General features: G+C 38.4%; 1 protein-coding gene across 1 annotated transcript; it reads right to left on the bottom strand.

Moving 5' to 3' along the window:
- Positions 1-54,851: 54,851 nt before the first annotated feature.
- On the bottom strand, positions 54,852-66,412 carry LOC104249825 (uncharacterized). Its single transcript, XM_009806326.2, has 15 exons — positions 66,268-66,412; positions 65,244-65,674; positions 61,782-61,859; positions 61,478-61,533; positions 60,321-60,440; positions 58,802-58,872; positions 58,506-58,599; positions 58,179-58,385; positions 57,038-57,289; positions 56,685-56,793; positions 56,483-56,550; positions 55,840-55,909; positions 55,664-55,738; positions 55,460-55,551; positions 54,852-55,257 (listed from the first exon to the last, which is right to left on the bottom strand). Exons 2-15 carry the CDS (start codon positions 65,544-65,546, stop codon positions 55,182-55,184), a joined length of 1,671 nt encoding a protein of 556 aa, XP_009804628.1. The 5' UTR covers positions 65,547-65,674; positions 66,268-66,412; the 3' UTR covers positions 54,852-55,181.
- Positions 66,413-72,089: the final 5,677 nt, after the last annotated feature.

Raw genomic sequence — 72,089 nt, 5'->3', positions numbered from 1 at the left:
TGTCAGTAGGTAAAGTACGAGTATTAGAAACCTGGTGGTTTATTCCAGAAGATCGAGATTCCTGAGTGGAAGTAGGAGCGTATCACTATGGACTTCTTTGTTGGACTCCCACGGACTCAGATGAAGTTCGATGCAATGTGGTTTATTGTTTATAGGCTGACCAAGTCAGCACATTTCATTCCTGTGGCAGTCTCCTATTTTTCCAAGAGGTTAGCTGAGATCTATACCCGGGAGATTGTTCGTCTTCATGGTGTGCTCGTGTCTAACATTTCAGACCGAGGTACACAGTTTACCTCACATTTTTGGAGAGCAGTTCAGCTTTAGTTAGGCACACGGGTTGAGTTGAGCACAGCATTTTATCCTCAGACGGACGGGCAGTCCGAGCGTACTATTTAGATTTTTGGAGGATATGCTTTGAGCTTGTGTCATTGACTTTGGAGGCTCGTGGGATCAGTTCTTGCCTTTAGTGGAGTTTGCCTACAACAACAGCTACCAGTCGAGTATCTAGATGGTTCCTTATCAGGCTTTATATGGTAGGCGGTGTCGGTCGTCGGTTGGATGGTTTGAGCCGGGAGAGGCTCGATTGTTGGGTACGGATCTAGTTAAGGATTCCTTGGACAAGGTCATGATCATGCAGTATAGGCTTCGCACAGCTCAGTCCAGGCAAAAGAGTTATGTCGACTGTAAGGTTCATGATGTGGCATTCATGGTCGGCGAGTGGGTGTTGCTTCGGGTGTCGCCGATGAAGAGCCTGATGAGATTTGGGAAGAGGGGTAAGCTTAGCCCTAGGTTCATTGGCCCATTTGAGATTCTTGATCGAGTGGGAGAGGTGGTTTACAGACTTGCGTTGCCACCGAGTTTATCAGTCGTGCATCCAGTGTTTCATTTGTCCATGCTTCAGAAGTATCACGGCAATCCATCCCACGTGTTAGACTTCAACATTGTCTAGTTGAACAAGAACTTATCCTATGAGGATGAGCTGGTACCTATTCTAGACTGCCAGGTTCATCAGTTGAGATCAAAGAGTTTCCCTTCTGTTCGTGTTCAATGGAGAGGTTAGCCTGTTGAAGCATCGACCTGGGAGTCCGAGTCTGATATGCGGAGCCGTTATCCCCATCTTTTCTCCCACCCAGGTACTTCCTTCTTATGTCCGTTCGAGGGCGAATGGTTATTTTAGAGGTAGAGAATGTGATGACCCAAAAGGTCATCACTTGTTTAACAAGTCGATTATGTGATCCGAGGCCTTAAAACCCTCTTTTTGTCTTACCTCAATTTGCGTGCACAGTCTAGGTGTGTATCCGGAAAGCCATTACGTGAAAATCTATGAAAATGATATATTTTGCTTTTAAAACAAATTTAAGTTGACTTCGGTCAATATTTTGGGTAAACAGACCCGGACCCGTGATTCGACGGTCCCGAAGGGTCTGTAGGAAAATATGGGACTTGGGCGCCCGGAATTGAATTCCGAGGTCCCAAGCCCGAGAAATAATTTTTTGAAGAAAATTGTTTAACTGAAATTATAAGAGTTTTTAGAAATTGGAATGTGTTTGAATTTGATAGTATCGGGCCCGCCTTTTGGTTCCGGAGCCCGGTATAGGTCTTATATGGCATTTAAGTTGAGCCTGTAAAATTTTGTAAGAAACAAACTTAAAATGACGTGAATCGGACCATCGGTTGTTAAAAATGGAAATTAAGAGTTCATGAGATTTTTTATTATTTTGATGTTAAATCCATAGTTATTGATGTTATTTTGATGATTTGATCGCACGAGCAAGTCCGTATGATATTTTTGGACTTGGGTGCATGTTTGGTTTGGAGCCCCGAGGGCTCAGGTGAGTTTTGGATAGGCCACGGAGTAAAATTTGACTTAGGAAATTGCTGGTGTGTTGCAGGCCTGCAGGCTTCGCAGTTGCGAAGCTTTATCGCAAATGCGAGGATGGCCTGGGCAGGCCTTGGTCGCAAATGCGACCAATTCATCGCAAATGCGAAAAATGCCAAAGTCGCAAATGCGAAGATAGAAGTTCCTGAAGGGGTTCACAATTGCAAACCCTGGTCGCAATTGCGACATCAGAGACCAGTTAATTGGGACTTAGACGCATTTTTCTGCATTTTTCAAATCTTTTCAAAACCTAAACACCTTTGGGCGATTTTTCAAAGGCATCTACTATATCAAATCTATTGTAAGTTATTTCTAACTCGTTTTCATTAATCTTTAACATCTTTTCACATGATTTCAACTCAAAATCAAGGGTTTTCATGGGGGAAATTGGGTGTTTTGGGTAGAACATAGGTTTTTCCAATTTTTGGGATTTGGACCTCGATTTGAGGTCCGATTTCAAAACAAATTATATATTTGGGTTCGTGGGTGAATGGGTAATCAGATTTTGGTTGAACCTCGGGTTTTGACCATGTGGGTCTGGGTCGATTTTTGACTTTCAGGGGAAAACTTTGTAAAACATATTTTCATGCATTAAAATTGATTCATTTAGCATTTATTGATACCGTTAAGTAAATTGTGGCTAGATACAAGTGAATTGGTGGTGGAAACAAGAGGTAAAGCTGTAGTTGAGGCTTGAATTGTATTTGTGGCATCAAGGTAAGTGTTTGGTCTAACCTTAGCTTGAGGGATTAGTAGTTGTGTCTTATCTGTTATGTGTTAATTGTTGAGTACGACGTATAGGCATGGTGACGAGTATCTATACGTTAGTGTCAAGCATGCCCGTGAGTCTTATACTATGACTAATGTGACTCTGTTTCTTACTGTTCATGCTATATATGATGATTTCTATTGTTGAACAAGGCTTGTGGAAGTATTATTGGTAATTGATCATTGTAGAGCGTTGGCTCAAGTTGAGAAATGAGTTGTGGATAAATTATGGTAAAGAGAAAAGGTTTATATTATTGTCTCCCTTGTCGGGATATTGTTGTTATGCTAATGTTCCCTTGCCGGGATTTTTATTGAAATATTATTGATTTCCCTTGTCCAGATTGCTTTGTGATTGTTGCTTGAGTGAGGAAGAGTGTAAAACACAAAGAGTGATGTCGTGTATGTTTTCTTTGAGAGTGTTAATGCACGAAGGGTGATGCCATGCCAATATTGTAAGGTAAAAGCACGAAGGGTGATGTCGTGCCCCGCGATGTACCATTCTGTGCCATGATATGAGTGATAATGCACGAAGGATCATTTCGTGCCATGATTATGTGAGGTAAAAGCACGACGGGTGATGTCGTGCGATTTTATTGATTTTATGGTGAGGACGAGAGTAAAAGCACAAAGGGTGATGTCGTGCACTTGTCTTTTATTTCTGATTCTTGTTGATAATTGAACTTTGGTATTCCTTATATTTATCTGTTGTTCTTCTATTATTACTTGATGTTCCCCACAGCATGTTTCCCCCTCCTATCCTTTACTGTGCATTTCTGCCTTTATTTTCCGCTGTATATGATTTAACTGCACAGGTTTATTTGGTAGTCTGGTCCTAGCCTCGTCACTACTTTGCCGAGGTTAGGCTAGGCACTTACCAGCACAAGGGGTCGGTTGTGCTGATACTAAACTATGCATTGTGTGCAGATCCCGGTGCTGCAGCTTTTGGACTACAGTGAGGGTGCCGTATTTAGTCCATTCAGGCGACCCGAGGTAGTCCTGCAGGCGTCCGCAAGCCTTGGCGTCTCCTCCTATCATTTCCCTTCTGTTTTTTCTTATTCAGAGATAGATTCGTATATTTCTATTCAGAATTTATTTGTAGTATTCATAGATGGTCCGTGACATTGTGACACCAAAAATTCAGGGTAGAGTTGTACTTAGACTTCCGCAGTTTGTATTAATTTAAATTTCACATTTCGACTTCCGCACTGTTTTGTTATCATTATTTCCGCTGTTTTGGTTATGTTGTTTGGAATTGCTAAGGGATTAAAAATGAAAATCGTTAAAAATTGGAACAATTGGCTTGCCTAGCTTTTACTAGTAGGCGTCATCACGACTTCCGAGGGTGGGAAATTCGGATCGTGACAAGCTCGATCTAGCTCATCATGGAGGTCGATGGAGTATTGACCTCCATCTTCGACAGTATAATCCATCTATTTTATTTTATGTAACACAATTGCTATTTGGAGTGTCCAAGAAAAATTTTAATTATATTTTTGTAAATACATTTTATAGATTTCAAATTGTTAACTGTTGTATCTTCTAGTACATTTTACGTAATTTTTAATACGTAATCTTTTAAAAATAAATAAAAAACTAATATTTAAATTCACACAAAAAAATAATCAATTTCACTATTGTACATCGAACTGTGTTACATCAAATAGAACGAAGCGAGCATAAACTTTTGGCCCCAAATTATTAATTTTGGTCATATATTCGTCAAATGGCGTTGGCTATATTGGTGAAGAAAGCAAAATCGTAGTGGAATTCTGATTCAAATGGTATAAGTTGAAGATTGGATATTGGCCAACGTGAATAGACAGGTATACAAATAGAGAAAGCATCAGTGCATGTTCGCGCGACACAGGAACTTATGTACACTAAGCAATGAACAAAATTATTATATGATCAAACATGAAATGAACAATAGTGATTTATATTTTAGTCATAGACATTAGAGTCCCCACATAGAGCAAAGACGAAATATTCCAGCATACAATAATAGTTGACATGTGATTTTATATTATTGTGTTTGATTAAATACAATGAAAATCTTTTGTTATATATCGAAATTATATTTTGTAATTTTAAATATGCTATATTGTTGTTGTGGTTAAAAAAGTATGTCAATAAAAAAAATTAAAACTAAAAGGCACATAAATGTACTATTCTTTTTTAAACAAATTAATATATATGCAATATTTAAAAATATAATATCGATAAATTTTATTTTGTACCATAACATAGATATTTATTTTGCAAAGTGAATAAAATATGATTTTATTATAAAACAGGGGAACTACAGTACCAAATTAATATCATGTACATTAATATGTCCAATTTGATACAAATGCAGAACAAAATTTATTGTTCAAGACTAATGGCAAAAGAAATCGAGAATGCCTTATTAAGACATGTGTCACGATCCAAAACTCTCACATTAGGTTGTGATGGTGCCTAGCCGTACTTGTTTAGCAAGCTAAATTACAATCAACGTAATATAGTCTAGATTTTTTTAGTTAATAGAGTCATATTATAAATAAAGACAGGACTAATCTAAAATAGTATAATATCAAATACAAACATAATATGGCCCGAACACGACCAAAAAACGGTACAACCCCCAAGAACTAAGAGATACAAATAACTAGAGATAAGTACAAGTCTGAATACATAATCGAAACTGTCTGAGAGAAAGAAAATAGACTCAAAATAAATAAGGGCAGAGACCGAGTTGCGAAGCAAATCTATGACGTGCAACTTGCCCTAAGTCTCTGAGCAATCATCAAGGCTCAACAAGAGACTCTGCTACTACCAACTCCGGATCTGTACAAAAAGATGTGCAGAGGTATTGTATGAGTACACCATATACGGTACCCAGTAAGTATCAAGTCTAAATTCGAATAAGTAGTGGCGAGGTCATATGCATCAAGATACTTACAACACAAATATAAATAATAGAGCTTGGGAGTGAAACAGTAAATATGTAACGATCCGATTGGTCGTTTTGAGCCTTAAGGTTCAGTTCAGTGGTTCGAGGTCTTCACTAGCTTCATATTGTGTATTATGAGTTGTATGCATGGCCGGGATTTTCGGATGTCTGAGGATAAATTTGGATGACTGATTCTTACTTTAGAAGCTTAAGTTGAAAATATTGACCGAAGTTTGACTTTTGTGAAAACGACTCTGGAACGGTATTTTAATGGCTCCGATAAGTTCGTATCATGATTTAGGAATTGCGCGTATGCTCGGAATATAATTCGGAGGTCCGTAGGTTGACTTATGTTGTTTTGCCAAAAGTGGGAAATTCAAAGGCTTAGAAGTTTGATAAGTCTGATCTTAAGTTAACTTCATAGTTATCATAATTGAATTTCTGTTTCGGGACTTGGAATAGGTCTTCTTTGTCATTTGAAACTTTTTCACAAAGTTTGGCATCATTTCGAGTTGACTTGATAGGAATCGGACGCGCGATTGTATTTTTAGAAATTCTTGAGTTTCATATGAATTTCATGTGTTTTGGAGGTCCGATTCATTGTTTTGAGCGTTATTTTGATAACTTGATCGCGTGAGTGAGTCCTTGTTTTATTTTTAAACTTGTGTTGATGTTTGGTATGGAGCCCCGATGGCGCGGGTGAGTTTCAGAAGCATTTCAGAAAGTTCATAGAAGATTGAGATTTTGCTGGTGTTCTGATCTAGCATTTGCGAGAAATATGTCGCATTTGGGACTATTGCATTTGCAAGTTGTTCTTCACTTTTGCAAAGTGCACTGTGGCCTGAAGAGGTCGCATTTGTTAACTCCCTATCGCATTGGCGATTCTGGCCTGGGCTGGGGAGGGCTCGCTTTTGCGACTAAGAGGTCGCTTTTACGACTAAGAGGTCGCTTTTGCGATATGTCCATAGTTTGCAATTGCGAACAAATCGATGAATTTGCGACTGTAGCAGGGGTGTGATTACAGTCACATTTGCGTTCTATCTTCGCATTTGCGAGACTCGCATTGACGAACCCCAAGCCGAATTTGCGACATCGGCACCTGGAAATAAGAGCTCAGGGACGGGCTTTTAGTCTCATTTTTATATCTTTAAACCCTAGACTCAGTAGGGGGCAATTTTGAAGAGGGGTTTTCATCTGCAATCATTGGGTATATGATTTTGATCGATTTCAAACTATTTTACGTTATTATATATCATATTTAACATCAAAATTATGAGAATTAAAGTGAAATTTCTAGAATTTTTGTCTATGTTTCAAAAATGAGAATTTGAGTTTTGAGAGTAGATTTGGACTCGGATTTCTAAACAAAATACATATATGGACTCGATGGATAGTTGAAATCTACCGTTGGACCCGCAAGTTGATTGGGGGGCCTGAGGTTAACTTTTGTTGACTTTTTGAGGATTTGTGCAAACATCAAAGCTTTATCTGTTGGAATTGATTTCTCTTGCATTATTTCATACTATTAAGTCGATTTCACAATACCATTCTATGGTCATTTTCATAAAAGTCAACCATTGGTCAATATAAACAATTTAGGCTTCTAAGCCAAGAATCAAAGGGTCCAAATTAATATGAAATCTTTTTAGGACGAAACTAATCAACCCCGTAAGTCATAAAACCATAATCACACATGTGTGAATCATCAAAAGGGGAAATGGGATGCAATTACACAAAGTGATCGACCGTGTCGTCAGACAAACCCTCCGGGATGTGTGGCGCACAAAGTTTGAGTAGATGTGTCAGGGCACTATGACAGTGTCAGAGACGCCATCAGATTAAGTGAGTTGTCCCGTCATGAACTTGCTTTGGTTTTTATAGTTAGAGAGCGAGTTTACAGGTTCATTGAGGGGCTCAGTTATGGTATCTTATTCAACATGGCTTGGGAGTTGGAGGTGGATGTTCTATTTCAGCAGGTGGTAGAGATCACTCGCAAACTAGCGGGTATGTGGGGCCAGGAGAAAGAGAGAGTACATGGAGGCTATGAGGCCTCATGGACCGGAAGGATCTACCGATCCCTATGTTGGAGGCAGGGTGCGTCATGTTAGAGGTTTTATGGGTCAGCCTAGTTTAGTTTTCACTTCATTCAGATATCCATAAGTCCTTGAGTACCCATACTGGAAAGCTTCCACAACCACGTTAGTGGAGTGGTTGTTTTTACTATGGGGATACTAGCCACATGGTGAGAGATTGTCCAAGACTCTGGATAGATATGTCACAGCAGGGTATTCAGGATATGAGTTTTGCTCCATCTGCTGCTACACTTGCACCGCCAGCTAGGGGTGGAAGTCAGGCGGGTAGAGGTCGTCCAAGAGGGGGAGGTCTTGCCCATTATTATTCTTTTCCATGTTTGGCGGAGGCTGATGCACCAAATGATGTCATTACAGGTATGGTTTCGGTTGATTATATACATGAATTTGTGATATTCTGATACGGTCCCATTGATTGGTAAGATTCATCCTACCTTGCTTTAGATATGGTTGTGTTTTGTGATTCTTGCACTATGTTCATGTGTTCACGCCAGTTGGGGAATTCTATTATGATAGCCCGTGTCTATCATTCTGGTTTAGTTGCTATTGAGGGTCATGAGGCTTGGGTGGACTTTCTGTTAGCTAAATACCGTAGATTTTTATGCGATTTCTGGATGGTTTAGCCACGAGCTATGATTTGGTGTTCTACAGGTATGAGAGTCTATTACGTGTTGTGGTTTTTTTTCTACGGGAATGAGTTAGTAGAGTGGCTTAGTTGCTGAGATGTTTATTTTACTCGTGATTTCGAGTGGAAGATGAGGACCTGGTATTATTTGTGGATAGGTGTGTTTATACCGGGCTATACGCCGTGGTGGGGTTATGTTAGGGTAAGATTCATTGTGGTTGTTACGTCGATCTTGTTCCTTCCTTGTGGATTGAATCTATAGTAGGGTATCAGTGGAGAGTTGTGCCTGTTGGACTTGTTTGATAGTTCTCTCATGAGTTCCTCTTTTCATATTCAGTTGTATTCGGGTTGTGCCTGTTGGGGATTGGATTGTGATGTATGTACCTAGGTTTCATTTATGTGGCTTGTTGCTCGGTGAGTAGTCATGATTTCCACATGTTTCTTGCATCATCGACAGTGTTGTGAAGGTGTGGAATAAAGTTCTAGTCGATATGAGGCTATTTCCCGATATGAGGCTTGGTAATAGGTAGTTATTATGGTTAGAGTTGGTGCTATGGGCATATGGATGATGTGTTATGTTGTGTGGTTGTATATTGTAGATGTATGCATCAGCTGTTGCAGCTAGTTGAGTATTTTACAGAGTGGTTGCGCAGATAAATAGGGCGCTTAGTGGATGTGGAAATTTGATTTTAAGGCTTATCGGCATGAGTATAAGGAATAATCTTTGGTTGAGATGACGTTGTCTGGACCATATGGATTGGGGCGACGTAGAATCACCTCTGGTTACGTAGATGGAAAGTCTATACCATGATTTGATGGTTCAGAAAAGACTCTTGGGAAGTTCGAGGACGAACATTTGTTTAAGAGGGAGTGAATGTAAAGACCCCGACCAGTCGTTTTGAGCCTTAAGGTTTTGTTCAGTGGTTCGAGGTCATTAGTAGCTTCATATTGTGTATATAACTTATGTTCTTGGTCGGATTTGATTTTTGGATGTCTCGGGATGAATTTGGATGAGTGATTCTCATTTTTGAAGCTTAAGTTGAAAATGCTGATCGAGGTTTGACTTTTCTGAAAACGACCCTATAACGGTGTTTTGATGGCTCCGATAGGTTCGTATCATGATTTTGGACTTGGGGATATGCCCGGAATTGAATTTGGAGGTTCGTAGGTTGATTTGTGTTGTTTTGCCGAAAGTTGGCAATTTAAAGTCTTAGAATTTTGATAAGTCTGACCGTAGGTTAGCTTCATAGCTATCGTATTTGAATTTCTATTTTGGGACTTGGAATAGGTCCGCTTTGTTATTTGGAACTTTTTCACAAAGTTTGGCATCAATCCGAGTTGACTTGATAGGAATCGGATGTGCGGTTGTATTTTTAGACATTCTTGAGTTTCATATGAATTTCATGTGTTTTGGAGGTCCGGTTCATGTTTTCGGATATTATTTTGATGATTTGATCGCGAGAGCGAATCCGTGTTATGTTTTCAGACTAGTGTTGATGTTTGGTGTGGTGCCCCAAGGGCTTAGGTAAGTTTCAGACACATTTCAGAGAGTTCATAGAAGGTTAAGATTTTGCTGGTGTTCTGATTTCGCATTTGTGAGAAATATGTCACATTTGCGACTATCTCATTTACGGGATCTTCTTTACTTTTGTGAAGTGCACTCTAGCCTAAAGATTTCGTATTTGCAAACTCACTATTGCATTTGCGATACTAGCCTAGGCTGGGAAGGGATCGCTTTTGCGACCAAGAGGTCGCTTTTGCGATATGTACATAGTGTACAATCATGAACAAATCATCGCATTTGTGACTGTAGCAGGGGTGTGATTACTGTCACATTTGTGTTCTATCTTCGCATTTGTAGGACTCACATTTGCGAACTCCAGGTCGCATTTGCGACACCTGCACCTGGACATAAGAGCCGAGGGACATGATTTTAGTCTCAGTTTTATATCTTTGAACCCTAGACTCAGTTGGAGGAGATTTGGAAGAGGGTTTTCAATCAGCAATCATTGGGTATATGATTTTGATTGATTTCCTACTATTTTACGCGATTATATATCAGATTTAACATCAAAATTACGAGAATCAAAGTGAAATTTTGAGAAACTTTGTTTATGTTTTGAAAAATGAGAATTTGAGTTTTGAGAGTCGATTTGGACTCAGATTTTGAAACAAAAAAACACATATATGGACTCGTGGGGTTGAAATCTACCCGAAAAATACATTTATGGGTAGTTGAAATCTACCCTTGGACCCGGGTTTAGACTGGGCGGGCCTGAGCTTAACTTTTGCCGACTTTTGAGGAATTGTGCAAACATCAAAGCTTTATTTATTGGAATTGATTTCTCTTGCATTATTTGATGCTATTAAGTCGATTTTGTTTAGATTTGAGCCGAGCTGAGGTAAATTGTAAAGGAAAAGCTATTTTAGAGTACTGATTGAGGGCATTAGAGTTAAGTATCTTGCCTAACTTTGTATGGGCTGATGAGTATGTACACGGTTATATCTGGAAATTTGACCAGTTTATATTCTTAGGTTCTTACGTACATTAAAATGAATGTGTCTTATCACGTTATATCCTCAATTTCTAAATTTACTCTTACATGTCTTATTTGAAGTTGATTGTTTCATGTTCTATCCTTTATTGCCAAATATACTCTTATATGCTTTAATTGAAGTGGTTGCCACTTTTATTGACATGTTATCCCTTGCATAGTTGAGCTATCCTGATTTGAAGTCACTGTTATATGGTATCTCTGTCATTGTTGAGTTATTCTTATTCGAAGTCGTTATTACTTGTTATGTCTTTCATTGTGAGCTTGTTCTTCCATTTCATTATATTGTTGTAATTCTTGTGTTGATTTACTTGTCGTACTCCTGTGTTATTGTTGTTGTTGTTGTTGTACTCACTGTTGCTGAGACGAGGGCTATGTGTGGTTGTGGTATTGGAATTGTTTTAAAGGAAATGATGTGGCATATGTGCATATGTGGTGCGAGTTGTTACATTGTGTTGCTATCTTCTTGGCACACGTGGTATTATTTAGAGGATTGTCGGGGTGTTAGCACGTGAGTTATCCGTGCTTTTGTTATTATTGATATTTGCACATGTTGCATGGCAAGGCAGGCTATATATGTTAAGTTTGCGCATGTGGCGAGACAAGGTGAGATGATTATTATGCGCGTGTGGCGAGGCAAGGCAAGGCGGGAGTTTACTTTATTGTTGCGCATGCGGCGAGACAAGACGTGGGCTATGTCGGGGATCCTTTGTGATGGCCTGGCGGCATTGTCATTGATAATATTTGTGTGGTGGTGTGCCTATCTTGTGTGAGTCATGCATATTACGGGTTTTGTTGTATTTTTTCCAATGTGCCATTTGTTGTCTCTTATCTTACTTGACTCGATCTGTGATAGTACACTTGCACAAGCATGCACCGTAATCTGTCACTCATATTAGTCCCAGGAATATGAACCTTGATGTTTGTTGATCATTTACATATATTCTTGTATACCCGCCTTTTGTGCGTGAGTTGTATTATTGGCACGATAGTTGTCCGTGCAGATATGAGATATTGCTATTATGGGCACGTGAGTTATCCATGCAGATATGAGATATTGTTACTGTTAGCACATGAGTTGTCGGTTCAAATATGAGGTATTAATGTTATTGGAACATGACTCGTCGGTGCAACACGTGAGTTGTTCATGCGGTTGTGATTGGTAATGTGGGCACAAGATGTCAAGTGATTAGGGTACGTGACTTGGTGCCTGTGGTTTTTGAGTATGAGGTGTGGTTCCTTACCTAGTTTCACTGGACATAAATTGTATTCTTCTCACTTTACGACATTATTACCTGTTTGCTCCTTGTTGCTAATTATTGTTCTAGTTTTCAGTTACAAGTATTGTATTGTTATTCTTACCATGTTTAGCTTTATATTGATATTATTTCCTGTTAGTTTTGTGTTCATACTTGTATATGTTATTATATATGGTAGGTTTCTTGACTGTTCCTCATCACTACTCCACCGAGGTTAGTCTTGATACTTACTGGGTACCACTGTGGTGCACTCATGCTATGCTTACCGCACATTTTTCTGCAGCCAAGTACTTCTGAGCACGCTGGTCATTAGTTAGCTGATTGCGATTTGCTGCAGAGACTTCAAGCTATACCTTCCATTGCTTTCGCAGACCTCATAGTCACCTTCCGGAGTTCTATATATTTAATGTTTACTTTCATTCCAGACACTGATGTATTTGATTTTCTTAGTTATTCTTAGAAAGGCTTATGACTTGTACTACAGATTTTGGGATGTTGTATATCTATTTGGGATTGTTGTCTTTATATAGAAATCTCTAGTTCATATTTAATAGTTGATTGGTTAAAATTTGTTATTAATTTAGTGAGTGTTAGGCTTACCTAGTCTTAGAGACTAGGTGCCATCACGACTCCTAAGGAGGGATTTTGGATCTTGACAAAATATCCTCAAGAACAACATGTATCAAAGACAAAATACAGCTGAATGATATAAAGTATGATGTTCCAATTCAAAAGATAATCATAGCCCTGCTCAGATATACTATGTTGTTCCAATTCAAAAGATGCCATGCTTCAATCAATGGAGTCGAGGCTCCCAACTAGCATATATAGGTGACATGCAGCAGTTAGCATTTAAATAAATGCTTCTAAATGAGTCAAAGATATATATGCATGATCAAGATTCTACCTCTTACCGTAATATGTACAATATCCATGTACCTTGATACGAAATCTATGTCGCTGAAACCTGATACAAAATTCATGTATCACTGACATCTGATACAAATCCATATATGGACCCGATAAACAATCCATGTATCGACCATGCTCACAGGACCCAAAGTAACATGGGTAATCACCTGACTCTGGAGGGACGATACCAAATCCAAGCGAAAAAAGAGCTTAATAGCTCACTTATAATCAAGTATCCGCTCATCCTGTCTTATGCCATAATTGTATTTCAATCGCATGACCTTGTATTGCGTGCCACTATCTAAGTTCGAATCAAGTGTCTAATTATAATATGTATGCATATTCCCAAGAATGAATAGATAAAATATGCACAAGGACTTAATAAGAATTATGCGGATATGTGCTTATGAAATCTTTATATGGCTACGGATTATTCAAGCAATTCAACATATCAAGAACAAGATCCTATGGCTTCACAAATAATCATAAACCTAGTCATGATACATAACATGAATAAGAGAGTGAACTTAGTCATACAATCCAAACAAATCATGAATTAAGATGAGCACATAATAGAAACAAGTCATAAAGTATTTCAATTCTACCTAGGACATGATATAAATACAATGACTCGGCCGATCATTTTATGCATTTGAGCCCCGTTCACCTATTTGATGCTTCTAGTATGCTTCTTTGTTGTTTCAAGACTTGCGAGGATAGTTGGTTGGGTTTCGGAGAGGTTTTGGAGTGAATTGGAATACCTAGTTCCAAGTCTAGAAGCTTAAGTTATAAGAGTTGATCGAGGTTTGACTTTTGTGTAAACAATCTTGGAATGGTATTTTGATGGTTCTAATAGGTTCATATAATGATTTTTGACATAGAAAGATCTATGGATTTAGATTTGGAAGTTCCTAGGTTAATTTGGCTCGATTTGGTAAAAGTTGAATGTTGGAAGGTTTGGAAGGTACACAGGTTTGATCGGGAGTTAGCTTTGGTGTTATCAAGTTCAGATCGCGATTTCGGGACTCAGAGTATGTTCGTTATGTTATTTAGGACTTGTTTACAAAATTTGACGTCATTCCGACTTTGGTTAGACGTGGTTCAACACGAGTTTTGGAAGTTGGAAGGTTCATTAGTTCATTAGGCTTGAATTGAGTGTGACGACCCGACCGGTCATTTTGACCTTTAGCGTTCCGTTCAGTGGTCGAGGTCTTAAGTGCTTCATATTGTGTATTTGTCTTGCGTGTATGGTCGGATTCGATTTTCGAATGTTTGAGGATCTATTTTGATGAGTGATTATCATTTTAGAAGCTTAAGTTGGAAATATTTACCGAGGTTTGACTTTTTGCAAAAATAACCCTGGAACGGTGTTTTGATGACTCCGGTAGGTTCGTATCGTGTTGGACTTTGTTGCTTTTTACGAAATGTCAAGAGTTCGCATTTGCGACGATAGCAGGGGTGTGCTGGTCTTCGCTTTGTGATCATTTCCTCGCATTTGCGAACCACAGGTCGCATTTGCAACACCTGCTACTGGACATATAAGCCAAGGGATAGGACTTTAATCTCAGTTTTATATCTTTGAACCCTAGGCTCGGTAGGAGGAGATTTTGAAGAGGATTCTCATGTACAATCATTGGGTAGGTGATTTTGATCAATTTCTATTTATTTTACATGATTATATATGAGATTTAACATCAAATTTGTGAGAATCAAACTGAAATTTTGAGAAAGTTTACCTAAGTTTTGATAAGTAAAAATTTGAGTTTTGAGAGTCGATTTGGACTCGGATTTTGAAACAAAATAGATATATAGACTCATGGGGTTATGGGTAGTCGGAATCTACCCTCGGATCCGGGCTTTGACCAAGTGGGCCTGGGGTTGACTTTTGGAGAATTTTGCAAAGATCATAGCTTTATTTATTGAAATTATTTTCTCTTGCATTATTTGATATTATTGTTAACGGTCAATTTTGACCCTCCTTTTTAAAATTAATTTATTTATACTTAAATATTTACAATGAATATTTTGATAGAATTTTCTATCAATTGTACCTATTTTACAAATTAACTGAGTATTATTTTCAAAATTAATAATTTTTGTGTTGGTATTATGTAATTACAAATATATTTATTATTTCAAGATAATTAGAATAATTTTATATACGCATAACATAGGCTTTATAGTTAATTCAATGAATTATTCTTTAATTCCTAATTAATTAAATTACTATATTAATAATTCACAATTAGTGTTGTAATTTAGAAAAAACAAAATATTTTATAAATAATTAATTACAATAATTAGTAGTATATTAGATAATTATAATTTTTACAATATTTACTGACAATAATTAAGTTTATTTAAATTAATTTTGAAAGGTCTTCTTCTTCTTCTTGTCCTTCCTGAGTTGAGGGTCTATTGGATCATACTGGGTTTGTTGTTGTTGTTGTAAATTATTTTCGAAAGGGTTAAAAGACTAAAAGGCTATAATTACAATTCTTTGATTAAACACAAATTGGCTACCATCTAAATTGATTTTGGCCTAAACCACCTGGACCAATGCGAAAATGACCCAGGTCCAACTCCTTCACTCTCCACTTTGGAAAGCCTCACTCCCATTGAACAAATCCACTCCTACCACGTCACCCGTCTCCCACCCTCGCAAAACAAACACAACAAATCTAGATCGTCCATTTCTTAAATCAATGACCCACGATTTTTAACCCTAGCTATTTCCTCTTTAATTTGTAGCGCCCAAAGATTTAATCTCAACCGTTGGATCACATAAATCCAGCGGCCATCAAAATTGCCCATAAAAAGTTTTAACATCAAAATATCGGGACCGTTGATCACAAAGATTAACGGCCCAGATCAACTCCCTCATTCTTAATTCAGAGATGGCCAATCCCTTTCTCTCTAACCCTAAATCATTTCCACCCTTACTCAACCGCCTCTCCTTTCCCTTTCCTCTCTACTCTCTCAACTCCCATCACCTAATCAATCAAGAAAATCTTGCACAAATTTATGTAAGGTCTCAAATCGCTCAGTGATTCATCCGTACTGTCTCCTGCATCTGTGATTCCCGCTGAACCCTTTCCTCTTTCATCGATCAAATTTGAAATCCTCAAATCCGAACCCTAACCCTAAAGATGAAAATTTGAATCGCCTGTGATGTTTCAAATCCATGGCATGCATGGTTATCCATTTTGCTCATGTACTTCAAATCTTGTTGTTCTTTCTGTTTTCACCGTTTGATTTCAAAATCCCTAATAAAGGAGTCACATACCAAAACGTGAAACTTGAGAATTCATCTTATTTTCTCTCATCACCTTTCTAATCAAAACAACCATGAGGACTTTAGTTGGTTTCATCATTGATATTCGATACCCAAAGGTCAAATGTAATGACTTCTGGGTATTAAGGTTTCGATCGATGGTCTCTCATGCTTCAATGGTCGATCTCTCACTTCCCATGCATAGGTAATTATCAATCACTGATTTTAACTTTTGTTCGTCTATGATTTTCACATGATTGTGCTTGCATCAGCACTTGTGATGACCCAAAGGGTCATCTTATGTTTTAGAATCTGAATCCGGGCTCCGAAGCCTTGAAAACCTCATTTTCTTTCTCCTCGATTTGTGTGCGCAATCAGGGCACATTTCTTGAAAGCCTTCATGTGAAATTTAAGAAAAATATTGAATTTGGCCTTTAAAATTGATTAAAGTTGACTTCGGTAAACATTATTGGTAAACAAACTCGGACCCATGATTTGATGGTCCCATAAGATCTGTAGTAAAATATGGGACTTGGACTTATACACGGAATCGAATTCCGAGGTCCTTAGCATGAAAAATGAATTTTTGAAGAAAATTGTTTGCTGGAAAATATAAGGATTTTTAGAAATTGAATAATGGTTGAACTCGTTGGTATCGAGCCCGTATTTTGGTTCCAAAGCTCAGTACAGGTTTGATATAGTATTTCAGTCGTATCTGTGGAATTTGGTGAAAACGGAAGAGATTTGATATAAATCGGACCCTTGGTTTAGAAAATAGAAATTTCAATGTTCTTAAGAGTTCATGAGTTTTGGTGTTAAATTCATTGTTTAAGATGTTATTTTGGAAATTTCATCACACGAGAAAGTCTGTATAATGTTTTTAGACTTGTGTGCATAGGGTGAGTTTTGGATAGGCCACGAAGTCAGTTTGGAATTAGAAAATTTCTGTTGCATCTAGTATTTTTGTTGCAGGCTCTGATCTCGCAATTATGAGGTCAAACTTCGGAATTACGAGCCTCACATGCTTGGCAATTGTGAGGGCTTGATCGCAATTGCGAAGAAAGCCCTAGCCAGCACAGTTCCCAAATGCGAACATTTCCTTTGCGTATGCGACGTCAGCAGGGGATCAACCTTTGCAATTGCGACAACTTGTTTGCAATTGCGACAGAAGCAGACATTGCAGCAGGTTCGCATTTTCAAAGCATGTCTCGCAATTGCGAGTTTCACAATTGCAAAGATCCTGTCACAAATGCGACATTTGCAGCCGAGTAAAAGGGGTCTTAGACGGGATTTTCACTTCATTCTTCAAAATTTCAAAACCTAAACTCCAAAGGGAGATTTTCCTAGAGCAAGTTCCGCCCCAAATCATACGTAAATGAATCTTATCTCTTTTTCTACAATCTATTTCATCTTTTTCATGATTTTATCTCAAAATATAGGGTTTTTCATGGAAAAATGGGTGTTCTTGGGTAGAAATTAGGAATTTCAAAATTTTGGGGATTTGGACCTCAATTTGTGGTCGGATTTCAAAAACAATTGTATATTTGAGTTTGTGGGTGAATGGGTAATCGGGTTTTGGTTTGAACTTTGAGTTTTGACCAGGCAGGACCAGGGTCAATTTTTGACTTTTTGGGAAAAACATTGGAAAATCTATACCCATGCATTAGAATTGGTTTATTTAGTATTTATTGATGTTATTAAGTAAATTATGACTAGATACAAGCGGATTGGAAGTGGAACTAAGAGGTAAAGCGGTAATTGAGGCCTGATTTTTGCCGTGGAATCGAGGTAAGTGTTTGGTCTAACCTTAGCTTGAGGGAATAGGTGTTGTTGTCTTATTTGCTACGTGTTTGTATCGAGTATGATGTATAGGTGTGGTGACGAGTATCTATACGTTGGTGTCGAGCATGCAACTGAGTCTTAAACTTTGACCGTTGTGATTTTTATTATGTACTATTCATGCTTAACTTGATGATTATCCATGTTGAACAAGACTTATGATATTTTCATGGTAATTGACCATTGTTGAGTATTGACTCAAGTTGGGATTTATTTTGTGAAGTTAACTATTGAAACGAGATTGGTTATAGATGATTCCCTTGCCGGGATATTATTGTTCCTATTGTTGATTCCCTTGCCGGGATGTCATTGTTTCTATTGTTTGGTGAGGAAGAGTGTAAAGCATGAAGGGTGATGTCGTGCACAATATTGTGAGAGAGTGTTAAAGCACAAAGGGTGATGTCATGCCGATATTGTGAGTGTTAATGCACGAAGGGTGATGTAGTGCCGATATTATGAGTGTTAATGCACGAAGGGCGATGCCATGTCATGATTAGAGAGTTAATGCACGAAGGGAGATGTCGTGCCGTTTTTGTTGTTTCTTATGGTGAGAACGAGAGTAAAAGCACGAATGGTGATGTCGTGCACGTGTTACTGTTTCATTATCCCTGTTGATACAAATATGATGTTCATTATGCTTCTCTGTTGAATTACTATTAGAATTTGATATTCCCCGCAGCATGATTCCCCTTCCCACATTTATATGTTACTTTCTGTTATTATTGTTCTGCTCGTATATGATTGAACTACACAGGTTTATATGGTTGTCGCGTCCTAGCCTCGTCACTACTTCGCCGAGGTTAGGCTCGACACTTACCAGTGCATGGGGTCGGTTGAATTGATACTGCACTCTGCACTTTGTGCAGATTTCGGTGCTGGACCTTGTGAGTAGCTTTGAGGTTGCTGCCTTCATTTCAGGGAAACCAAGGTAGATCTGCCGGCATTCATAGATCCTGTAGTCCCTTTTCCCTGTCTTAGCTTTTCTTATGTCTTTCTATTTCAAGAATAGATGTACTTCCTTCAGACTTATATTTGTAGTAAATCTTAGTCGTTCGTGAATTGTGACACCAGATCCGTGGGGTAGTTATGTAATTGAGTTGTGGCATTGCTATATCACTTCCGCATTTCGTAATTATTTTATTTTAGTTATTATTTGTTCCTGTTTGAATTAATAATAATAGTGGTAAAACTGTAACTGTCGGTTTGCCTAGCTTTCACGAGTAGGCGCCATCACGATTCCCGAAGGTGGGAAAATCCGAGTCATGACAAGTTGGTATCAGAGCACTAGATTTCCTATGTCTCACAATTCACGAACAAGCTAGGTAGAGTCTGAGGGGTTGGTACTGAGACGTTTGTGCTTATCCCCAGAGGCTACAGAGTTTAGGAAAATTTCACATCTATTCCTTTTTGTCGTGCGACTTGATTTCTCAATGCTAATTGAACTCCCACTTTGTTCTTGTGCAGATGGTGAGAACACGTACCGCTTCATCAGCTGACCAGTAGCCTAAGCCCCCAGTGGCAGCTCCTACGGGGGCAGAGGTCGAGGCATTTCTAGAGGCCGAGGTAGAGGGAGGGCTCAGTCTAGAACTCGAGCAGCAGCACCAATAGCGGAGACTCAGGTAGAGTTTGAGGATGAGGTTCCAGCTCAAATAGTTCCAGCAGGACCAGCTCAGGTCCTAGAGGGGTTCATCACCACCCCAGTACCCCAGGATGCTCTGGACCGTCTAGTGGGCCTTATAGAGAGTGTCACTCAGGTAGGCATATTTCGTGTAGCACCAGTTGTCTCTCAAGATGGAGGAGGAGCCCATACTCCTGCTACTCGCACTTCGGAGCAGATGGCTCCCCAGTTTCAGCCTCCAACAGCTCAACCAGGTGGGGTAGTTCCGCCGGGTGTTGTGGCACAGACCGGTGATGGGTCAGCTATGTTTGTTGATGCCTTGTGGAGGCTGGACAGGTTCACCAAGCTTTTTACTACCACTTATGGCGGTACATCTTTAGAGGATCCCCAGGATTATTTGGACAATTGTCACGAGGTTCTGCGGAACATGGGGGTAGTGGAGAACAATGCGGTCAACTTTGCTACTTTTTTTCTGTCAAGTTCCTCCAAGAAGTGGTGGAGGGATTATTATTTTGCCAGACCAGCTGGATCACTAGCTCTGACTTGGGATCAGTTCTCTCAGCTATTTCTCAAGAAGCTTATTCCTGTCACTCAGAGAGAGGACTACAACCAGCGATTTGAGCATCTTCAGCAGGGTTCTATGATTGTCACCTAGTATGAGACTAGGTTTGTTAATCTGGCTCGTCATGCTCTTCTTATACTCCCCACCGAGAGAGAGAGAGAGAGAGGAGGTTCATTGAGGGACTCGCTCAGCCTATTCAATTACATATGGCTTAGGAGACCGGGGGCGAGATTTCATTCCAGGATACGGCCAATGTGTCTAGGCGAGATGAGATGGTTCTAGCTCAGGGGAGTGGTTAGGGGTCTGATAAGAGGCCCCATCATTCTGATAGGTTCAGTGGTGCCTCGTCTGGAGGCAGGGATTCTTTCGGAGGGGCCATCCTCCTAGGGCCTTTCATTCAGCGCTTCAGGTTTCTCACGATGCTTCAAGTGGTCGTGGTTCTCACATGCAGTATTCTAATCAGCTACCCTACAGTACACCACCAGCCCCTATTAGTGCACCTCCGCTCCAGAGTTTTCAGGGTGGTTATTCAGGCTATTAGGGTCTGTTTTAGGGTCAGCAGTCCCAGCAGCCGAGGACTTGTTATAGTTGTGGCGATCTGAGGCACATTGCTAGATTTTGTCCTCGAGCATCGAGCAGTTCTTATCATCAAGGTTCTCGTGCCCATGTTCAGGCACTGGGTGTTCCACCGCCCGCTCAGCTAGCTAGAGGCAGGGGTCAGACAGCTAGAGGTGGAGGTCAGCCATCAAGAGGCCATCCCAGGGATGTAGTTTATGGTGGTGGGGCCTATCCCCAATGTTACGCTATTCCAGCCAGGTCAAATGCTAAGACCTCTGATTCAGTTATCACAGGTACATTTCAGTTTGTAGTAGAGATGATTTAGTTCTATTTGATCTAGGGTCTACATACTCCTATGTGTCATATTATTTTGCCTCATATCTGGTTGTGCCTCGTGATTAATTGAGTGCTCCCGTGTATGTGTCCACGCCAGTAGGTGATTCTATTGTTGTAGACCATGTTTATTGCTCGTGCGTGGTTGTTATTGGGAGTCTTGAGACTAGTGTAGACCTCATACTCCTCGATATGGTTGACTATGATGTTATTTTGGGGATGGATTGGTTATCACCTTATCACGCTATATTGGATTGTCATGCCAAGACTGTGACCGTACCCTTGTCGTGTTTTCCTCGATTGGAGTGGAAAAGGACTCTTGGTCATTTTGTTAGTAGGGTTATTTCTTATATGAAGGCTCGGCATATGGTCGAGAAGGGGTATTTGGCTTATTTGGCTTATGTTCGCGATTCTAGTGCTGAGGTTCTTCGATGGTTTCTATACAAGTTGTTCGGGAGTTTCCAGAGGTATTTCCTGCAGACTTGCCAAGGATGCCACCCGACAGGGATATTGACTTTTGCATTGATTTGGCTCCGGGCACTCAGCCCATTTCTATTCCGCCATATCGTATGGCCCCGCTAGAGTTGAAAGAATTGAAAGAATAGTTGTAATACCTGCTTGATAAGTGTGATGACCTTGTCATCACTTGTTTTGGAAAGAATTCTATGTCCCGAGGCCTTAAAACCTCCTTTTTGTCTCACCTCGATTTGTCTGCGCAGTCCAGGAGTGTATCCAGAAAGCCATTATGTGAAAATCTGTGAAAAATGATAAATTTTGATTTTAAAATAAATTTAAGTTGACTTCGGTCAACATTTTGGGTAAACAGACCCGGACTTGTGATTTGACGGACCCGTGACTTGACAGTCCCGAAGGGTCCGTAGGAAAATATGGGACTTCGGCGTATGTCCGGAATCGAATTCCGAGGTCCCAAGCTCGAGAAATGAATTTTTGAAGAAAATTGTTTAACTGAAATTTTAAGAGTTTTTGGAAATTTGAATGTATTGGAATTTGATTGTATCGGGCCCGTATTTTGTTTCTGGAGCCTGGTACAAGTCTTATATGTTATTGAAGTTGAGGCTATAAAATTTGGTAAGAAACGGACTTGATATGATGTGAATCGGACCATCGATTGTTAAAAATGGAACTTAAGAGTTCATGGAATTTTTCCTTTGATTTTGATGCAAAATTCATAGTTATTGATGTTATTTTGATGATTTGATCGCACGAGCAAGTCCCTATGATGTTGTTGGACTTGCGTGCATGTTTGGTTTGGATTCCCAAGGGCTCGGGTGAGTTTTGGATAGGCCACGGAGTGAAATTGGACTTATGATCAAGTGCTGGTATCTGGTATTTTTGCCCAGGCCCGCTTCGCAATTGCGAAGTTCTCAGGCTGGGTAATTGCGACCTCGGCTTCGAAAATGCGAACCAAGCCTGGGCAGGCCCTTTTCACAAATGCGAAACATTGGTGGGAATTGCGAAGCCCCCTCTTTCGCAAATGCGACAGGTCCCTCGCAAATGCGAAGGTGACCGGATTGCTTCATGGTCGGAAATGCGACATATTCTTCACATTTGCGAAGATAGTAGGCCCTGAAGGGGTTCTCAATTGCGAACCCTGGTCGCAATTACGACATCTGCAACCTGCAAAATCATAACTTAGCCGAAAATTTCTCATTTTCCAAACCCTCTCAAACCTAAAACACATTTGGGCGATTTTTCGAAGACAACTACTCTTCCAAATCGATAGTAAGTCATTTCTAACTCATTTTCTTTAATCTTTAACATCTTTTCACATGATTTCAACTCAAAATCAAGGGTTTTCATGGGGGAAATTGGGTGTTTTGGGTAGAACTTAGTTTTTTTCAAATTTTGGGGATTTGGATCTCGATTTGAGGTCTGATTTCAAAACAAATTATATATTTGGGTTCGTGAGTGAATGGGTAATCGGGTTTTAGTTCGAACCTCAAGTTTTGACCATGTGGGCCCGAGGTTGATTTTTGACTTTTTGGGGAAATCATTGGAAAACTTATTTTTATGCATTAGAATTGATTCATTTAGCATTTATTATTATAGTTATGTAACTTGTGGTTAGATATAAGAGAATTGGTGGTGGAACCAAGAGGTAAAGCGGTAGTTGAGGCTTGAATTGTGTTCGTGGCATCGAGGTAAGTGTTTGGTCTAACCTTAGCTTGAGGGATTAGGAGTTATATCTTATTTGCTATGTGTTAATTGTGGAGTACGACGTATAGGCATGGTGATGAGTATCTATACGTCGGTGTCAAGCATGCCCGTAAGTCTCGTATTGTAATTGTTGTGACTCCATTGTGATTTGTTCATGCTTAATATGTTGATTATCATTGTTGGTTCCCTTGCCGGGATGTTATTGTTTATGATATTGTCTCCCTTGTCGGGATGTTATTATTATGACATTGTCTCCCTTCCCGGGAAGTTATTGTTTATGATATTATCTCCCTTGCCGGGATGTTGTTGTTATACTCTTATTCTCTTCCCGGGATTCTTTTATGATTGATGTTGATTTGCAATGGGATCGGGTTGCACGCCTGTAACAAGATTTATGAAATGGGAGTGGGTGGCACGCCACCACGGTAATATATGAAATGGGATCGGGTTGCACGCCTGCAACAAAATTTATGAAATAGGAGCGGGTGGCACGCCGTCACGGTGATATTTGAAATGGGATCGGGTGGCACGCCCCCACGGTGATATATGAAATAGGATCGGGTTGTACGCGTGCAACAAGGAAGAAATAAAAGTGAATACTGTGTTTGTTTTTCCTTATTCTTGTGGACATTTAAATTTTGGTTTTTTTACATTCCTCTTTTGGTATTCTGTTGTTATAGGATACTCCCCGCAGTATGTTTTCCCCCTCCCATATTTAACTGTAAATATCTGCTTTTATTTCCCGTTGTATATGATTTAACTGCACAGGTTTATTTGGTAGTCTGGTCCTAGCCTCGTCACTACTTCGTCAAGGTTAGGCTAGGCACTTACTAGCACAAGGGGTCTGTTGTACTAATACTACACTCTGCACTGTGTGCAGATCCCGGTGCTGCAGCTTTTGGACCGCAGTGAGGTTGCTGCCTTCAGTCAAACGGGCGACCCAAGGTAGTTCTGCAGGCGTCCACAGGCCTTGGCGTCTCTTTCTATCTTTCCATTTTGTTTCTTCTATGTATTTTAGAGACAATATTGTATTTATCTTTCGAAACCTTATTTGTAGTACTCTTAGACAGTCTGTGAAATTGTGACACCAGATCCGGGTAGTTTTTGGTTTATGGATTCTGTTATCAATATTAATATTAAATTGCTATATTTCATTTTTCCGCATTTCTGGTTATTTTAAATTATTCAGTTGTTGATCACCTATTATATGGAATTGTTGAAAATGCTTAATAAAAAGGGTAATGAATTTATAACACTCGACTTGCCTAGCTTTCACGAGTAGGTGCCATCACGACTCCCGAGGGTTGGAAATCTGGGTCGTGACAATAAGGGATTTATTAGACCTAGTGAATTTCCTTCGGGTGCGCCGGTGTTATTTGTTAAGAAGAAGGATGGATCGATGAGGATGTGTATAGATTATCGGTAGTTGAACAAAGTTACCATCAAGAACAAGTATCCACTGTCGGGGATTGATGATTTGTTTGATCAGATTCAGGGTGCCAAGGTATTTTCGAAAATTGATTTGAGATCGGGCTACCATCAGTTAAGGATTAGGGCATACGATGTCCCTAAGACAGCTTTCCGCACTCGGTACGAGCATTATGAGTTCTTAGTGATGTCATTTGGGTTGTCAAATGCCTCAGCAGCTTTTATGGATTTGATGAACCGGGTGTTCAAGCCTTATCTGGATTCCTTTGTGATTGTTTTCATTGATGATATTTTGATCTACTCTCGCAGCCGAGAGGAGCATAAGCAGCACCTTCGAGTCATTCTTCAGACTCTGAGAGATAGTCAGTTGCATGCTAAGTTTTCAAAATGTGAGTTCTGGTTGAGTTTAGAAAATTCCTTGGTTATGTCATATCAGCAGAGGGTATCTAGGAGGATCCCAAGAAGATTGAGGCAGCCAAGGACTGGCCTAGACCCGCATCAGCTATAAAGATCCAGAGCTTCTTGGGTTTGGCGGGTTATCCTCGTCGGTTTGTGGAGGGGTTTTCATCTATAGCAGCCCCGATGACTAGTTTGACCCAAAAGAGTGCCCAGTTCAAGTGGTAGGACGAGTGTGAGGCGAGCTTTCAGATGCTCAAAACAGCTTTGATTACGGCGCTGGTATTGGTATTGCCCACAAGTTCAGGGCTATATATAGTATATTGTAATGCATCTCGTATCAGACTTGGTGCGGTACTGATGTAGAATGACAAGGTTATTGCATATGTTTCACGACAGTTGAAAATCCACGAGAAAAATTATCCAGTTCATGATTTGGAGCTAGCAGCCAGTGTTCACATGCTGAAGATTTGGAGGCATTATTTATATGGTGTGTCATGTGAGGTGTTCACGGATCACAAGATTTTTCAATACTTGTTCAAGCAAAAGGAGATAAATTTGAGGCAGAGGAGGTGGTTGGAGCTATTGAAAGACTATGATATCACCACCTTGTATCATCCTGGGAAGGCCAATGTAGTGGTTGATGCCTTGAGTAGAAAGTCAGCCAGTATGGGCAGTCTTGCGTATATTTCGGTCGGTGAGAGGCCACTTGCTTTGGATGTTCAGGCTTTGGCCAATAAGTTCGTGAGGTTGGATGTTTATGAGCCAAGCCGTGTGTTAGCTTGCACAGTCGCTCGTTCTTCTTTATTGGAGCATATCAGAGATCAGTAGTATGATGTTCCTCATTTGATTGTCCTTAGAGACACAATGCGGCACAGAGGTGCCAAGCAGATTGAAGTTGGAGATGACGGAGTTTTAAGAATGCATGGTTGAGTTTGTGTGCCTAATATGGATGGACTCCGTGCATTGATTCTAGAGGTGGCCCATAATTCTCGGTATTCTATTCATTCGATTGCCGCGAAGAGGTATCAGGACTTGCGGAAACATTATTGGTGGAGAAGGATGAAAAAGGAAATTGTCGCGTGTGTAGCTTGGTGTTTGAATTGTCAATAGGTAAAGTACGAGCATCAGAGACCTGGTAGTTTGCTTTAGAAGATTGAGATTCCTGAGTGGAAGTGGGAGTGTATTACTATGGACTTCATTGTTGGACTCCCACGGACTCAGAGGAAGTTCGACATAGTATGGGTTATTGTGGATAGGCTGACTAAGTCAGCGCATTTCCTTCCTATGGCGGTTTCATATTCTTCTGAGCGGTTGGCAGAGATTTATATCCGTGAGATCGTTCGTCTTCATGGTGTGCCCGTGTCCATCATTTCTTACCGAGGTACGCAGTTTAACCTAGCATTTCTGGAGGGCAGTACAGTGTGAGTTAGGTACGCGGGTCGAATTGAGCACAGCATATCATCCTCAGACGGATGGACAATCTGAGTGTATTATTCAAATTTTGGAGGATATACTTCGAGCATGTGTTATTGACTTTGGAGGTTCTTGGGATCAGTTCTTGCCGTTAGCGGAGTTTGCCTTTAACAATAGTTATCAATCGAGCATCAAGATGGCTCCCTATGAGTCATTATATGGTAGGTAGTGTCGGTCGCCAGTTGGGTGGTTTAAGCCAGGAGAGGCTCGGTTGTTGGGTACAGATTTAGTTCAGGATGCGTTGGAGAAGGTTAAGATCATTCAGGATAGGTTTCGTACAACTCAGGCAAGGCAGAAAATGTATGCCGACCGTAAGGTTCGTGATGCGGCATTCATGGTCGGAGAGAGATTGTTAATTTCCCTTCAGTTCGTGTGCATTGGAGAGGTCAGCCTGTTGAGGCAGCGCCCTGGGAGTCCGAGTTTGATATGCAGAGCAGATATCCCCACCTTTTCACAGATTCAGGTACTTTTCTATGTCTAATCGAGGACGAACGGTTGTTTTAGAGGTGAAAAATGTGATGACCCAAAGGGTCATCTTGTGTTTTAGAATCCAAATCTAGGTTTCGAGGCCTTGAAAACCTCATGTTCTTTCTCCTCAATTTGTGTGCACAATCAGGGCTCATTTCCGGAAAGCATTCATGTGAAATTTAAGAAACATATTGAATTTGGCCTTTAAAATTGATTAAAGTTGACTTCGGTCAATATTTTTGGAAAACGAACCCGGACCCGGGATTTGACGGTCCCATAGGGTCTGTAGTAAAATATGGGACTTGGGCGTATGTCCGGAATCAAATTCCGAGGTCCCTATCCTGACAAATGAATTTTTGAAGAAAATTATTTGCTTAAGGATTTTTAGAAATTGAATAATGGTTGAACTCGTCGGTATCGGGCCCGTATTTTGGTTCCGGAGCCCGGTACAGGTTTGATAGAGTATTTAAGTCGTATCTGTGAAATTTGGTAAAAACGGAAGATATTTGATATAAATCGGACCTTTGGTTGAGAAAATAGAAATTTTAATGTTCTTAAGAGTTCATGAGTTTTGGTGTTAAATTCGTTGTTTAATATGTTATTTGGCGATTTGATCGCACGAGCAAGTATGTATAATGTTTTTAGACTTATATGCATGTTTGGTTTGGATCCACGAGGGCTCGGGTGAGTTTTGGACAGGCCACAGATTGAGTTTGGACTTAGAAAATTTATGTTGCATTTGGTATTTTTGTTGCACGCTCTAATCGCGCATTTCCGAGGCCAGACTTCACAATTGCGAGCCTCACAAGCTTGGCAATTGCGAGGGCTTGTCGCAATTGCGAAGAAAGCCTTGGCCAGCACAGTTTGCAATTGCGAATATTTCTTTCGCATTTGCGAAGTCAGCAGGGAGTCAACCTTCGTAATTGCGACAACTTGTTTCCAATTACGACAGAAGCAGACATTGCAGCAAGATCGCATCTGCAAAAACTGTCTCGCAATTGCGAAGCTCCTGTCGCAAATGTGATAAATGCGATATCTGCAGCTGAGTAAAATGGGTCTTGGACGGGATTTTCACTTCATTCTTCAAAATTTCAAAACCTAAACTCCAAAGGGCGATTTTCCTAGAGCAAGTTCCTCCCCAAATCATAGGTAAATGAATCTTAACTCTTTTTCTTCAATCTATTTCATCTTTTTGCATGATTTTATCTTAAAATCTAGGGGTTTTAATGGGAAATTGGGTGTTCTTGGGTAGACATTAGGAATTTCAAAATTTGGGGATTTGGACCTCAATTTGAGAATGGATTTCAAAACCAATTGCATATTTGAGTTCGTGGGTGAATGGGTAATCCGATTTTGGTTCGAACTTCGAGTTTTGACCAAGCAAGCCCGGGGTCAATTTTTGTCTTTTTGGGAAAAACATTGGGAAATCTATACTCATGCATTAGAATTGGTTTATTTAGCGTTTATTGATGTTATTAAGTAAATTATGACTAGATACAAGCGGATTGGAAGTGGAACCGAGAGGTAAAGCAGTAATTGAGGCTTGATTTTGGTCGTGGAATCGAGGTAAGTGTTTGGTCTAACCTTAGCATGAGGGAATAGGTGTTGTTTTCTTATTTGCTACATGTTGGTGTCGAGTACGACGTATAGGTGTGGTGACGAGTATCTATATGTTGGTGTCGAGCATGCAAGTGAGTTTTAAATTGTGACTGTTGTGATTTTTATTATGTATTATTCATGCTTAAGTTGATAATTATCCATGTTGAACAACACGTATGATATTTTCATGGTAATTGACCATTGTTGAGTATTAACTCAAGTTGGGATTTATATTGTGAAGTTAACAGCTAAAACGAGATTGGTTATAGTTGATTCCCCTGCCGGGATGTTATTGTTCCTATTGTCGATTCCCTTGCCGGGATGTTATTGTTTCTATTGTTTGGGTGAGGAAGAATGTAAAGAACGAAGGGTGATATCATGCCGAATCGAGAGGCAAGGGCATCCCGGGCTAGAGTTTGACTTGGCTTGAGGTAAGTAACGCTTATAAACTTGGTTTTGAGGGTTCGAAACCCCGAACTATGTGCTCTATGAGTACTATTAAGGTGACGCAAATGCCAAGTGACGGGCATGTGGGCGTGCACCGTGAGGAATGCGGCATGGATCATTCCATGGCACCGCTTAGTGACTCTTTCTAGGTGATATCTATATTGTAACTATGTGATTAAGTTAATGAGCTGCAAATCATGTTAAGGCTTCACTACTGCTGAGACCCGAGAGGTCGTTTCTTGCTGTCACTCCATTTGCTTTATCTATATTTTGTACTCAGTCCTGTTCATGCATATTATTGTCGCACCTCCTTTTTACACCCGAGAGGGGATATAAGTGAGTTTTTTCCAACTTAAAGTGACAATCGAAACGGGATTATTTATTTATTAGATTCAGAGTCTCCACTTGGGATAGTTTTATGGTGTCCCAAGTCACCGGTTCAAATCCAGAATCGATGAAAAGATTGACTCTATATTACAGTCCGCGAATCAGAAATCCGGGTGAGGAATTCTATTAACCCGAGGGAAGGTGTTAGGCACCCCCGGATTCTGTGGTTCTAGCACGGTCACTTAAACTATCATAATTGACCTGTTATCTGACTTTAATACATGTTTTAGCCTATGGTACATTTTTAACTTATTAAACCGCTCTTAATTATTTTTAGGAAGATTCAACATTATTTAAAATACGCCTTGAACCACGCCACATGAAATGCACCCGCGGTTCGTGACACGTTCTATTTAACGTTGTTGAGATTCGAATTTGGGTCACATGAAATGCACACCCGAGTTTAAGGAAATTAATTTAAATTACGCGCCTAAAGCAACTACGCACTTTCAAGTTTGTGAGGGTCATGGAAAATTCAACCAAATGGCACACCTCAATTTATTTCGAAAGGTTTTATTATCCGAAGTAACATACGATATTCGGGGGATATACTAAAAGATTTGTTTATTGGATACTTTAAATAGATATCACATATTCAGTCCTAAATGAATAAACTAGAAACTGTCAAAACTCTAAGTCCACAATTCAAGCTCAAAGAGATCAAAGCAATCTGATATTTTGATCGCACATGCTCACTAAGCTGAATTTCATATTGAAACAAACATATAGCACATCTAATCCTAATAAACCATTACTTTCAACAAGGAAACACAAGCAGAACTTATTTCAATAATACTCAAATCTACAATAAGCACTATCTATGGATTTAAACACAATTATAAGATCAAAGTTTAAGGAGTACCTTGAAAAAAAAAGAGAAAGGAAGAAAAAGAAAATAGTGGAGAAGTGAACGTACTTAAACTAAAAGGAAGAATCTAGGATTTTAATAATTCAGTATCAAAAGAGGTGAACTCATTCATATTACTGACTCATATTAAAGCGAGAAAAATAAGTCTGTCATGGCCCTTAATTAGCGCATAGACCTAGATTCAAAGCATTTAATAAGTTCAAACTAACAACTAAATTCAAACAGAACCAATATTCAGTCTACATACTCTACTAACGAGAAATTAATACCAAACTTCATGACATTCTTAATTAATTTCAATGATTATGCCAAAAGTACTTCAACCAACCCTTAACATATTACAAATTGTAGAAATATCCTTGACAAGCATTCATTCTTAATTTGATTTGTACATGATAGATCTGTTACCTTAAAAGGCATTTAACAACAAATTCATAAGTGAACATGGGATTATTTAAGCAGAGTCAAGGATAGGTGAATGTACATACCTAAGAGTGGAGGAATTGCAGAAATTGATCAAATAAAGTATGGAATTAAAGAAGAATGTAGCTCCACAGCAACTGAATGAATGAAACAGGCCAAATTAAAAGCCGAAAACAGCTGCGACAATTTAGAGCTCGGTCAATTCCTCGGCAACAGCAGAACGGGGTGATTTCCAGCCTCAGCTTGAACACCCAGAAATATCAACTTCAATTTTTGAACTAGTTGAGCAGGAAAACATTTCTTTTATAGCCTTGCTTTGGCTTTTGAACCTTTTGTTTTAGAACCCAGAATACTTTTCTTTGAATTTTTCAATTTATGTTTGGACCTCTGTCTTTCTAAAAGAAAATCAAGAAGAAGGTTAAGGGATGGCGCCTTGGTTATTGAGATGGGGGTCCGATGGTCTGTTTTGTTGAAGACCAAAGCTGCTTTCTGATGAGGGCGCCGTTTTTACTGTTGATGAAGGAGTCCTTTCTTTGGATCCCCCCCCCCACTTAATTTAGGAGTTAAAGTGTTATTTTACAGGGTTAGGGATTAGGTTAGAAGTATGGCCCTAGGAATTATGAGCTTGGTAATTATGGACTAGATCCAAAAATTAAGCATAAAAATGGGTTGCTCGAGCCCAAGTTCTATTTTTTCCCCGCGAACGAGATTAAAAATGCGATCTCATTTATTAATTAATCCTACTTAAGTAAAATAACTATTAAAATAAGACTGGCCATTAAAATAAAACTATTTTTTTGTATTTTCAAAATGTCGTACTAAAAGATAAAATAAAAAAAAATAAAAAATAGAAAAATCATTATAAAATTAAGATAACATTCCTAGAATTATTTTTGTATTTTTGAATTTAGTAGACAAATTAAAAGTAACTAGATAAAAATATTAACTAGCTAAATAAGAGAAAATATTTTTTTTGTAATTTTTATTTTTTGTGATAAAATAAAGCAAATAGAGTCAAAATTAATTGAAATAACTATACTAGGCCTAAACTAAATTTTTACACGCTAAAATATATAAAATCTTGGGGAGGGTCAAAAATCACATGTCTACAGCTGCCCCTCTTTGACTGGAAACACGGAGAGTTTTCACACAAAGAACGACTAGACAGGTTTTTTGACCCTCCCCTTATTTGGAGAGACTAAAACTAAGAGGAAAAATGGAATGTGACCGAGCCCTATTATCTGAGCTGCCTACATATCCTTGACTATAAAGGAATCAGGCCACGTATAGTTCAGAAGTGAGTGAGATGATAGAGTATGCCGAGGTGGAGAGCCAGTCAAGGTGCCGTTCTGCCGAGGTTCCGGTCCGCGGTCCCGTTATTACATCAAAATCAAAAATGAAAAAGACTAACTAAGCCTATCAGCTACGAGTTACAAGATTCCTATCTATGAGTCTTCTGAAGCTTGATCTTGAGTCTTGGTTGGTTCTTCATGCGGACCCTGATCTGACTCTTGATGCTTGTTAGCCGCAGGTGTTGGTTCAATCTTCTTCAGCTTTTCAAACCAAGACGGGACATGCAGAGCTTGTGACCTCAGCCATGTCTTGAGCAGCTCACATCTTTCATTAACTTCTGCATTTGGATTCACTTCTTGTCTTTCTTTTTGTTTTTTTTTTCTTTTTATTCTAGATTATGACTAACTTATGTTGATCATCTTGGACTGCTGACTCACATTCTTGACGCGAGCTTCTTTTGTTGCTGACCTGAATTGCATTCTGAATTGAATTCTCTTATTTTCCAGGCGGGCGCCTGATTTCTGAACTTGAACCGTCTTCTCTTGTTACTTGATACTGTTTTCCCTTGCACCTTGAACCATTTTCCTTTGAAACTTGAATTGTCTTCCTTCGAAACTGCTTTCCCTTGAAACTCGAGTTGTCTTCTTTCGAAACTGCTTTCCCTTGAAACTTGAGTTGTCTTCCCTTGTTCTCCAGGTGGGCGCCTGATTACAACAAAACAGACAAAACAAAAGAAATTTTTTCTGCCCCAGTTTGCACTAGGAAGATTTGTGAGTTGTTAGCAAAATTGTAAACCACGTGTACTATTGATGCAATGATGAGAGTAAACTAAAGAATAGACTAGGAAAACTATAAACTAAGCTTGACTAAAGTAAAGACTGACCCTACTCTCTAGGCGGGGCCCCCTGATTTTAGGAAAACTAAACATTGATAATCTTAAGAAAACTAAAAATTGACCCCTTTTTTTTTCAAGTCCAGACTTCCTTTTTTTCAAATTATCCTAGGAGAAAATTCATCAGACTACGTTTTCTATCTTAGGAGAAAGATTCATCAAACTAAGACGTTTATCTTAGGAGAAAATTCATCAGACTAGGTCTTTTTTTCTCTCCTTTTTTTTTTGGTATCTTAGGAGAAAGATTCATCAGACTAAGATTTCTTTCCTAGGAGAAAGTTCATCAGACTAGGTTCTCTATCTTAGGAGAAAGATTCATCAGACTAAGATTTTGATCCTAGGAGAAAATTCATCAGACTAGGTTTTCTATCTTAGGATAAAAATTCATCAGACTAAGATTTGGATCCTAGGAGAAAGTTCATCAAACTAGGTATTTTTCTGTTATCTTAGGAGAAAAATTCATCAGACTAAGATTTTGATCCTAGGAGAAAATTCATCAGACTAGGTTTTCTATCTTAGGAGAAAAATTCATCAGACTAAGATTTGGATCCTAGGAGAAAGTTCATCAGACTAGGTATTTTTCTATTATCTTAGGAGAAATATTCATCAGACTAAGATTTCTATCCTAGGAGGAAAAATGTGAAAATCAATGGCAAGATTTTATACACAATAGTAAGATAAATAAAGGCAAAGATTTGAGAAACTTCCCTTTGTCGGCTCTTCTCGTCTTTTCTTTTTCTTCTCTTTTTTTGTTTCTTTTCCTTGCACCACTTTGTTCTTGTTTCATACAAAGAAAAATTTGTCAGTTTTGAAAATGGTGGTCGGTTTGTGGCCTTAACTCTTGGGCAACTTGGCTTCTTCTCAATCAACTTGAGTCGGTCTCAAAAGACTATTATTCTACACCAACTCTGATTGTTTCACACCCATTACCATTTGTATTTGCAGCCCAAACAGCCTTTTCCCAATCGGAGATCTTTGCTTAGGTGACCTTTTCCGATATCTTAAATGAGTTCCTGCTTTTTGAGCAATTTGTCTGTCAGAGAGAATCACCAGTTATCTTTGCTTGCGCCAAGTAAGCTGACAAGAGTCTTGGAGGGGGAGCTTTTGCATGACTCCTCAAGGCATGTTAACTGTAATAACTGAGTGTGCTGGCTAAATTTACTTTGTGCAACTGAAAAGCTGGTAGCAGATTTTGAAATCTTTTCTTGCTTATTTTGACAAGGACTGAGTCAGAGTGAAGGACAGAATGGTGCAAAGAAACAAGTATTAACAAGAAATGCCCATGTTGGAAGGACAGAAGGAAGAGTTCTTTTTTCTTTTTCTTTTTTTCTTTTCTTTTTTTTTTCCAATAACTAGCCTTAATGATCATGACATGCATTTTGGACTTAACGGCCAATCTACCAAACTAATCCAATCTTCCCTTTCACCATTCTTATGACCTTTGAAGTTGGGCTTGTTTATGCCAATTCTTCGCATCAGCTTCACGACTCACTTTCAACAAGTAGTGCCCGAAGGGTTTTTGGCAACAAGTCTCTCTCATTTATTCATCTCTGCTTATCGTCGCCTTACAGTGCCCGTGAGGGTTTTCACTAATAAGACTCTCTCATTTTTTCTTTTTCTTTCTCTCTTTTTGTGAGCAACTCGACGATGTTCTACGTCGTGTGACAACTGTTGCTCATTGCATGCATCTCTTGGCATTCTTGAAAGAATATTGGGAGGTCTTTATTTAGAAGGATTTTGGATAGGGTTGGAAAGAAAGTTCGGCATGAAGGCTCAAAATAAACTCAAAATGAGGGGTTGTAGACTTACAACTCTTGGAATCGACTCTTTCAAAAATGAAATAAAATCTTTGCCCCAGTTTCAGATGCTGGGGATTTTGGATTTTTCTATTTTTTCTTATTTTTCTTTTTCTTCTAAATTCTTATTTGGTTGGACGGAACCGTGAGGCTGCCTACGTATCCTTATTTTTTAAGGAATCAGGTCGAACGTAGTTCAAACATCAGACCTAACTATTTTTCATCTTTCTCTTTTTTTTTCTTCTTCGCTTTTTTTTTTCTTTCCTCTTTTTTTTTCAAAACAAGTTGCCCCAACTTTTATTTTCTGGGGATATGGACCTTTGATTATTTATTTTTTTCACTTAGAACTTTCTAAAAGCCGCCCCAGTTTGTGCTCTTGGGACATGGCCTTTTCTTTTCTTTTTCTTCATTTTTTTCCTTTTTTTTTGTCTCTTGATTCCAAAAGAGGGTGTTCAAAGAAAATAACACAGGCTCAAAGGGGTGACAAAGGGTATAAAGTATTTGGGTAGTAGAAAAAGGGTCTCCCAACCTCGAGAATGCCAAACATAGTATCTTTTCGCAATCACAACATTGACGAACATGTCTATCTTCTTGGTGTGTTGTGGTCACAAGACATTTGTTTATCCCTTAGTGACAAACTTTCCAACAAACTTCAACTGATTAAACATCCTCAAGCGCGATCTTCACAATGATTTGAAGGTGAATTTTACTCGACCTTAGTTCCAAAGTACTCCAACTCTTTATTCATCCACAAAAGTTTTTGTTTTTTAGTTATCGAGTTCCAGATTAAATCAGTTCCTAAGATCCGGGCAAAATTTCCGCATGCATGTCATGTCATTATAACTAGCGAGAAAAGAACTAGGAACAGAATGACACAAAAGGACAAACTATATTTTATTGAGTGAAGGATGAAAGGGTTTTACAACTAAACAAGCAACCCAAAATACGAGTTACAACCCTAAAATAACCCGAATAATGAGAAAAAAAAAAGCAACAGAACAGACAGACAGGACTCACATAAACAGAGTGGAGAGATAGAAGTCTTTGACTCAATAAAACAAATAAAATCTGGATCACAACCCTGAAATAACCCAGATAAGAGAAAAAACATCAAAACAAACTACCAAGATTCCTTCCTAGTGATTAGGGAATGACTTTTCAATTGCTAGGCTTGGCATTTAGCCACAAATTTGCTCATCAGAATTAGCAGAGCCTTCTCCAATTTCAACATCATTAACTTCAGTTAGCAAGTTCCCGAGAGGATTCTCATACTCCATGTCACCAGGCATCATCCCCACAAAGTGTGCATCGTCATGTGCAGGTAAAGGATTCTGCGCGATATTCTGGATGTCACTATCTTGGATCACAATCAGGTTTTGCTGGATCATCCTTTCTATAACTCTTTTCAAATCCCGACAGCTTTCAACATTGTGCCCCTGGGCATTGGAATAGTATTCACACCTTTTAGAAGGGTCAAAGCTTCTCGCACGAGGGTCCACATGATTTGGGGGAATAGGTGCAATCATGTCGTAATGCTTTAATTTCTCAAACAAGCTTGCATAGGACTCTCCTATTGGTGTAAAATTATCTTTTAGCTTTTGTTCCCATCTATACCTCTGGCCTGGATGTGGGTTATAGGGTACCTGAAAATTTTGTGGAAGCTGGTGGAGATTTTGTGATGCTCGTGCTCGCCTTCTGGGGTGTTTTGGTAGCTGGACAACATACTGATGTGGAGCGACAGAGTATTGCGGGTTCTGAGGTGGATAGCGATGCTCAGGGGAGTCATGGGAAACCTGATGAGGCTGCGCATACCTTCGAGGTGTTTTCCTGGGACCTTTTCTCCAACTTGTTGTCATCGTGGTTTCGTCATCCTTCTCATTCGTGCCACTAAAATTATCGAATTTAATCGGGACAGCCTGAGTTGCGGCTTTGAGAATTGCTTGACTTATAATTTTGCCTATCTTAAGACCATTCTCTACCATTTCTCCCATTTTGATTGCTTCCAAGAAGGATTTGCCAACTCCGGACATCATGTTTTGAAAGTAATCTAGCTCTTGTGCTTGAAGGAAGACAGTGATTAGCTCGTGGTCATCCATGGGTGGCTTAACTCGAGCTGCTTGCTCTCTCCATTTAATGGCATATTCCCTGAAACTTTCACTTGGTTTCTTCTTCAGGTTTGAAAGGGAAATGCGGTCTGGGGCAATGTCGATGTTGTATTGGAACTGACTGACAAAGTCCTGTTCCATGTCATTCCAGACGTACTAGCGAGATGTGTCTTGATCCAAAAACCATTCGGATACTACTCCCGTAAGGCTTTCCCCAAAATAAGCCATCAGCAATTCTTCGTTTCTTCCCGCACCTCTCAGTTGATTGCAATACCTTTTCAGGTGGGCTATGGGGTCTCCATGTCCATCATACTTTTCAAATTTGGGAGTCTTGAAACCAGGCGGCAATTGGACATCGGGGAACATACATAGATCTTTGAAGGCAACACTCTTTTGACCTACCAACCCTTGCATGTTTTTCAATCGTTGTTCTAAGCTTTTCACTCTTTGGGTTATTTCTTCCTGTACCATCTTTCGGGCAGGCTTCTCAATGTTTGCAGGAAGATCAAACGAGTACGAGTGGTACTCAGGAGAGTGGTACTACTCTTGCTGTGTAGCAAATTGTGACTCATGACGAGGCTGTCCTTGACCACTGGCCTATGCTTGACACATTTCGGTCATTTGCTGTTTCAACATTCTATTTTTCTCAAACACAGTAAACTCTTGTTGAACCCTATGACTCTGAGTCTCTTGAGCACTTGTAACAACTTCGATGTCAGTTATCATTTTTCCTTGGATCTTGTGTTTCCAGCTTACCACAAACCGACCACCTCAACTTTCTTCACAATTCAAAACAAAACATGTTAGAATGGACTCAACTTCCCAGCTTATCAATATTATTCATTATGTTTTTCATTTTTTTCTTTTTTTTCATTTTTCTTTTCAATGGTTGATCGAACCTAATGTGGGTTCCCTACGTATCATGTGGGAACATGAATCAGATCTTGCGTAGTTCGGGAAGATCATGAATAAAGTAAATAAACTAACTTTTTTTTTCAATTTTTTATTTTATGTTTCGAAAGAAAGACTTATAAAGAAGAAAGGGAATATTTTTGGATTTTGATTTTTCTTCAACATTTTTACAAAGAAAGACTTTTAAAGAAGAAAGATTTTTTTTGAATTTTTTTTCTGGAATTTCAAAAGAAAAACTTCTAAAGAAGAAAGAAAATATTTTTGGAATTTTATTTTGAATTTATGAAAGAAATGTTTCTAAAAAAATATTTTTGAATTTTCTTTTCAATTTTGAAAGAAGAATGAAAATATTTTTGGATTTTTGGAAGAAATTAAAAGAAAATATTTTTGTATAATTTTTTTAAAAAACAATTAGAGTCTAAAAGAAAGGCTTTCTAAAGAAGCAAGTAATGGAAAATATTTTTGGATTTTTGAAAATTGGGGTCTTAAAAAAAGACTTTTCTAGAGAGGGTAAAGGAAAATATTTTTGGATTTTTGAAAATTATGGGCCGAAACCGATGAGGTTTGCCTACGTATCTCACATCCGGTGAGAATCAGACCCGCGTAGTTCGCCCAGTTTTGACGGAACAGGAAAACATGACACTTGAAAATTTTGGCTCAGATTTTCAGAATTTTCTAAATACCTACCTCTCACTTTTTGTTTCTTTTTTCTCCTCTCTTTTTTTTGATTTTCTTTTTTTTCGATTTTCTTTTTTTTTTATTTTCTTTCCCTATTCTAGAAGCCGGTCAACATGCAAGCCGAAACAAACAGATGCGCGAGTAGCACGTAAGATGCATCAGGATGGTCTTTTTAATTTGGGTACACCTGTCCTAGACGGACCCAACCCTTGTGTTGGGTCCCCAAAGTCAAATGCACGTGATGCAAGCAAGCGTTCCTACTAGGGATCCGACATGAGGTTGTGTTATACTAGGTTTAAAAACCTGGGTGTATTGTTCTAGACTTGGCTTACCCGAGTGGACAGCTCGAGCCGAGGGGGGCAGCGTACCGGGAATACAGAACCTTCACCGGCTTTGCAACTTGTCTGAACCTCGTTCTAAAACTGGGATATGACTCTAACAGAAGAGAAGTCACACGAAGTGCACACTTCCCATATGATTTAGAAGACTCAGAAAGAGGAGGGTTTCGTAACAATTTATATACAGTTCACCAATATCAAAGCGGTAAAAAGCAACACTTAGCACATTAGGCCCGAGCATGTAAATAAAACCAGGTAATAAATAAAGCCAGATATAACAATTATCCTAAGCTCGAATTCTCGAACACAGAACCAGAGATTCTGGGTTCTTTTCCCCACCAGAGTCGCCAGAGCTGTCACATCTCCTTTTTACACCCGAGAGGGGATATAAGGGAGTTTTTTCCAACTTAAAGTGACAATCGAAACGAGATTATTTATTTATTAGATTCAGAGTTGCCACTTGGGATAATTTTATGGTGTCCCAAGTCACCGGTTCAAATCCCGAATCGAGGAAAAGATTGACTCTGTATTATAGTCCACGAACCAGAAATCCCGGTAAGGAATTCTATTAACCCGAGGGAAGGTGTTAGGCAACCCCGAATTCCGTGGTTCTAGCACGGTCACTAAAACTATCATAATTGACCTATTGTCTGACTTTAATAAATGTTTTAGCTTATGGTACAAATTTAACTTATTAAACCGCTCTTAATTATTTTTAGGAAGATTCAACGTTATTTAAAACACGCCTAGAACCACGCCACATGAAATGCACCCACGGTTCGTGACACGTTCTATTTAACGTTGTTGAGATTCGAATTTGGGTCACATGAAATTCACACCCGAGTTTAAGGAAATTAATTTAAATTACGCACCTAAAGCAACTACGCACTTTCAAGTTTGTGAGGGCCACGAAAAATTCAACCAAATGGCACACCTCAATTTATTTTGAAAGGTTTTAATATCCGAAGTAACATACGATATTCGGGGGATATACTAAAAGATTTGTTTATTGGATACTTTGAATAGATATCACATATTCAGTCCTAAATGAATAAACTAGAAACTGTCAAAACTCTAAGTCCACAATTCAAGCTCAAAGAGATCAAAGAAATCTGATATTTTGATCGCACATGCTCACTAAGCTGAATTTCACATTGAAACAAACATATAGCACATCTAATCCTAATAAACCATTACTTTCAACAAGGAAACACAAGCAGAACTTATTTCAATAATACTCAAATCTACAATAAGCAATATCTATGCATTTAAACACAATTATAAGATCAAAGTTTAAGGAGTACCTTGAAAAAAAAGTGAAAGGAAGAAAAAGAAAATAGTGGAGAAGTGAACGTACTTAAACTAAAAGGAAGAATCTAGGATTTTAATAATTCAGTATCAAAAGATGTGAACTCATTCATATTACTGACTCATATTAAAGCGAGAACAATAAGTCTGTCATGGCCCTTAATTAGCGCATAGACCTAGATTCAAAGCATTTAATAAGTTGAAACTAACAACTAAATTCAAACAGAACCAATATTCAGTCTACATACTCTACTAACGAGAAATTAATACCAAACTTCATGACATTCTTAATTAATTTCAATGATTATGCCAAAAGTACTTCAACCAACCCTTAACATATTACAAATTGCAGAAATATCCTTGACAAGCATTCATTCTTAATTTGATTTGCATATGATAGATCTGTTACCTTAAAAGGCATTTAACAACAAATTCATAAGTGAACATGGGATTATTTAAGCAGAGTCAAGGATAGGTGAATGTACATACCTAAGAGTGGAGGAATTGCAGAAATTGATCAAATAAAGTATGGAATTAAAGAAGAATGTAGCTCCACAGCAACAGAATGACTGAAACAGGCCAAATGAAAAGCCGAAAATAGTTGCGACAATTTAGAGCTCGGTCAATTCCTCGGCAACAGCAGAACGGGGTGATTTCCAACCTCAGCTTGAACACCCAGAAATATCAACTTCAATTTTTGAACTAGTTGAGCAGGAAAACATTTCTTTTATAGCCTTGCTTTGGCTTTTGAACCTTTTGTTTTAGAACCCGGAACACTTATCTTTGAATTTTTCAATTTTTGTTTGGACCTCTGTCTTTCTAAAAGAAAATCGAGAAGAAGGTTAAGGGATGGCGCCTTGGTTATTGAGATGGGGGTCCGGTGGTCTGTTTTGTTGAAGACCAAAGCTGCTTTCTGATGAGGGCTCCGTTTTTACTGTTGAAGAAGGAGTCCTTTCTTTGGATCCCCCCCTTAATTTAGGAGTTAAAGTGTTATTTTATAGGGGTAGAGATTAGGTTAGGAGTATGGGCCTAGGAATTATGAGCTTGGTAATTATGGACTAGGTCCAAAAATTAAGCCTAAAAATGGGTTGATCGAGCCCAAGTTCTATTTTTCCCCCGCGAACGAGATTAAAAATGAGATCTCATTTATTAATTCCTACTTATGTAAAATAACTATTAAAATAAGATTGACCATTAAAATAAGACAATTTTTTTGTATTTTCAAAATATCGTACTAAAAGATAAAATAAAAAATAGAAAAATCATTATAAAATTAAGATAACATTCCTAGAATTATTTTTGAATTTTTGAATTTAGTAGACAAATTAAAAGTAACTAGATAAAAATATTAACTAGCTAAATAAGAGAAAATATTTTTTGTAATTTTTATTTTTTTGTGATAAAATAAAGCAAATAGAGTCAAAATTAATTGAAATAACTATACTAGGCCTAAACTAAATATTTACACGCTAAAATAAATAAAATCTTGGGGAGGGTCAAAAATCACATGTCTACAATTATATCATGTCTCAGTCTCGATTATTGCTATTTGACATATCATATCATTGTTCGAGCTAGTATCATCACATTTTGAGCTTGTGTGTGTGAGACTAGAGAGTAATGACTGAGTGAGGCCGAGAGCCTGATGTTGAGTGACAGTATGGGATTGGGCTGCACGCCGTAGTGAGATATTGAACATGCCTTCGTTGGCTTGTTATAGCGCTTGGGCTAAGAGAAGCCCCTCCGGAGTCCTTACACCCCCAGCGAGCGCAATTGATGATATTGAGGGATGGATCTTCCCTGGACATGGATCTTATCTGAAGTATTGATACCTGGAGATGGATCTTCTCCATAGGGCTGGAATGGCCTTCCTCGGTACAGGATGATTGCGGTCAGTGATGTGTATATATTCCGGGATAGATCTTCTGTAGGCCGGATGGCCATATACAGTACCGAGTGATTGAGCACTTGTGAGTGGAGGTATCCGTAACATTGATCATGCTATTTGTGCATTGGTACTTAGAGGTTCCTGAGCTTTATACTCTGTACTGTTCATACTGTATTTAGTTACTGCTGAGAATTTACTTGAACTGGAAGCATGTCTACTTTTTTGTACAATTAAATGTTACTACCAGTTGATGTTTGGTTCGTCACTATCGCCAGTCCATAGTTTGGACTTGTTACTTACTAAGTTGGTGTACTCACGTTACCCCCTGCACCCCAGTGTGCAGATCCAGGTATCTCGGGGCATGGTAGCGGTTGTTGATCATACCGGTTGGAGACTCTTCTTTGAAGATTGCGAGGTAGCTGCCTGTCGACCGTAGTTCCGCCTTCTTCTTCCTTATCTTCCTTGTTGTACTTTTGTTGGATATTCTCAAACTATGTAGTCTTGTTTATTTCGACCAGTTGTAGTATTTTGCTCATGACTTAGTGACACCCGAGATCGGGCTTGTATTTCTTTCCGCTGGATTTGATTTCTACTTTTATCTTATTGGATTTCTGTTAAAAATATGATTTTTCTTAAGTCTTTAACTAAAAAATGGAGTATTTAGAGATAGGTTGGCTGGCCTAGTTTCACGATAGGCGCCATCACAACCGGGTCAGTTTTTGGGTCGTGACATGTTGGTATCAGAGCCTAGGTTAAATAGGTCTCACAGGTCATGAGCAGGTTTAGTAGAGTCTCGCGGATCGGTACAGAGACGTCTGTACTTATCCTCAGGAGGTTGTAGAACCTTTAGGAAAAACATCACATTCTTGAATTCGTGTCGTGCGGATCTGTTGAATCTGGTAACTAAATTTATGTTATTCTATTATCTCACAGATGGTGAGGACACATTCTACCGGTTAGGACGGATGACCACCAGTACAAATAGTTGGGGCCACTAGAGGCCGAGGATGCGGTCGAGGCTATGGTAGGGGTGGGGGTGTGGCCCGTACAGCAGCTAGGGCAGCACCTACGGATCCACCCGCCACCCTAGTTCATGATCAGGCTCCAGCGGGAGATGCTCCAGCAGCACTAGCTCAGGCACTGACTGTGTCTATTGTTATTCCGGGTATCCAGGAGACCTTGCCTCAGATTCTAACCGTGTGCACCAGTCTTGCTCAGACGATACCAGTTTCTACAACAACAGCTACTTCTTAAGCTGGGGGAGGCACTCAGACTCCCTCCACCTGTGCACCCGAGCAGGTTGTTCAGGGATCCTAGACATCAGAGGCACCACCAGCCCAACCGGTTATACCTGCTCTAGATTTTGTGGTTCTAGTTATGCCTGATTACGAGCAGCGTCGATTGGAGAGCTTTGTTAGACTTCAGCCTCTGACTTTCAGCGAAGCAGAGGGCAAGGATGCCCAGGGTTTCTTGGATAAGTGTCAGAGGATGCTGCATACAGCGGGTATTCTGGAGACTAGTGGGGTCTCATTTACTACTTTTAAGTTTTTTGGAGCTGCCTTTACTTGGTGGGAGGCTTATGAGAGGCGTAGGCCTGTTGGTGCATCGGCCCTTACTTGGAATCAGTTCTCTATTCTCTTTCTAGAGAAGTATGTACTGCATTCCCGCAGAGAGGAGTTGCGCAGGCAGTTTGAGCAGTTGCGTTAGGGGGATATGACCATATCGCAGTATGAGATGAGGTTCTTCGAGTTGGCCAGTCATGCTACCTGGCTAGTTCCCACGGATAGGGAGAGGATCAGGAGGTTCGTTGATGGCCTCAACTATCAGCTACAGATTTTTTTGACCAGAGAAAGAGTATCTGGCGCTCATTTTGAGGAGGTGGTTGACATTGCTAGAGAGATAGTTCGCAGCCAGGAGTGGGATGAGAGGGAGGCCAAGAGGTTTCAGGGATCTGGTAGCTTCAGTGGTGTTCCTTCGGGAGGTCAGTCTCAGCACGATAGAGGCCATCCATTCAGACATGCTCAGCCAGCCCGTTCAAGTCACTGTTGTGGGACATCTTGCCATGGTTCTCACATTTCACATCAGGGTCACTCATCTATCAGTTCCCTTCAAGCTTAGAGTTTGACTCAGGCACCATCAGTTCAGGGCTCATCTATGCCTGGTTCTTCTAGTTGGCATCCCGGTGCGCAGGGATCCCTTCAGTCCCCACCGCCATTTGCTGGGAGAGGTTACTTCGAGTGTGGAGATTTGGGTCATATTAAGAGGTTATGTCCCCGCCTTGCAGGAGGTTCATCCCAGTAGAGGAGTCAGCCTTCGGCTTCAGCACCGGTTACTTCTCCACCCGCTCAGTTAGCTTAGGGTGGAGGTTAGTCAGCTAAGGGTCGCCTTAGAGGTGGAGGTCGATCAGGTGGTGGTCAGGCCCGTTTCTATGCCCTCTTAGCCAGACTAGATGTTATTGCTTTAGATGTTGTGATTACAGGTACTATCTCAGTCTGCCACAGAGATGAATCTATATTATTTGATCCCAGTTCCACTTTTTCATATGTGTCATCATATTTTGCCCATTATTTGGATACGGGGCAAGTCTCTTGTTTCATCTGTTCATGTATCTACTCCGGTGAGCGATACTATTATTATGGATCGTGTATATCGATGGTGTGTAGTGACTATTATGGGTTTGGATACCCGAGTGGATCTCTTATTGCTTAGTATGGTTGATTTTGACGTGTTATTGTGCATGGATTGGTTATCACCGTGTCGGGCTATTTTGGACTATCATGTTAAGACAGTGACATTGGCTATGCTGGGGTTGCCATGAATTGAGTTGCGAGGTTCGATGGATTATGTACCTAGTAGAGTGATTTCATTTTTAAAGGCCCAACAGGCCTTCGTGAGGGATGTTAGTGCAGAGACTCCTACCATTGACTCAGTCCCAGTAGTGAGGGACTTTCCGGATTTGTTTCCTACAAACCTGGCGGGCATGCCACCGAATAGGGATATTGATTTTGTTATTGATTTGGTGCCGGGCACTCAGCCCATTTCTATTCCACTGTATCGTATGGCACCGGCGGAGTTGAAAGAGTTGAAGGAGCAGCTTCAGGAACTCCTTGATAAGGGGTTTATTCGGCCTAGTGTGTCACCGTGGGGTGCGCCTGTTCTATTTTTGTAGAAGAAGAATGGCACTATCAGGATGTGCTTTGGTTACAGGCAGTTGAACAAGGTCACAATCAAGAACAGGTATCTTTTGCCTCGTATTGATGATTTATTTGACCAGCTTCAGGGAGCGAGGGTGTTCTCCAAGATTGATCTCCATCCAGGGTATCACCAGTTGAAGATTAGGGACTCAGACATTCTTAAGATAGCTTTCAGGACCCGATATGGTCATTATGAGTTCCTTGTGATGTCTGTTGGGCTGACCAATGCCCCAGCAGTGTTCATGCATTTGATGAATAGCGTGTTTCGGCCTTATATTAACTCATTTGTCATTGTGTTCATTGATGATATTCTTATGTACTTGCATAGTCAGGAGGAACACGTGGAGAATTTGAGAGTTGTGTTGCAGCGGTTGAGGGAGTAGAAGCTTTATGCAAAGTTCTCCAAGTGTGAGTATTGGCTCAGATCAGTGGCTTTCTTGGAGCATGTGGTGTCCAGTGAGGGTATTCAGGTTGATCCGAAGAAGATAGAGGCGGTTCAGAGTTGGCCCAGACCGTCCTCAACCACAGAGATTGCAACTTTCTTGGTTTGGCGGCTTATTATCGACGGTTTGTTCAGGTATTTTCATCTATAGCATCACCCTTGACCAAGTTGACTAAGGGTGCTCCATTCATGTGGTCGGATGAGTGTGAGGCGAGCTTTCAAAAGCTCAAGACTGCCTTGACCACATCTCCAGTGTTAGTCTTGCCATCAGGCTCAGGTTCTTATACAGTGTATTGTGATGCTTCGAGAGTTGGTATTGGGTGTGTTTTGATGCAGTAGGGTAGAGTGATTGCGTATGCTTCTCGTCAGTTGAAGCCCCATGAGAAGAACTACCATGTTCATGATTTGGAGTTGGCTGCCATTGTTCATGCGTTGAAGATTTGTAGACATTATCTGTATGGTGTGACTTGTGAGGTATTTACTAATCATCGTAGCCTCCAGCACTTGTTCAAACAGAAGGATCTCAATTTGAGGCAGCGGAGGTGGTTGGATCTGCTAAAAGATTATGACATCACTATCCTGTACCATCCGAGAAAGGCCAATGTGGTGGCCGATACCTTGAGTAGGAAGGCGGTGAGTATGGGGAGTTTGGCGTATAGTCCTATTGGGGAGAGACCTCTTGCAGTTTATGTTCAGGCCTTGCCCAATCAGTTTGTGAGGTTGGATATTTCAGAGCCCAGTCGGGTCTTAGCTTGTGTGGTTTTTCGGTCTTCCTTATTTGATCGCATCAGAGAGCGCCAGTATGATAATCCTCATTTGCTTATCCTTAAGGACAAGGTTCAGCACGACGATTCCAAAGATGTTACTATTTTTGATTATGGGGTTTTAAGGATGTAGGGCCGGATATATGTGCCGAATGTATATGGGCTTTGGGAGTTGATTCTGGAGGAAGCCCATAGCTCGCGGTATTCTATCCATCTGGGTGCCGTGAAGATGTACCAGAATATGAGGCAGCATTATTGGTGGAGAAGAATGATGAAAGATATTATGGGATTTATAGCTCGGTGTCTCAATTGTTAGCAAGTGAAATACGAGGATCAGAGATAGGGTGGCTTGCTTCAGCAGATAGATATCCAGAGTGGAAGTGGGAGCGGATAACCATGGACTTCATAGTTGGACTCCCACGGACATTGAAGAAGTTCGATGCTATTTGGGTGATTGTGGATCGGCTGACCAAGTCCACACACTTCATTCCTATGTGTACCACCTATTCTTCAGAGCGGTTAGCAAAGATTTATATCCGAGAGATTGTTCGTTTGCATGGTGTCCCAGTTTCCACCATTTCAGATAGAGATACTTAGTTTACTTCACAATTTCGAAGAGCCGTGCAGCGAGAGTTGGGTACTCAGGTTGAGTTTAGCACAGCTTTTCACCCTCAGATGGACGGGCAGTCTGAGTGCACTATTCAGATATTGGAGGACATGTTGTGCACTTGTGTCATTGATTTTAGAGGGTCATGGGATCAGTTTCTACCGCTCGCAGAGTTTGCTTATAAGATCAGTTATCAATCGAGTATTCAAATGGTTCCATATGAGGCTTTATATGAATACGGTGTAGATCCCCAGTCAGTTGGTTTGAGCCAGGTGAGGCTAAGCTTTTGGGTACAGACTTGGTGCAGGATGCTTTGGACAAGGTGAAGGTGATTCAGGAGCGGCTTCATACAATGCAGTCCAAACAGAAGAGTTATGCTGACAGAAAGGTTTGTGATGTGTCTTATATGATTGGGGAGAAGGTTCAACTGAAGGTTTTACCCATAAAGGGTTCTATGAGATTTGGGAAGAAGGGTAAATTGAGTCATCGGTGCATTGGGCCTTTTGAGGTGCTTCGGAGGATTGGGGAGGTGGCCTATAAGCTTGCTTTGCCACCTAGCGTATCAAGTGTGCATCTGGTATTTCATGTTTCTATGCTACGGAAGTATATTGGCGATCCGTCTCATGTTTTGAATTTCAGCACGGTTCAGCTGGATGGTGATTTGACTTATGATGTGGAGCCAGTGGCTATTTTGGAGCGTCAGGTTTGATAGTTGAGATCAAATGATATAGCTTCAGTGAAAGTGCAGTAGAGAGGTTGACCCGTGGAGGAGGCTACCTAGGAGACCAAGCGGGAGATGTGTAGTAGATATCCTCACCTATTTGAGGCTTCAGGTATGTTTCTTGACTCGTTCGAGGATGAACGTTTGTTTAAGAGGGGGAGGCTGTAACATTTCGGCCGGTCATTTCATGAGTTACCGCTCTGTGTTCCCCATTTTCTGCTTCATTATGTCTTGTTCAGCTGTATTATGTGGTATCGGGTTTGTTAGTTTGGGTTTGGAGTGGTTTTGTAGAGAAATGAGACAGTTAGTCTCTTAAGTTGGGCATTTAGTTGGAAAAGTCAACCGGAAGTAGACTTGTGAGTAAACGATCTCTGAATTTTGTTTTTATGATTAGGATAGCTTTGTGAGGTGATTAGGGACTTAGGAGTGTGTTCAGAATATAATTTGGAGTTTCGTGGTAGATTAAGGCTTGAATTGGCAAAATTGGAATTTTGGCGCTTTTCGGTTGGTAGTGGATATTTTAATATCGGGATCGGAATGGAATTACGGAAATTGGAGTAGGCCCGTTATGGCATTTGTGACGTGTATGCAAAATTTTAGGTCATTCGGAGGTGGTTTGATAGACTTTTTGATCGTTTGCGGAATTTAGAAGTTTTTGGAATCTTTAGGCTTGAATCCGAGGGTGTTTTGATGATTCGGTGTTGTTTTGTGTGTTCTAAAGATTGGTATATGTTTGAAGAGTGGTATATGACTTGTTCGTACTTTTGGTTGAGGTCCCAGGGGCCTCGAGATGATTTCGGATGGTATTGGGAAGTTTGGGAGTTGGAGTTTGCAACTGAAGCTACTGAGGTTCTGTCATAACCGCACCTGCGGTTAGGGGACCGCAGCTGCGATGACCCCAGAAGCAAGAATCAACTGCAGATGCGGCCACAGGTGAAGAAGGCAAAAGTCACAGATACGGAGAAAGGGACGCACCTGCGTGACCGCATGTGCGGGTATTACTTCGCAGGTGCGGTCAGGGACTTTAAATAAAAAACCATAGCAGTGGTTGGATAGGCGGGGAAGCGGTCCCACAACCACGGGAAGTGGATCGCAGATGCGGTATTAATGGGCAGAAGGTATAAAAAAGACCCCTTTCGCGAATTTTGCTAAGTTTTGCCATTTTTGAAGACGGGAAGAGAGCTAGGGTAGTGATTTTTCAAGGGAATCGAAGGGTTTCAGTTGGGTAAGCTTCTTAAGCCTTATTAATTGTGTTTATGGCCATTTTTCCATTGTTTAATCATGGTATTAGTGGAAAATTGGGGAAGAAAGTTGGGAGATTAGAGCTTGGAATTGGAGACTTTGAAGATTTGAGGGGTCGTTTGTGGTCGGATTTTGGTGTATTTGGTATGTATGAACTCGTGAGCGTGTAAGTATTCTAGTTTTGTGATTTTTATTGGAATACGAGATGTGGGCCCAGGGGTCGGGTTTGGCCTATTTCGGGATTTTTGAGTTAAATTGATAATTTTCGTATGGGTTTCATTCCTTTATCGTATATTGATGGTTATATACTGATTTTGGTAAGATTCGGGGCATTTGGAGGCCGAATCGAGAGGCAAGGGTGTCGTGGGCTAGAGTTTGGCTTGGCTTGAGGTAAGTAACGCTTCCAAACTTGGTTCTGAGGGTTCGAAACCCCAAACTATGCGTTCTATGATTACTATTGAGGTGACGCAAATGCTTGGGCGTGCACCACGAGGAATGCATCCTAGATCATTCCATGGCACCGCTTAGTGACTCTTTCTAGCCGATATCTGTGTTGTAACTATGTGATTAAGTTAATGAGCTGCAAATCATGCTAATTATCATGTTAAGGCTTCACACCAATACTGTTGAGACCGAAAAGGTGGTTTCTTGCTATCATGTCATTTGGTTCATCTATATTCTATACTTAGTCTCATTCATGCATATTATATCATGCCTCAGTCTCGGTTATTGCTATTTGACATATCATATCATTGTTCGGGCTAGTATCATGACATTTTGAGCATGTGTGTGTGAGACTGGAGAGTAATGACTGAGTGAAGTCGAGAGCCTGATGTTGAGTGACAGTATGGGATCGGGCTGTATGCCGTAACGAGATATTGAACATGCCTTTGTTGGCTTTTTATAGCGCTTGGGCTAAGAGAAACCCCTCTGGAGTCTTTACACCCCCAATGAGCGTTGTTGATGATATTGAGGTATGGATCTTCCCTGGACATGGATCTTGTCCGAAGTATTGATACCTAGAGATGGATCTTCTCCATAGGGCTGGAATGGCCTTCCTCGGTACTGGATGACTGCGGTCAGTGATGTGTATATATTCAGGGATGGATCTTCCTTGGGTCAGATGGCCATATACAGTACCGAGTGATTGAACACTTTTGAGTGGAGGTATCTGTAACATTGATCATGCTATATGTGCATTGGTACTTATAGGTTCCTTTGCTTTATACTCTATATTGTTCATAGTGTATTTAATTACTGCTGAGAATTTACTTGAACTGCAAGCATGTCTACTTTTCTGTACAAAAAATATATTACTACCTATTGAGGTTTGGTTCGTCACTACCGTCAGTCCATAGTTTGGACTTGTTACTTACTGAGTTGGTGTACTCACGTTACCCCCTGCACCCCCCCCCCCCTTTTTCCCTCTGTGGAGAGGAGTCCAGGTTTCGACGTTCATGGGGTATAATGACTCATTTCCTTTTTAGGAATTTGGTATTTGAAGAGTCGCCACCTAACGATTTTAAGGTGCGTTAGGGCATCTATAAGGCCCAACTATAACTATGTTTGATAACTAGAGAGAGGGTAAGGGCTTGAAATTATCCTAAGCGGAAGGTGTTGGCACCCCTCAGGATCCACTAGTGTGGTTCCCGACCAGATAGTTTTTGTGAATTTATGCAATTAGCAAACAAATAAAGGCTCAAATAATAGGGGATTATGAGTTTAAATACACAAGTGTTTGAAAAACAATAAAAGCAAGGTTTTGAAAAGAGTTATAGTCTAAGCATATTTATAAAAAATAAAGGGGTGTCCTAGGTTTGTTTGTAATATGGAGCAAATCAATGCAATACCCGGTATGACACTCCTCAAAAGAGGGGATACACGTGGTATTAGCGCACCGGTCATCATATCCATATCTACCCTTTCCCGCCCCGTGAAGGTAATTAAAGCGCGGGTTGGTCTCGACCTCTATTGCATGTTGTTACTCGTCCCATTTCTATCAGTCCCGGAGGAATTTAGGACTCCTGTTCCTATAAGAAGGAGGTTCTAGGCTGACCCTTAGGTTCAAAGGTAAAATTCTAAGGCGACATACAAAACATATAAAATTGCAATTAGGGGAAACATATAAGCAAACAGAAGGTTCAGTTATACCTCCGCAAACAGTGCATATAGACAGCACGACTCATACACAGTTAAGGTCTGAATTTTAAAAATCCTACAGCAGGGTGTTTAAGTCCGAAACAGATTCATTATATAACTCAGAAAAGAAGTCTGAATCAGGCCTGCCTGCTGGTTGTATCAGTTGATAATTAAACAAAAGCAGCTCCAGTTTTATTTAAGTCATTACCTAAGGCTTGCCTAGGCGTAAGCAGTATTCAGTAGTTATTCAGGATTGCTAAGACAGTTTGGAGATTATTATATTACCTACAACATGTTGTTCTAGGTGTTCAGCACATAGAATTATGGCCAGTTACTTGTAAAAACTGAGTAAAGTTGCTTTATTCCTTTTATGCTTTCATAGTTAGCCTAAGCGTGTTTAAGCGAATATAAATGAAATCCTAAAGACATGGTATCTAATGTACAAAGATGCAGAATAATGCAGAATCCTAGGCAGGATTTCTATATGCACAAATATTACAGCGTTTGAACACGATTTCCAGAATATGAAGAGATGATATGTTTATTAGTTTAGTGTAAAACAGGATCTCTAAGTGTGCATGGCAGTAAGAACATGGTCACAGAAACACCGATTATTAACATGTTTAACGCAGGATTTTCTAAGTGATGTGATAGTGAAATGGACATGCTGAAAATAATAAGTGACAGTCCTAGGAACATGATCTCTAATGTATGAAATGAGTCCTAAGCATGGTTTCTATTGTGCAAATAGGAATATAAACCTAATAACATGTTTTCCATCCTTTTGATAACTAAAGCATGCATATTTCCCATCCCTTTTCACTAGCCAACCCCATACTTGTTTACAAATTATTACAGACCAAATGATTGAATTACAAAAGAAGTGCAAAAATAAGAAGTTACAACCATAGTAAGCCTGATCCTAACTTTCTCTCTGAGTTATGTAATGAACCACTCCAATGCCAATATTGTTCCAACGCCTTGCTCATATCTGGGTGTGTTAGAGTTCCCTAAGGACCTCAAAGGATCCGGGGCAGTGCTCACACCCAGATTGCATAACCAGGAGTAAGTGCAGTGTGGAAGGGCCAGCTCTTATGTGTCCAAATTAAGAGGGAGTTCAAGGGTCCCAAGGCAAGGCTCACACAAGAGGGGCAGAACCTAGATTCTAAGAGTATAGTGGAAGTGCAGAACACGTGTTGAAAGGAATTTGTTTAAAAGTTGGACGGATAGTCCATTTTTGAAAGCAATCAGCAACAAAGGTGATTAAAATCAGTTGTAGTAGTAAACAAAACTCAAACTCTCAAGATGGGATCACACTCAGAATCAGTAGTCATACAGGGGGTCAAGGGATTTGGGACACACAGACATTTGACAGTAAACACATAACCCCATCAAGGGTCTTAGGACTAGTTGGGTATGCACAGTAATAGCTGATACTGGCATGATCACAGGCTAGTCAGAAAGAACATAAGCACATTGAAGGGATAGGGACTTGGGATGGCAAGTACACACTAAGTGACTGACAGAGTATGCCTTGAAACACATATAGGGGAGTGCGGTAATCTAAAGGGGGAGGGTGACATTATAGCATGCTGGTAATGTAACTTGACTGTATGTTTCACAACAGAATCACAAGCAGAAGTAGACAAGAATGAGAGAAACTAAAACAATTAAAGAAGCATGTTGTTGTTGAAGCTTTAACATTAAACTAGGACATACCAGTTGAGAAAGCAAAGTGCAGAAAGGTAAAGCAAGTAGGATTCTGTAGTCTAGCCTTGGCTTTCAGCCGGCTAGGCAAAGCAGTAGCAGTAGATAAAGAGAGAGTTTTGAGTGTATAAGTGTGTGTTTTGATCTCAGTTGTTCGTGTGTTTAGACAAGAGAGGGTAGGGTTTTTATAGCTTTGAAAACGAGTAGAAAATAAGGTAACAAGTAAATGTTTAACACAAATATGGCAATAATCACAATCAGAATCCCATTAATACAAGTACTTCCCTTTAATCAAGGAATTACTGCTTAACGGATACTAACGGGAAAATTAAGGAAATAAAATCAATCTTAGGAAGATTGATTTCTGACCATATAAGGGATAGTAAAAATATAGAGTATACAATTGAGTCTAGGTACAGAATATACTTAATTTGGGGAAAGGATTCAGCGGGGTAAAACATCACAACAAATAAATGGAAGGAATCAATCAATTTAAACAAATGAGTAAAATTAGGGTTTATAAGAAAACTTTTTTGCAATCAGTCGTAACTTAAGGAAATCAGGATCAATCAAGAAATGGTCATGATTCTGCACTTCAACATATAAATAGAAAGGAATGAGCATGCATATTAGACATGCAGGATCAAACATATTGACAAAAAGGAGCAAACTAGAAGAACATAAACATACAGGAGTGACATGAATAGGCTAAGGACTATTCAAAGCATGGTAATCAACAATGTCAAGCAGTCATGGCACACACGTAGAACCAAAGTGAAGAAACCAGTCTAACAGGTAAAGAAAGTCAGAAACAAGTAAAGAACTCACAACAATAAGCGAGGAAAACCTTTTAAGAAATTAGGGTTTTAACAATAGCCGAGTTAAAAAAAGAAAAATGGTAAGAACTCAGAATCAGACAAGTCAAACAAGGAAAAGGATTCAAATACAAAGAACTTAAACGAACCAAGCATGCATATAAAGTAAACAAAGAGAGTTTCAGAACCCTGGATAGAAACAAAACACTTAGGGCTTTCAACACGATGAACCAGGTAGAAGAAGAACATAAACAAACCATTTAAACACAGTAAAATCATAAGCTAATACTGAAAAATCAGAGAAGAAGTCTTTTAAGAAAAACCCTAATTTTTGAAGACGGAGAGTCGCTTTGAAAAAATCGGAAAAGCTTTGAGGAAAACACTTAAGAGGCTCCTAACATACACAGATCTAAGATGGATCTGAAAGAAAATCGAAAGATCTTAAAGGTTAGGGTTTCAGAAAACCCAGAAAAGTGAGAAAAACTTCAAAAAATTACCGATCTAGCCGGAAAAGCCATGAATCTGACTCGATCGGCCATGGATAGCCAGAAAAGGACCATAGACGGAAGTCGAGCGGGATCTGGATTAGATCTCTTTGAGATCTTTCCATGGGATCACGAAAGCAGGCCACAAGGAGAAATAGGAGACGAGTACACATCTCTTTTCAGTAATATATCTGGAGCTACAGTATCAACACCGGAATGGACCAGTAATCGAAAGATTAGATTTCTGATCTTTATTGAATCAATTTCAGATGGTCTAAAGTTTAATACTACCTTTAAGATCACTGTTTTAGCTTTGAATTAGGCAACTGAAAGGCAAGTTGGAGTACACAAGTGGTGCATTACTTAATATTTTGCTAATTCTCCATACCAAGAAAACTAAGTAATTTTGGTACATCCAAAAAACATAATTTCAGGCTGTCTATATATATAGTTACCGGTATGTATTTGGACATCAATTCGAAGGAAAAAACATTTGACTCTTGTTTTGATCCAACAAAAGACCCTCCTCTAGTTTCCCTTGCGCTATTCACGTACGCACCTCACCATAAACAGTATAATAAAATTAAAACAAAAAGCTATGAGTAAATAACCGAAAATAAAATAAAAAGCTGGTTCAGTCTTGAACAGATATTCGGAATGTCAAGTCCTCTTTAAGGACTCACAAATGACATCTCATAGAAAGGAAATTGTCACAGAAGTAGAGAAATTTATTTCCATTTGCATGCACAAGACACATCTGATTGCATAAATAAATCAAATTACAGACGTAAATGATCTAAATAACTGCTAATAGTGCACAAGACGAATTACACCTCTACACTGCACAAATAATAAAAAATAAAAAATAAAAAGAGGAAGAAAAGACAGAAGCAAATAAAGTGAATTTTTCCACAAGCTTGCTACAACGTCTATAATAAATGAAGTTTTGAGTTGAAGCTCAGTTGACACTTGACACAGTGTCTATGGTCTCTGATAAACATACTTAGTTCTAGGATCCACAATTAGGCCCTTCCCTCCATTTACTTCCAAATCATGCCTGCAACAGAAACACTATAATTAGTTCAACTTAATCTACTCACTTCTTTTACACATAAAGAAATGCTGAAGAGAACTGAATAAGGTTCAGCCTTAAAAGGAGACTGGTACCTTCTGGATGGAGCAATGCTGACTTATAATTATAATCAGAAACTCATAATTATAATCAGAAAAATGAATCGTTAGCAGAATGTTGACTTAACTGGAATACAAAATCTGGGATGGTTAGCTGTTCACGAGGAACATAGCGGAATAGTTGCAGAAGACGATCTACATACACTACTTTTTTCCATACCTGACATCGGTGCAAAAGGTAAAGAGCATTCAGAAATAAGTAAGATGACTTTATAAAACAGTAAAGATATTAGAGAAAAGAAAAGGAGGAAGGTAATAGGACTGTTAAGTACCACATAATCCACAAAGAGCTGTAGTGCAACTATTGCACTCTTCAGTCCAAAAGTAGGGTGAAGAACATATATCGCCTGCCCATAGAAAAAGGAGATTTAGACTACAGCAAGTCAAGTACTTGTATCATGGCAAGTGAACTCCAACACCGGGGAACAAGGGGGAAGGCATAGCATACATGAAGGTTGCGCTGGTGCTTGCGACCGAGTATTTGTTGTATTCTCTTCATCAATCCTAGATCTGGTTGTCTGTTTTGGTACAATAAAATGATATTTAGAAACATTACAAGACAATGGAATTGAGAAAGTTATCTCCCCCCCCCCCCCCACAAAAAAAAGTGATAAACAAGAATTGTTAAAAATGTGCACGTCGTGCGACGTCAAAGGGAAAAAACACATTTTCCATGTTAAATAAAACTAACTTCACAAAGCAAATGGGAGAACAAGTTTGTAAATGAATTCTAGAAAGGATAGATTAACTATCTCAAAAGCATAGGGATTAGAAATGACGTATTGTAAAGAAAGTTTTGATACTTAACAGCAGACCATATGGTCATGAAAGGATCCCACAAACCAGAATGAAAAAGGAGATTTTTTTTATAGCAATGAGGTACCACTTTGCTCTGAAATTAATAGAAGATGGTAGAAAAAGAGCAGATATTATATAATACTACCCATTAAAAGAAAGAAAAATACACATTAGAAGTTTAACTTTTATTGACAAGTCAATAAAGAGAAGCAACTTCACCAAAGGCACACGAAGAGGTCTACTCATCGTATCGAGTAAGGAGACAAGGCTAGTGTGAGAAGGATGATACTCACATCTGTAAGGTTGCAGCAGAATGGAAGTACACAATAGAGTAAGGCTTCTGTATTAATGGCTCGAACTCCTGAAAATTGACATATAATAATTACTGAACCACTCAATGGATATAGATAATAGATCCTATCCAACCTATTTTAAAGGGGAAAAACCCATAGTCGTCCAAACAAAATCTAACTTAAGCAAGTAATTATCACATACCTTTACAACATGGAGAATAAATCTCTCAAGATCAAGACATCTTAGCAGGAAATGTGCCCCCACAACGACCATTACTGGACGACCTTCACTGTCAACCCCTCCTCGGTAGCTGAAACGAAGTCAAAGGGCAACATGGAAGTTGAAGAATATAACACAAGTTCTAATGGACTTGCTTCTAAATATGTCAATGAGACTTTGCTAGTTGTATGGTAAGATGACAAATCAATCAAACCACTTGATGCTCAAACAAGTTAATATTTGGACAACTGGACACAGATCTTTCATGTATTTTAGGAACCATGGACAAAAAGAGAATGTCCTAGGAGACATATATATACAGCAAAACTGCTTACACAATTTTCATTTCTGCAATTTCTGAAAGGTTCAGAGTATTTGCTTTTGCAAGATATCTAGAATGAAGCGAGTATTCTTCTGCTGGTGACAAAGGCGGTCCCGCAACATCACCATATCCAAGCATTTTAAACAAGTTCCAACTAGTTTGTGCCTGGGAAGTCTTTTCCCATTGTTCTCTCCGTCGCTGATCAGGGTCCTTGATCAAGGACATAAAAGCAGGATCCAGAAAAGCATCCAAATAGGATGAGCTCCTACTTAAAAAATCATTTCAGTAAAAGCGATGATAAAAAAAAAAGGCATATTCTTAACAAATAAGACTTGAATGGTGAAAGTAGATGACAAAATCCATCAGGAATGAACATATTCATCAAAGTAATATTCCACTGTGAAAGTAACAAGACGTTTCTCGTCTTAACTCTTAATGACATTTACTTTATTATTTACCACCAAACTTCAGTTCGATTTCAGTTTTGTAACACTCAGATAAAACACCAAATACTGGGCGCAAGTTGATCTCTAATTACAAGGATAGTAGCTTCAAAGTGCTTCACTTCATTTCTTTTTTCCCCAAGCTGACACAATGAAAGTTATGTTATGTGCTTAACAATGATACGGTAATATTATCTTGATGACAACGTGCTCCAAGATTGTTATAGAAGAATGTATCTTAGAGAACACAGGACAGAATTCAACCGAAAATTGGTCAAGGGCTGGCTGCAGAAGACCCTTTTAAACTTTACATGTAGTCTCTAACTATAGCCATCAATATTATGTCATTTGTTTTCATTTTTTACTACTGCAAAGTTTAGTTCAAGGTTTGACGTCTATCTCAAAGAGTATAACTGCTACTTATTTTGTTTAAAATGTGACACCTAAAGCTGATAAAGACAAAAAATTGTACAAAGCCTGGAACCACTACGTGCTATTATTTGTCAAGTAAAGGAGGAGTTTTTTCGTAATCCAGTAAACAAGGTCTTTCTCTATCAATGTCATCCTAGCACCAAAGAGAAAAACCCAAAAATGGGAAGGTGCTAGTAATGAAGTCAGTTTTGGAACTTTGACCAACTTCAAGACTTCCTTATATCACCGACGTGACTGTTATATGTAAAATATAATGCGGATGCAGAATTCATCACTAACCTGGTCAAACCAACATTACTGACGGAAAGATCAACAGAGGCCTGCGGAACCCTTGGTCTGGATTTTTTTGCATTCGGTAACGGTTTTATTCTAATTTTGCGTTCATCTATAGTTGTCTCCCCATTCTCATCCCCAACATCTGCAGGAAGTTTTAATAGGGCAACTTCCTCTTCATGCTTATCCCGAGGAAAATAGAGCGGAAGCAATCTGCAGAATAAAGTTACATATAGCGCTCAAGAGGTGGATGGTTGGACTTCCCAGATAAATAGAAACTGACAGAACTCTTTCCCTCCGTATTATACTAGAAAATCAATGTCCTAAGAATACCTTTTATAAATCTCTGTATCCAATGATGTAGTTGTACAGAAAACAACTGCCTCTATTTTATCTTTCTGTTTCTCAATGAACCGCCGTACAGTTCCTAATCAAAGTGAATGAGAGATGTCATTTGCACAAAAACTGGAATAGATTTTTAAAACATAAAAACATATTTTTAATGGAGATACCATAGCATTCAAGTCCACATAAAGACAGAGTTATCTATATCTGCAACTTGAATATCAATTAAGGAACATAAGCGCTTGATAGAGAAGTTATGAAAATAGCAAACAGAGATATCTCACTTATTGCCACATGAGCAGCTGGTTCTCGTGGGTAATTTTTCGCTTCTGTGTATATACAGCCCATAGCAATGCTGCATCCACATGGTACAACATGGTTAGGTGCAACTTCTGAATTGTGAAACCTTAGTGTCAAGATCAGTCTTTTTATAAATTTTAATATCTGGTATTTTGAGTGGAACTTTTATTTAGTAAAACAGTTAAAAAAAAAAATTTATATAGTTATTAATATTAGTACTTTCAATTATACACATAGAGCCTGTTTGGATAGGCTTATTTTAAGTGGCTTTTAAGCCATAAGTTAGGAATTCTAACTTTTGGCTTGTTTTTGTCATTTTAGCTTAAAAACAAGTGCTTAAAAGCACTTTTTTACTCTATCCAAACACTACAAAATGACTTAAAAATTATTTTGGCTTAAAAGCACTTAAAATAAGCCAATCCAAACCGGCACATAATATGAGAAGATTTATGAGATTTTCTTTATTGTAAAGATAGAAATTATTTTCTCATAAGAAAAGAAGAGTATCTTTTTACCATTTTAAGAATTAAGCGTACGAAAATTTTACTCTTTATATGAGATTAGGAAAATTATAATTTGAGAAAATATATGTATTTTTACATGGATGTTTTAATGAAATAATAGTGTATATATTTATTTATATGGTACCACATGACCATGATAGTAAGTTATATAAAGTGTGTTAAAAGTAAGTAGTATTCTAAGTTTTTTTTTTTTTTTCAAAAAAAAAGTAAGTAGTATTCTAAGTGGGTTGAGATAATTCTTAATTATGTGAATAATTGGTTAATTAATAATTTTTGTGGAAGATTAGTTAATTAATTATAAAATCTTAGATAAGTCTTGAGCTCCCCCCCCCCCCCACACACACACACAACGTGGCAGCCTTATAATAGTCATTAGATGACTCATAAATAAAAATTTGCAAGATGGCATTTTGAGAGGGTTTGATACCTAAGTCATCACTTTAGATAATTCTAATAGGAATTCTAATATTATTTTTAGGTGAATATCAAAAAAATAGCTCTTATCTCTCTTCTCCCAAAAAAACGTTAATCTCTCCTCCTGTCAGCTTCCCCTTTTCAAAGGTCATCCCTACTTCCACTCGTAAAATAAAAACTTTTTTTTGTTACATATATGACCCTCTGTTTAATAACCCATATGGCCACTGCTATTTCTAGCTTCTGAGTTTACATTATTATAAGGATTATTTATAACCAAAGAAAGGTCTGTTCTTGATTTTACATTGTAATTTGCTAAGATAGTATGCAAAAAAAAAAAAAAACCATTTACATAAAATAGAAGGTTGAGTTTTTATCTTGGGCATGCTAAAGAATTAGTCTTTTTGATTGATTCTAATGGCTTTTGCTCTTTGTTATTGTTTTTTTGGGATGTCCCATTTCCTGAGCGATCTCTTTTTAAATTTTGCTGCTTTTTTCTTTTTCTTTAATAATCAATATCAGGGGACTAAAATGTAACAGACTAAATTTATGACAATGAGACAACCTCTTGAGCCCATTTTCTACTAGAAGCTCGAGACAAGAGCGATAGCAATGGCTTAGAGCATTCTCTGCAGCAGTATGATATTTTACAGCATATTTGGGACCAACAGTGTGTATGACCCTCCTGCACAATGCAAGAAACAAGATCAGCATAAGGTCAAAAGTTATATAATGCTGCATGTATTCCACTAATGCTAGTGTTGTGATAAATGATCACGTAAAACAAAGTTCAAAGGAAGTAGAACACTTATTATTTCTTGCTTTTAACTTTAACAGACCAGAATCTACTAGTAGCTTAAATGGTGATACAGAAACGTAGCTCCCGCACCTTGACAACCATGATGCAAATCTCAGAAATTACAATGGGAATTTAAACATTAAGTGAAGTCACACTTTCCTTTCTTTTTTTTTTTTTGTGTTGGGGTAAGTGTGAATCACCATTTTCTTATCAGCAAAGACATTAAGGTGCCAGAATGCTTCAACTGTTATAAATTGCTCAGGTGTGAAGAACTATAGCAAGATATAGTGGCATGACTATTGAAATAGGTAGTAACTCCTCATTAAAGATTTCAATGAATCGATAAGCACTTTGAAAGTACACCTGAAATAAGATTGATTTTTATTTAACTTCTGATATACTGGATTCTTATTACAGAAAACTCAAACAAAGTGTAAGCTGTTTGTGCATACTGAAATTCCTTATGAATATGTCAAATATTTGCAACTTAGCTGGCATGCAGAATTTTCCTAACCAACCCACATAATATTGATTATGGATTATGGATCTCTTTACATTTTACATGTGAGAGGTATATTTCTCAGAGTACACGCTCCTTTTAAGAAACACTCTTAGTTTGGTTCCCAGTGTTCTCTCTTTGTTCTCTCTTTCTTTTAGTATATAATTATGTCTATACAGAAAAAACTGGACATACAAGAAAACGGCTAAATTTCCTTACTTGAAAATTAAAGAGAATAATCTGGCACATCAAACAAGAGAAGAATAAAGTTATTGACTCGAAAGAAAAGGATAATGCTTAGGACGGGTACTTGTTACAAGTGAGACATTGTTATATGTTTCTTCACATTTAGTGCATGCAGAACAATGGGGATAATGGAAAAAGCATGTCGCACAAGGCTGACAAAATGACCCCGTACACTCACCTAGCAGGAAGATCATAAGCATTTGTAACTTTTGCCATTCCAGTTCGGCAGCCTCCCTATGAAGGAAAAGTAAACCATATTTTAGTCTTTCCAGCATCATCAGTTGAACTGAAGATTAGAAAATTTAGAAAGGTGGAAGATAACTTCCTTAAGCTAGAAGAAGGAATGTCCGAATGTACAAAGTGGAACTTCAACAGTTTGCCACAAGTCATGTCATACTCCAACTTCTATTTGCAGACCAGCTCAGAAAATATGCAATCAAAATTAAATTAACGATTACGTATTCATGCATTAGAGAACCTACCAGTGTGGCACATTCTTCTGCAAGACCAGGTCCAGCTGCAGCATGCAATCCAGGGCTGCTGTGTGCTTCATCTAAGTTCTTTTGACCACAAAATAGAGGTGTAAATCTCGAATTGAAGCATCTATAAAGATAGAACATACACCACATAATAGACAATACATACATCTATATTATTATAAAAGTGGGAACCCCAAAAGTTAAAAGTTAAATTACTAAAATGTCCTAAATAATTTAAATATTTTACTTAAAAGAAATTAAATAAAAACGAAATTTATTTGAAAGGATACAACCCTTCAGATTAGTAACTAATATTAGTGTTCGATTGTTTTTAGACATCACAATTGGATTTCTGGGGATTATAATACCATTTATTTCGATGTCAGCAAAAGACACCAATATGACATATCTCTTCTAAGGGTCTCCTATTTTTTCTAAAGATTTGTATAATTGCTATGAATAAGTCATCAGAACTTTTAAGATTTTTGTCTTTCCAGATCACATTTACATGCTCCTCTATCGCCCGTATATTATACTGTCCTGAATAGTCTTTTTGTCTCTATTTGAAAACTAGCAACATTAAAGAGCATTTCTATAAAAAATTATTAATTTTCCAATGCCTTACAAACAAATTTTAAGATAGCAACGTTAAAGAGCACTTCAACATATTTTCGCTGAAAAAAAAAATTAATTCACAACCCTTGCTCTTATTTTTAACACTGTTATTTTCTTACCCACATCAAATACCTGTTTTTATTTCTCACATTTTTTTTCTTGTGTGTACTTGATTGTTACATTTTCGCTAGCGGCTACTCTTCTCTTCCTTTTATCAGGCAAACTTCCATTATAGTACACTGTGAGTAATAATATGATTTTTCAATCCATGCGTTTCTTTGTTTAATTCAATTAATGATTATGCTACTTTACATCCTATTTTTTTCTTTATTTTAGATTCTTTATTATTATGATAATATTTGACAATCAGAAAATGTAAAAGAAAATATTAGTCTATTATCGGAAAATAAATCGTTTCATATCTTTCGCGGAAAAAATATTAAAGGTAACAATATATAATTATAGTTTTATATATTATAATTCTTCATGTATGTTGTTGAGTAATACAAAAATCAATTAGAACAAACTAAAAAACATGACAATAAGTACTTTCATTGCATGATTAAATCTCTTATATGTAATATTGTGATTGACGTTGTAACTTTTTCATCATCAAGTTATCCAAAACTAAAGTATTCATACTTAGTAAATAATAAAGTTATTAACTTGAAAAGAGAATTATTATTATTATTTTATGTAGTTTAATGGAGATAATGAATTAATATTTCTAATATTACAAGAAAAGAAAAAAAAAACCATGTCAAAAAAATGTCAAAATAAGATATCTTGAATTAATTACTAAATAAGGTATTTCAAATTTATAATTCCGTTGGTTAGCGTTAGAATTTTTTTATGTGAAATATTAAATTGCTACTCTAATCAGTTTTGTTTCATACATTCATTTTTATGAAGATATTAGGGGTGAGCTGATGTTTCGTCTTTTAGCCACTTCACCACATTCACATATTATGTTGTTTGTTTAAAGTGTACTATTCTTTCCAAATTTCGAAAAAATTCGTATTTGAAATTATTATTCGTTCCCTAATTAGTAGATTTGATATTGCATCTAATGTAAATATTATTTTGCACTCTTCTAACAGGTTGCTTGGATTACTCGGTTGCACAATTGGTAATATTTATACTTTTTTACATATTAAAATTCTTCTAATATACCAACTAAAATAATAATAGCTATTGCTAGCGCAAGAAATTAAAGTTTTTATTTTTTAAAAAATTGTTTGACTATTTTAAACTAGAACGTTAAATTGTAATAGAAAAAAATTTTGCAACTAATTTTAAATATATGAAAAGTAAACTGCAATCACAAAATAAGAGAAAAATATTTTTACTAATCGATTGTGAGTACAATTCTGTTTCTCCCTTAATTCTTCTCTTCTGATTATCTCCGTGATTCGAGGGCTGAAGCCGCGTGTTTCTCGAATGTAGGATGATGCAGACCTCCTGGGGATGTATTTGATCTCCAGCTTCTTGAACTATTTGATTGTCAAGAAGTATCCGGTCATATTTTGATCTCTTTGTAAATATCCCGTAAGTTTATGGGATTTTGAGAAACCTCTTCAAGGGAATATGTATCCCTTTGTATAGGTGTGAGTTAGGGTTTAGGGTAGAGTAACCTCCAAGAAACCCTAATAGACTCCTACGATTTCAAGAATCTTGTAGTATCTTTAATTTAGGATTTGGCTTGATATCCCTTAAATTTTTGATGCAGAATCAATTCCCAATGTCAGATTACATGTACGGTAATATGTTTTCTCACATGACTAACTTTATGTTGTACCTTTAAGAGGGATATATAAATGTTGACAACAAGTCCTGATTACGACGGCATAACCTAAACAGATGAAAAGAAATATACACCAAGAATGTCGTCATCTTTAATGAATATTCTGTGAAATACATTTTATTACATTTTTGTATCTAACAAAATCAAAATAAGCAACAAAAACACATGTATCTACTTAAAATTAGTTGTTCATTTTTTTAGGTTCAGACAATCCAATCATCTTGACATTGACTTAGAATTTACCATACGATGATCCAACATTAATTATTCACAAAAATTTTGACTTTATTCTTTTATGTATAATTATTTATTTAAAGTCTTTTCCATAATATTGCTATTATTTTATAAAATCATACATAACATAACGCGGCATATACGTGCAACGCACGTGCCGAGAAACTAGTATAAGTATAAAAACTGGTGAACCATATCTTAAATAGACATGATGTTTGGACAACTGAATCACATTGTGTAGCCATATAATTTCCAGGGAAGTGTCCAGGTAAGAGATGTATGGGGACGAAAAAAAAATGTTCAGTTTCTAGGAAGTTCCAAATTTGCAAACCTGGAAAGACGCAAAAAGAATATAATTCCTCATTTCTTTGCTAACGAAATAAAGACATTCTCAATTATCAGCTTTGATGCTAACCCGCTCCTACTTCACCCCCACCCCACCCCCACCCCACCCCCACCCCACCCCCACCCCCCAAAAAAAACAAAAAAAATCCTTTCAAGGAAATAGAAAGAAAATGTAAGAAAATTAATGTTATGAAACTTAGTCTTGATTCAAGAACAAGCATCCAATACCAGAGTTAACTTAAGTCAGACATAGAGATGAGCTACCTGGAACTCAACACTTTCAAGAAAAATGCAAGTGTAATTAATTTGTTCGGCTACAAGTTCACCTTTATGTTGCCATCTCACATGAAACAATGTACGCAAACAAGCTGTTCAATCTCCAAAGTTTTCCATACTAAACAACAAAAGATGCTCACATTTATGATGGACATGCAAAACAAAATCGCTATAGGACAGTCACCTCTTACCTCATTAGTAGAGTTAATGACAGCATCTACCTCGAGACTCCAGGGGTCTCCTCTCCACAGGTATATCTTGGAGTTAATCTCATGATCCAGGGGAAACTTGGAAACCATGCCACTTGCATTGCCCTCAGACCCAGAGGCAGATGCCAAAGGATCCGGGAAGTATGAATTAGAAGGATCTTCATTCTCATATGAGTATCTAAATTCAGCATTACTCCAACATGGAACTTGGTCCAGTGTAACCACAGGATCTCCACTATCTGTAGGTACTCCGCCTCGAGTAGTATTAGGCACAGGCCGATACATATTCTGCTACTCTTTATCAAATTTCTCTTCCTAGTCGTTCAGAAAAGAGCTGATATTTTCCTTTATTTGAATACTGCTAAAGTCAAACTCATAACCCACAAGGATTGTACCAAAACAACTCAAATTCCCTGGAAAAAAAAAAAAAAGACTTGGTATGAGAATATAAGGATGCAATACCATGAGCATGTATCCCTGAGAGCAGTAGTATTTCAGAGAAAAATAGAATTATTGCGTCCAAATATAGCTCCTCAAACTCCGTTTTTTAAAAGCAGGAAGCAGCAAAGAAGCAACAATATCCATGGAGCTTGAAGTAAAAGTGAGAAGTGAAGTGCACGTTTCATAGAAGTGAAGCACACAATTGATGGACAATTAAACAAAATGGATAGTACTAAACATTTTGGAATATACCAAAATAGTGTTATACAAATTGGGAAACTCAACAACCCCATGATTGTAACTCTATCTAAAAACCTTAACAGGCATCAATCTAAATCAACTCCATATTAGTTTTCATCAAGAAGTCTAAAATTGATCAATTTAGGACCAATATAGAAGTATGGATTTAAAGACCCCAATTCCAAAGCTCTTCCGATGGTTCAAAATCACAGGTTAATCTCCCCTCCCCCCCCCCCCCACAAAAAAAAGACCCAATAATACATACACAACAGGGTTGAGAGAGACACATAGATATGCATATACATTGAAAATTATGAAAAATTACCTGCAAATCGATGTGGGGTTTCGACAATATAGAAATAAGCGAGGCAAAGACGGAAACTTTGAGAGGAATTTTGGTGGACGTGATGAGCTCGCCGAAACAAAGACTCCCTTCTCTCCGATGGGAGTCTATTGGTATTTTGTGGAATATTTTTCTTTAACTTATCATTTGGGGTTGTTTTGTCATTTTCGGTGTCAGTATTCGCTGTTAAGTACTCCAAAAAACTTAAAATTATTATGAAGCTGGAAGTGAAATACTTGAGAGTAATTAGTATAAACACCACCATCAAATTTGAATTGGTCATATGACCTCCTGTTTTTTTTTTTCAACCTTTTTTTTTTAGTTTGGAAAATTGCTAAATAAATGGGTTAAGATAGTTGGGATTTTTTTAACATTTTCAAAACTTATAAGTCAGCTATTAAATAATAAAAAACCTTTATTTCCTTTATTTTTTTCATCAATTTCTCTTTTTTCTCTCTTCACTCTCTAACTCACTCACTCGACCACGGTCGTTTCCAACAGCCTCCGATAAGAATCAAGCTTCAACTGGGTTGAATTGTCTATATAGACCCAACAAGCACTGTATATTTACTCAGAACTTTCTAATTCCGGGTAAATCCTAAATTCTTATTTTTTTCGTTTCTTACAACTGTGATTGGGGTTTGTCGAGGGATTCGTATATGTGCATTTGGAATTTCGATTTAGTTGTGTATAACTATATATTATATGGCATAGGTGGTTATATTTCCTTGTTCGACTACCTTTGGACTCTATATTTTAAATTTTCGTTAGTCTGGTGATCTAATATTTATTAATAAACATGTGGTGGATTGTCGTCTGCTCATTTTTTGTTGAAATTGGGGCTTATTTTTCTTATTCCGATCGTAAATTTCAAATTATTAAATGTGATATTATATATTTGCATGTATGTACCATAAAAAGAACCCAATTGTTAAGATGATGATGAACAAGGTGAAAATGGTGTAGATGAGCAAGAAAGTGAAACCGATAGAGCAAGTGAAGGTGACCATAATGTTCCATCAATTCATGTGTTTGAATTGATCATGACACCGTTTTTTTTTTTTTGGTGAACTAGTTGTAATTTGTGATATTTGGATCTACATTTATGTAATGAAACTACTTTTTTGTCGATTAACTGTTGTTGTTGTAATTTTTATTTCGATGATTATCCCTTTTGTATTACAAAAAGCTAGAAATTGCGTAATAGATAATGTATCTAATAATAAATTAGCTACTTGGTTGTATAATAGACACTGAGTCCATTAATAAACTAGTTATTTAATTACGTAATAGACTCAAACTCGCGTCTAATAACTTCATCAAATGTCACATTAGTAAACAAATTGTTTAATATACTTTAATTTATTCAGTAGAACATTACGTGATAAAATACTTCCAACAAAGAAAATTTAGAATAATTAAACTATCCTACCAACAAACCAATATTCCTTCTCATTTCATCACCCAAGCTGCCACGAATCTGACAACGATGCACAAGATCTTAATCCACTTATTCAGATTCATTTCCTTCATCTTAACCATCCATCCAACATAATCTTCTGCAGGAATATACTTTGCCTCCAGTTCAATCCTTCCATCAACATCATCCTCTACATGAACATCCAGTGCTAGAATATTTTTAAATTCATCCACATTTATCTATAGAATTATTCTTTCACACTTAAGAGCGTCCTTTTCATACTTCAATGCTGATAAGGTCAGCAATCTTTGGATCTAGCAAATTATCGTCCCATTCGTAAAATGACATCGTTTATCCTATCCAATGAAATCATATTTTTTATCACTAAACTTGAAATACCAAATTTAAAAATGGATGAAAATATTAAATTTATCTTACATTAGTTTTCGAACATTTTGAGAATTCCCTACTAGCATTCACCGGAGTTGTAGTTGTAAATAGGCTGGTAGAAATGCGCAATAACATGTAATGACCCAATCGATCATTTTGAGAATTTACATTCCGTTCGGTGGTTCGAGGGTATGAGTAGTTTTGTATGATGTATTATGACTTATGTGAATCATTAGGTGATTTAGAACTGATTTGGAAGAATGATTCTTATTTTAGAAGTTTAGGTCAGAAGAGTTGACTTTTGTGTATTTGACCTTGGATCAGAGTTTTGATAAATTTGTTAGGTTCGGATGGTGATTTTGGACTTGGACGTATGCTCAAATTTGCATTTGGCCGATTCTAGAAGGTTTTGGCTATAATTGGCAAAAGTTGGCAATTTAAAGGTTTGGGAGATTCAGAAGTTTGGTCGGGAGTTGATTTTGATGATATTGGGTTCAAATTATTGTTCCGAAAGTTGGAATATGTTTGTTATGTTATTTGGAACTTGTGTAAAAAAAATTGAGGTCATTCCGAGTTGATTTGATATGATTTGGCATGAGTTTTGTACGTTGAAAGTTCCTAAGTTTATTAAGTTTGATTTGAGGTGCGATTAGTAGTTTTGATGTTGTTTATAGGTGATTTGAGGCCTCGAGTAGTCCGCCTTATGTTTTGGTACTTTTTGGTATGTTCGGATAGGGTCTCGAGGGGCTCGGGTGAGTTTTAGATGTGGTTCGGATCGATTTGTCTCATGGTGCATTGCTGAAGAATTTGTGGTGCTGGAGTTTCCGCATATGCGGAAGTTTGGACGCAGATGCGGACATTGTATCACAGAAGCGAAGATGGTCTAGTGGGCATGGCGTGGCATGTATAAAGACTTGGGAGCATCTGCGTGTTCGCAAGTGCGGTCCCCTGAGCGCAAAAACGCGACCACAAAAGTGGATTTGTTGTCGCAGAAGCGACGCTGAGTTTGGGCGATTGCGCAGAAGAGAAGTTGAGGCCACAGAAGCGAAACCGTAGAAGCGGGTCTTCAGTCGTAGATGCGACTTACCTGGCAGACCATATATATTCGAGGGTCATGTTCATTTTATCAAATTTGGAGCTCGGTTTTAGGCGATTTTGGAGAGGATTTTTACCACCTGGAATGGGATAAGTATTTTTTTTGACTCGATTCTGATTAATTTTGGCATTTAATTAATGAATTTAAAAGAGAAATTAGGAATTTTTATCTAAATTTTTCTAAATTGAATATTTGAGATTTGAACATCGATTCGGAGTCGAATTTGAGTGAAATTAGTATGTTTGGACTCATAATTGAATGTGTTGTCGGAATTTATGAGATTTGTTCGGTTCCAAAGTACAGGCCCAATTTGACTTTTTATTTGACTTTGAGTATTTGATTAAAGATTCGACCTTTATCATTTGAGTTGGTTTCCTTTAGCATTATTTGATGCTTTTTAGTTGCTTTTGGCTAGTTTCGAGTCGTTCAGAGGTTGATTTATGCAGGATGGCATTTTTAGAGTATTGTTTGGCTTGCTCGGTATTGGATTTGGCTTGTTCGAGGTAAGTAACATATCTAAACTTGGATTTGAGGGTAATTATCCCTGAGAACTATAATATTTGAGATTGAATTGGGGGTTACACACGTGCTAGGTGACGGGCGTGTGTGCGTGCACCAGGGTATTCATGATATGGATAGTTCTTAGGCCATTATATGACTTTTTTTGTTATTATGCCTCTTGATATTATGTTTTCTCCATTTGTATGACTACGTGAGTTGTTATTCATGTTAGAAATCATGTCTAGGTTATTTGAGACCCGACCGACCATTTTGAGCATTTGCATTCTATTCGGTGGTTCGAGGGCATGAATAGATTTGTATGATGTATTATGACTTATGTGAATCGTCGATTTTGGTTTTCGGTTGATTAAGAATTGGTTTGGAAGAATGATTCTCATTTTAGAAGCTTTAAGTCGGAAGAGTTGACCAAAGTTGACTTTTGTGTATTTTCCCTTGGATTGGAGTTTTGATGGTTCTGTTATGTTTGGATAATGATTTTGAACTTGGGTGTATGACCGGATTTGCATTTGAATGTTTCTAGAAGGTTTTGGCCATAATTGGCGAAAGTTGGCAATTTAAAGGTTTGAAAGGTTCAAAAGTTTAACCGGGAGTTGACTTTGATGATATTGGGTTCGAATTGTTGTTCTAAAAGTTGGAATACATTTGTTATGTTATTTGGAACTTGTGCGCAAAATTTAAGGTCATTCCGAGTTGATTTGTTATAGTTCTGCACGAGTTTTGGAAGTTGAAACTTCAAAATTTTATTAAGTTTGATTTGAGGTGCTCTTAGTGGTTTTGATATTGTTATGGGTGATTTAAGGCCTCGAGTAGGTCCGCATTATATTTTGGGACTTGTTGGTATGTTCGGACAATGTCCCGAGGAGCTCGGATAAGTTTCGAACATGGTTCAGATAGTTTTATCTCATGTTGCATTGCTGAAGAATTTTTGGTGCTGGTGTTTCCGCATCTGTGAAAGTTTGGACGCAGATGTGAGTTCGTAGATGCAGACATTTTATCACAGAAGCGCAGATGGTCTGGTGGGCGTGAAGCCACAGGTGCAGAGACTTGGGTGCATCTGCACGTCCGCGAGAGCGGTCCCCTGAGCTCAGAAACGGATTTGTTGTTGCAGAAGCGACATGGCCTGAGTTAGGGCATTTGCGTAGAAGCGAAGTTGAGGTCGTGGAAGTGGAACTGCAGAAGCGGGTCTTCAGCTGCAGATGCGACTTACCTAGGCAGAACATTATATATTGGAGGGTTTGTTCATTTTATCACATTTGAAGATTTGAAGCTCAGTTTTAGGCGATTTTGGAGAAGATTTTCACCACATAGATTGGGGTAAGTATTTTTTTGGCTCGTTTTTTATTATATTCCATGATTTATCTTCAATTTTGGCATTTGATTAATGAATTTAAAAGAGAAATTGGAAATTTTTGTCTAAATGTTTCTAAAGTGAATATTTGAATTTCGATTCGGAGTCGAATTTGAGTGAAATTATTATGATTGGATTTGTAATTGAATGAATTGTCAGAATTTTGTGAGTTTTTTCGGGTTCTGAGGTGCGATCTCGGATTGAATTTTTGGTTGACTTTGAGTATTTTATTAAAAATTCGACCTTTATCTTTTGGATTGGTTTCCTTTGGCATTATTTGATGTTTTTGAGTTGCTTTTGGCTAGTTTCAAGTGGTTCGAAGGTCCAATAGCGCGGGATGTCATTTCAAGAGTATTGTTTGACCTTCTCGGTGTTGGATTTGGCTTGTTCTTATCCCTGAGAACTATGATATTTGAGATGGGTTGGGGGTGATGCACGTGCTAGGTGATGAGCGTGTGTGCGTGCAGCGGGGTATTCATGATCCGAATATTTCTTAGGCCATTATATGCCTTATTTTGCTATTATGCCTCTTGATATTATGTTTTCTTCATTTGTATGACTACGTGAGTTGTTATTCATGCTAGAAATCATGTCTAGGGTATCTGATTTACTGTTTGAGACCTGATACGACTATTTTGCCATGTTGAGCTATTTGCCTTAGTCGCAATCATACTCTTTCAGTCATGATAGTTATATCCACATGTTATATCTCTACCCCGTGCATTATTGATATGCTATCTCACGTGTTATTGGTGTCTTTGTACGTGACATGGGCCTGAGCTGTGTTTAAGGCACATTGTGGTATTCCATGTTAAATGATTGGATTATGTTTTTGTGATATGTTGACATATGAAGACTTAAGCGGATTGATGACTGATGTGGGCTGTAGAGTCGTGTTGTGAGTTATGTTGGATCGGGTTGCACACCGCAATATTATATTGATATTGAGGTGACACATATGCCAGGCCCCATATTGGGCTAAGTGTTACTAATTTTGAGGCTATGTGCGCACCATGCTATATTGGCTT

Source organism: Nicotiana sylvestris, chromosome 4 (assembly GCF_000393655.2).
Source record: "Nicotiana sylvestris chromosome 4, ASM39365v2, whole genome shotgun sequence".
Taxonomy (NCBI): Eukaryota; Viridiplantae; Streptophyta; class Magnoliopsida; order Solanales; family Solanaceae; genus Nicotiana; species Nicotiana sylvestris.
The sequence above is the reverse complement of the archived record's forward strand: the minus strand, read 5'-3'. Positions and strand labels throughout refer to the sequence as shown.

Bases quoted from the DNA above. Each gene is read 5' to 3' on its own strand.
- LOC104249825 (XM_009806326.2), bottom strand. From the start codon at position 65,546: ATGTATCGGCCTGTGCCTAATACTACTCGAGGCGGAGTACCTACAGAT. The intron at 56,551-56,684 runs GTATGTGATAAT...GTCAATTTTCAG, and splicing joins TTATTCTCCATGTTGTAAAG to GAGTTCGAGCCATTAATACA. The intron at 55,258-55,459 runs GTTAAGTCAACA...TTTCTGTTGCAG, and splicing joins ATCCCAGATTTTGTATTCCA to GCATGATTTGGAAGTAAATG.